The 72,089-nt window shown below is 31.7% G+C and overlaps 3 protein-coding genes and 1 long non-coding RNA gene across 7 annotated transcripts; 1 reads left to right on the forward strand and 3 right to left on the reverse strand.

Moving 5' to 3' along the window:
• Window positions 1–4,840: 4,840 nt before the first annotated feature.
• Window positions 4,841–9,160, reverse strand: LOC105783964 (7-deoxyloganetin glucosyltransferase). The gene is made up of 2 exons (XM_012609687.2): window positions 8,597–9,160; window positions 4,841–5,955 (listed from the first exon to the last, which is right to left on the reverse strand). Exons 1-2 carry the CDS (start codon window positions 9,105–9,107, stop codon window positions 5,018–5,020), a joined length of 1,449 nt encoding a protein of 482 aa, XP_012465141.1. The 5' UTR covers window positions 9,108–9,160; the 3' UTR covers window positions 4,841–5,017.
• Window positions 9,161–14,349: 5,189 nt separating this feature from the next.
• Window positions 14,350–16,715, reverse strand: LOC105783963 (7-deoxyloganetin glucosyltransferase). The gene is made up of 2 exons (XM_012609685.2): window positions 16,147–16,715; window positions 14,350–15,514 (listed from the first exon to the last, which is right to left on the reverse strand). Exons 1-2 carry the CDS (start codon window positions 16,655–16,657, stop codon window positions 14,577–14,579), a joined length of 1,449 nt encoding a protein of 482 aa, XP_012465139.1. The 5' UTR covers window positions 16,658–16,715; the 3' UTR covers window positions 14,350–14,576.
• Window positions 16,716–26,631: 9,916 nt separating this feature from the next.
• On the reverse strand, window positions 26,632–30,873 carry LOC105784008 (uncharacterized). Of its 3 annotated transcripts, none has more exons than XR_008192884.1 (4): window positions 29,908–30,762; window positions 29,035–29,276; window positions 28,401–28,625; window positions 26,632–27,858 (listed from the first exon to the last, which is right to left on the reverse strand). It is a non-coding gene; the product is annotated as an uncharacterized LOC105784008 (long non-coding RNA). The 3 variants fall into 3 exon arrangements; XR_008192883.1 differs by having other exon boundaries at window positions 28,401–28,480; window positions 29,908–30,179; XR_008192882.1 differs by having other exon boundaries at window positions 28,401–29,276; window positions 29,908–30,873.
• A 28,235-nt stretch (window positions 30,874–59,108) lies between these two features.
• Window positions 59,109–61,279, forward strand: LOC105783991 (pentatricopeptide repeat-containing protein At1g12300, mitochondrial). 2 transcript variants are annotated; one of them, XM_052625963.1, is made up of 2 exons: window positions 59,109–59,313; window positions 59,429–61,279. In XM_052625963.1, the coding sequence occupies exon 2, from the start codon at window positions 59,514–59,516 to the stop codon at window positions 61,179–61,181; it is 1,668 nt and encodes a 555-aa protein (XP_052481923.1). In that variant the 5' UTR covers window positions 59,109–59,313; window positions 59,429–59,513; the 3' UTR covers window positions 61,182–61,279. The 2 variants fall into 2 exon arrangements, with proteins under 2 accessions (XP_052481923.1, XP_052481924.1); XM_052625964.1 differs by having other exon boundaries at window positions 59,111–59,313; window positions 59,841–61,279.
• Window positions 61,280–72,089: the final 10,810 nt, after the last annotated feature.

Here is a 72,089-nt window from a genome sequence, read left to right on the forward strand (position 1 = left end):
TTTATTTGTTTTATTGCTTTATTTATTTTATCAAGGCTTATTTACTAATATTGCATTCATCTTTGTAATTATTGCATCATTTTAAATATCATTAATTTTCATCTAATTTCATAAAAATGGAAGGTTTTCAAAAATAAAAGTAATATATCGTGTTTTAGAATTGAAATTTCGTACCCTAACTTACGGGTTTCGATTTTTCTTGATAAGTCTGAATATACAAACCTTTTTAAAATAATTTTCTTTTATTTTTTAAAAAATCTCGGAATATGGAAGATCATGTTCTAACTTACGGAATATGATTTCTTTTCTAAAATCGAGATAATCAAATATCTTAAAAATAAATAAAACCTCTGGTGTTTATTCTCGCTTCGGGATTTAAGATATCATGTCCTAACTCACAGGATATAATTCTTTTTCCCGATTGGCGTGAAATACGCCATTTCCAAACTTTTTCAATTTTTCGATATTATGACATTAAATAGTTAATTTGGTACCAATTTTAGGCGTTACGAGGGTGCTAATCCTTCCTCGTACGTAACTGACTCCCGAACCCGTTTTTCTGAAACTCGTAGACCAAAATCGTTTTTAGGTGATCCAATCACACTTAAACAAAAGATTGGTGGCGACTCCAATTTTTATTTTTAAGTCGACAACTAATTTTTGTTTTAAAAAATAGTTTCGACAATAATATTTTTGATTTATTATTTAAAAATTTTCATTATTCAGAAACTGTAATGTTTTATTTAAACTGTGGCATGAGACTTAAGTTTTTAGTGATTATTCAACGTGCATGACCTTTAACTTTGATTAGATTATTAAAATTGGGAATTTAATTATTTAGCATGAAATACAACTTCTATTAAAGCTAAGATTATGTATCAATTTATCCGCTGCTAAATCATAAAATTTTAAGTATTAAATAAGCAGAAATTAATTAAGTTTTTAAAAGTAGTCACTATTATGTAGGAAAGTTAAGTTAAATTGGTTTTTGTTAAACTCGTAAACTTTTTCTGAAAATAGATTAAATATTTCTACCAAAATAAACAAATGTTTTAAAAATGACTATTTTATAAACCCCGATCGCTATTAGGCCATTATGATGATCGATATAATCTTCCGATTTCGGGCCGGGTTGGGGAGGTTACAAAAATATTTATACTTAAAAAACACTAAGATAGATGGAACTTAGTAAGCAAATGCCTCTAAAATAGTAGCAAAATTAACAATAAAATAAGAGTTATACAATATCCTAACAATAACAAAATAGTAGCGATATAATAGTGAAATGATAGCAAAACAGTGGCAAAATAACAATTGTTTTTTTTTTGCAAATTTGGGTTGAACCAGGCCTAGGCCAAAAAAAGATTATAAGTTTGGAAAATGTCTTTCTGAAAAAAATTAATAAGATATTTTATGGGAATAAAGGGTTATTTTACGCTCATTGGAAAACCTTTTACGTTGATCATCTTATTTTATATGAAACAAATATCGAAAAAACTGAAAATATTTTCCGTAAAAACTTTTACGTGAAACAAGCGGAGCCTAAGTTCATGTTGAATTTCAATTATGTCCGATTAAATGACCCAATTTTATTGTTTAATAAAATACTAAAAGCATTTTTATATTTTAATTATTGAAATTAAATAAAAATATTTTTTTACTCGAGTTGATTAAGTCTACCCAAGGAAAAAGGTTTTTGCCGAAGCCCAAAGCTGAGTTGACCTGGGCTAAAAGATTATTTGTCCAAACATAGGTAGAGTCGAACTTGACGATCGAGCAAATTGCCTGATATTTGAATGGGTTTAGTGTGTAGGGTAAATCTAAAATGTGGTCTCATCCGCACAAACCATGATTCGCTAGTGTCAACACCCACTTGGAGCAGTAGTTGAGGTTCTCCCCTGTTGGCAATTTTTTAAGGGAATAGATTGAAGTATATATGGGTCGAATCGGGTTAGGTCTAGACTTAATATTAATGTATTTTATTGTTGCTTAAGCTAAATCTGAAATATGAGTCTAAAATTTTGTTAAAGTTAATTAATATTTGTAAATGATTAACTCAAACTCATTTTAAGTTTACTCCTATTTTTTTTAAAAATAATAATATATTTATATTATTTTAATTTAATATTTAATAATTATATATATTTTTATTTATTAAAATTTTCTATATAATCATAAAATTTTTAATATTTATATTATTGTAGTATATAATACCATAATACTACTCTAGAATTTTGTATGCATTATAAATTACATTATATAAAAGACTTGAAAAAAAGACGTTGGGCCGAGCTCAAGCCTTAAGTATTTAAGGTTGAGCTCAATCTATATTTTAAATTGATTAAATTTTTTTATCTGAACTTATTTTTCGGATCTAATATTTTTGTTCAAACCTTTTGAAATTTTGGATGAGCTTTTAGGCTTGAACGAATAGTCCAACTCATAAATAGGCCTAGTTAAAATTAAAATATAATTTTTTTGAAAGGTTAACTATGAATTTATCATTTTAAAATGTAAAATTAAAATTAAAACTTTTAAGGGATTTTATCATGAACTTAAAATTTTGTAAATTTTAAAGTAGAGAAACAGAAATTATAATTTTTGAGAACCCTGGCCTATTCCTACACCACTCGATGCCACCCTATTGTTAACAGTAACACGTAACCTTTGGAGAAATAAAATTCTCTCCCTCAAATTTGTACTATTATTTAAGTTTTTGATTGAATTAGTGCGACCTTTAATTTAATCATTGATTTGACTAAGAAAGTTACAAAAATATTTTTTATAATTAAAATAATTTATATTATTCGATAATAATTTAATCTTTTATTTAAAAACAAATAAAAATATACGTATGGTGAGATTTAAGCCCAAAACAATCGCATTAGGAATACTTTTAATTTACCACTCAACTAAAGTTTTATTTTGATATTTTTATACATTTTAATTTTATTATGCAAACTTTATTACTTCCATTAATTGTGTATATATATATATTACTAATGTATTTGATTGAGTGATGTTACAAGTAAGAAGGATGCCAATTTTGTTGTGGGGTTTTTTATATTTTGATGGTGGAGTTCTATATATAAAAATTGGATTAATTATTATAATATACCCTTCAAAATTTTAAAATATGTTTATAAGGTATTTTACTTGTGGAACCTTTTACTCTTCTTATAGCAAATAATAGTAAAAAGGTATTTTTATTTTATCATCTCATTTATGAGGTTAAATTTATTAATATATATGTATATATATATATAAATTATTGATTTTTTAATAAAAAACATAGACTAGATTTTAGCCACTAATTAAACATTGGAATGTTGATTTGGGGTTGAAAGATGTTATAAATTATTGGGAGTTTGGGCTACGAAACCCAAATTTTAAGACAGCTATGGGCTCTCCCCTGCCCCAGGCTATGGTTCATTCATATTTCTCCACAAATTTCTATTATAGTGGATTTGATGATAAATGGTATGTTTTTTTTTTCTTTATTCTGAATTTAATATAAATATTTTTAATTTTTACCAGGATAAAATAAATAATTAGGTTAAATAATGTTTCAACTAAGAGTTTTTTCTTCCATTTTGAATATTTATTAGCTAAAAAGATTTAATATCTTATTATTATTATAAATATAGGGTTAGTATTTGGTACACTAACAATGTATTTTTTTATTCCACAAGCAACCTTAAAATGTTAAAACATTTGTTACACTACCAGTGGAGTTTTTGGACTTCATAAGTAGGATTAAGAGGTTGACAAATGTCTTATAGGAATATGGTGAAATATTAGTTTTTTCTAAAAAAGGCACATGAAAATTTTTTAAGGTTGCTTATAAAATAAAAAAGTATGCTACTAGTGTACGAGTAAACTTGATAATGGATTGGGCCAATGCAAAACTTGAGATTTATTTTTTAAGCTTGGGACCAATCCAAGTATAACCTAGATTAAAAATGCTAAACCTGAGTCCGATTTGCTTGAAATATTCTTTGGAGGGGTTAAAATTGAATTATAAAATTTTGAGTTCTCAAAATATAATATTACCATGTATTGATTTTTTAATCATAATTTTTAAAAGGACTAAATATTTTTCCATTTGAGGGGGCAAAATACAATTTACCACATTAACTTATAATTTTATCATTTATGAATGGATTGAATTATAATTTTTTAGTTTTATTGGGGCCCGGTCATTCAGATTCGCCTGACTCCCTAAATTAATATGGACAAAAAAAGAGAGAGACTAAATTGGAAAAAGCTACCAAAATTAAGGACTAAAAGTAACATTATCCCTTGCTATATTACAGAGGACACAAAAATTCAATAGTTTGAACTAGGATTAGCCTGCCACCGATTATATATATGCGCCCAATATATAATTGGTGAAAGAAAAAATATTATGAAATTAAAATAAAACAAAAAAAGGTTGTAAATAGTCTATAACCTTTAAACATTTATGAAAGTAATGAGTTTAAACCCCATTTATTATTAAAGATGCTTAATGTACGTGTTAATGAAACTATTAAATAAGTTCCTTTCATTTATGTTGCATTGAATGTCAATAACTTATATATAGCTCAGAGAAGACGTACTTTAAGTGGTACTTTTATTTAATTATTTTATTAAAAAACAATTAACAAAAACATTAAAGTCTAAAACCAACCCTCATTTTGTTAGTGTTGTTATTTTTATTTATTTATTTATTTATTTCGATTTTAAAAAAGAGAAATATTGTCATTGTATTTTTAGCCCGTTTTAAATTTATTGGAATTAAAAAGTAAAAAATATGGACAATTTTTGGTTATTTTGATTAATAAATTTTGAAAAGAAATTGGTATAATTAATTATCAAATTTGATTAATTAAGTTGGGGTAATAACGTTTCAACAAGCCAAAGGCCCTTCGAATCTTTTATTGGACGCAGACAAAGTAAGATCCCAGGAACATGGGAACTGCACTATGGTCTTTGGTCGTATTGCTGCTGTTTTTGTTTTTTTACATAAAGTTGATCATTCATGTCCTTTGAGCAAGACTTCATTAATCAACCTATCCAAATTCAACAAGGACGGTCCATCCAAACACGCGGCTCTTTCGGCTTTTCTCTTCCATTCCATGACGTTTTCCCTCATCTCCTCCCCTTTCCTTCCTTCCATCAACTCCCTCACCAGCTTCTCCACTTTCTCCCTCTTCACATTGTTGTCGATTTCCATGCCGATACCCCATTCATTACAAGCGAACCAACAATTCGTTTGTTGCTCCGCGAAGAACGGCCAAGAAACCATCGCCACCCCACTCGAAATGCTTTCCACAGTCGAATTCCACCCGCTGTGCGTCAAGAACCCGGCCACCGCGCTATGGTTCAGTACTTCCTCTTGCGGGCACCAGCTCGCCATGAAACACCGGTCTTTAGTTTCCTCGATGAACTCCGGCCGCAAAATGGCCGAATCCCCCCGTACCAAATCGGGCCTAATGATCCACAGAAAGGGTTTTTTACTATTAGCCAAACCCCAAGCGAATTCAACCATTTGATTCGCCGTCATCACCGTGATGCTCCCGAAATTAACGTAAACGACCGATTTGGGTTCTTTTAAATCCAGCCATTGAAGACATTGAGGCTCTTCTTTCCACAGGTTGGACCCCATGGAGATTAAAGGTGACGACGGTGGGATGTGGTTGAGGAGCAAGTGAAGGGGTCCAATGGTGTAAAATTTAGGGAAGATGGAGGAGAGAGCTTTGACGACATCATGTTCCAATTCATCGAAGGTGTTTACGATTATGGCGGAAGCTTTGGCAGCTCTGTCGCCCTCCGTCGCAAGGAAATTCAACATTATATCGTCTGGATTCGTTGTTCGAACAAAGCTTGGAAGGTCTCTTATGCGGATGTTTTTCATGCCCGGAATCCAGTCGATGACGGTATCCAAATACCCGTTTGTCATATAGGATTCATCTGCCCAATGAGGAAAAAATTGTTAGGGGTCAAATTAGGATTTCAGTCCTTTTACTATGCTAATATTCGAGATTTATTAAAGATGAATGCTTAAGGATGCATTTTTAGAAAAGTTTTACTTTCTACAATTTTAATTGTTAAAAGTGAGGCTATTTTACCATCTTACCTAAAAAAATTAATATTTATAAAAATGACCCTAATTTAAAAATATTCACCCAAATAACTTAAAATGAATAATAAAATTAGTTTATGGAAAGTAGATGGCTGGCACCACTATTTTTTCTATTAAAAAAATAATTTTTAAAATTTTAAACACTAGATGGCTAGTATCATGTATTTTTTTTTCAAAATTTTTTGGGGCGCTAGCACACTAATGACCAGCACCCCTTTAACTAATTAAAAAAATTATTTTTTTGGGGTGTGTGGTGCTTGCCAATGGCCAAAGTCACTCAACAAAAGGAATGGACATATTGCAACATTAGCCCTTCCTTGTTTTCCATCTTTTTTTATTTCCCAAGTTTAATTACATATTTTATATTTTAAAATAATATTGAACTACTTATCATGCTTTTTAATTATTATTGCATCACTCACATTATTAATAAATTAAAAATTAATTTAAATTTAATATGTACAATTAAATTAGATTTTTTGATAAAATTAGAACCTACTTTAATAATTTTCATCTTTTATAATAATTCAAACAAACATTGCTAAATTATTGTTTCTTTTATTTTAAAAATAACGAGCAATATATTTATAAATTTAATCTATAGACGTTATTTCTAAATATTATTTTATAAATATATTACTAGTTATTTTTAAAATAAAAGAAATAATAATTTAGAAATGTTTATTTGAATTATTATAGAAGACGAAAATTATAAAAGTAGGTTCAAATTTTATAAAAAATCTAATTTAATTGTGCATATTAAATTTAAATTAATTTTTAATTTATTAATAATGTGAGTGATGCAATAATAATTAAAAACATGATAAGTAGTTCAATATTATTTTAAAATATAAAATATGCAATTAAACTTGAGAAATAAAAATGATGGGAAAATCAAGAGGGGTTAATAATGCAATATGCCCATCTCTTTTGTTGAGTGACTTTGGCCATTTGTTGGCAAGCACCACGCACCCAAAAAAAATAAAATTTTTAATCAGATAAAGGGGTGCCAGCCATCAGTGTTCCAGCACCTTAAATTTTCTTTTTGAAAAAAAAATGCATGGGTACTGGCCATCTAGTGTCCAAAACCCCAAAAATTATTTTTTAATAAAAAAATAATAGTACTGACCATCTAGTTTCCATAACCTAATTTTACTAATTTTGAATTAGGGTCATTTTTATAAATATTAAATTTTGTTAAGTGAGATGGGTAAAATAGCCTAGATGAAGTGAAGTTTTGTCACTATTATTCTACCACTGCCATATGAAAATTGAGTGAATCACTCAACTAATAATAAATATGCATAAAAATAAAATGTTTAAGGCTATTTATTATAAAAGGGTAAACTACACCCATGGTCACTTTTGTTTACCTTAGGTTACATTTCAGTCACTTAGGTTTGAAATGTTACATTTTAGTCACTTACGTTATTGTGTTGTAACATTTTAGTCACTGAGCCGTTAATTGTCGTTAATGGTGTAATGGTAAGCTGACGTGTCACGTTAAATCATTATTTCAAACAAAATCTTTAGGTTAAATTATACATTTGGTCCCCATAATTTTTCGTTTTGAGCAATTTAAATTTTTTTATGTTCTTTTAACTTTCTTTCTTTCTTTTTTTTTTTTTTTTCCATTCTCTTCTACTTCTCCCTCTGTTTTTCTACCTTCTTTATTTCTTTTAACATACCAGGAAGTCTAATTGGTAGTGAAAAAAGAAGCATGGTATGGGTTTATGGGTTTTGGTTATAGGCAAATGATGGCAGTCGACTTCCTACTTCTTTTTTCATTGCCAATTCGACTTCCTAATATGTTAAAAGAAATGAGAAATGTATGAAAATAGAGGGAGAAACAAAAGAGAATGGAAAAAAAGAGGAAAGTTTAAAGAACATAAAAGAAAAAAAATTAAATTACTTAAAACGAAAAAAATATGAGGATCAATTGTATAATTTAACCTAAAATTTTGTTTGAAATGATGATTTAACGTGCCACGTCAGCTTACCGTTACACCATTAACAACAATTAATGGCTTAGTGACTAAAATGTTGCAACATGATAACGTAAATGACTAAAACGTAACATTTCAAACATAAGTGACTAAAACGTAACCTAAGGTAAACAAAAGTGACCATGGGTGTAGTTTACCCATTATAAAAATATATGAGATTTATAAAAATTTCATTAAATTAAAATAATAAGAAATATTTCAAATTTCAAGAAACTAAAACATATTTACATCTTTTAAAACAATTTACTTAAGAAAACTTAATCCAGTAAATATTTAATCGTATTACCGATATGGGCTAACTAATAACAAGATTAAAGTACTAATTAATAACAATATTAAAATAAGAGAACTAAATATGTGAAATTAAAATATAAGGGTTAAATCTCAAATTTATAGCATTACGGAGGGACAAAACTCAAATTTAACCAAAAAAGTTTGAAAGAAAAACCAGACAGTTTTGTACCTTTCAATGGTGTAAAACCCTCATCAATAAGCCGTCGGTAATGGCAATAAGCCAAGAAACCACAAGCACTGGGTGTCCAAAACAACACACCGGGAATCCCTAACTCTTTAGCCGCCTCGAGAGTGAACGACATGCACCCATCGGCGACGATACAAGTGACCGGCGGGACACCGGAAGTAGCATTTAGCTTAACAAGGAGTCGGCGAAAGGGAGCCAAACAATGCTTGCTAGTGGAGTCAGAAAGCGCGGGGATGTCTTGCGTGGCGTCGATGTCCGGCGGAGGAAGGCCGTCGGGGATTGTCCCAAACCGGAAGTCAGGCAAGCCGTCGAGGGCGTGGGGGCCCCTGGATTTGAGCAAGCGTTTGTGGTTGTACTCGGTGTTGACGAAAGTGATGTGGAAGCCTTTGAAATGGAGGAGTTTGGCCACTTTGAGCATCGGATTTACGTGACCTTGTGCGGGGTAGGGGATGCATACTGCATGGGGCTTGTTGGGTAACGAAATGGGTGCCATATTTTCTCTCTTTCTTCCTTGGTATGCCTTACAACAATGGTGGAAACCTAGCTTTAAAGGAAGCACCAAGTGTTTAAGCCATATATTTTAGTGATTGAAATTATTTATAGGGTTAATTCAACTATGTTGTCCTCAAACTATGAGTCAAATTTTAAGTTGACCCCAAAATTTAGATCATTCCAATTGAATTTCAGACTAGAGTATCATTCACTTACTTGCCAACTTGGATTTGGTTTGGTACATCTTTTAATCATGTATGAATTAATCACATATTAGATATACATTAAATATAAAATATAATTTAATTGGAATGATACTTTGGTTGGAGGATTTAATTGGATTCGATCATGTGCTTTATTTTTAATTTTAAAAATATAATTTAAAAACACAACAGATCACTATTCTTATAAAAAAAAATAGGAAAAGTCAAAGATTTGAGATCTAATTAAAATATTTCAAATACAGCTAGCTATGTAGTTACTGTGATCAAGTATCATTAAAGCACGAGAAATAGATGATTACATATTGTTATCCAGATTGTCTCACCCTTTTCTTATTAGTTTAAAGGAAGATTAGTTCCATATTTTATCCAATTTTATATTTTCCAGATCTAGATTAAGGAAATTAAGCTCTCTAGCACTAAATGGACACATGAAGACCACCAATACTATATATAATTTATTATCATAAACTACTAAAAAAATTAGTCTCTCTACTTTATTTTATCCGTCTTTATATTTTATGAAGATTGAGAAATTGGTCCAATTAGATACTATTGTTAACCTTATTATGAAATTGTTGACCTGTAAATCTATATTTCAACAAATATATCTAAGGTGTTTATCTGCAGTTGTTTATTGAATAACACAACAGTTACTGGAAGTGCTTGCTGGAATTGGTCACTACGGCTTAACACTGCAAAAAACTGTGCAAGCAAAAACACAAGGAACACCAAGGTTTCTTTACGCAGTCCCTACGTCTGTGGAGCTTAGCTTAGCGAATAATTCTATTATATTTAATCCACAATACAAGTCACTCACACTCTATTACTCTCAAAGTATAGAGATCTCACCTTTAAATCCTCCCACTGAGAATTTAATTTAAGCAATAAACACTAAAGGTTTACAATTCAGTTTGCGCTCTCACACAAAACAATTCCTCAATGAACAAATTTAGTGTTCTCAATATGCTCACATACATGACCTAGACAAGTCATCTCAGCTTACTGACATACTAATTGAATGAATGCAAATCAAGTCATTGAAAATAACTATTACAACACATTCAATAAAAGCATAATGTGATGAATATATGAGCTTCCAAAACCAACATCACAATCTCAATCAATTCTCCATGAGACAAGGGTTGTCTTGATTCACTCAAATCCAATCCAATATTTAGCTTGGTTTCTATAGATATCAACAAAATAACTTGTCTAAAGATTTTACTTCATTAAGTTGCTAACTCAAATATGATAAAAGTAACTTCTCCATCTTAGTGGTAGATTGCAACGGATATTGCTGAGTGCTATTCAGCTCATTGCAACACACTTTACCTCAATATAACAAATGTACCAAAATCAACAATTCAACCTTTTTTTTCTAATAACAATTCAATAATTTATATAAAAAATTATAGTTCAAATAACAAATTTTAATTTTCAAAATTGAAAAACTTGCATCCAATTGCAAGGCCGGTTAAAACATTATAGTAATGCTTCTTAATACACGATACCTTATTTGATTTTATTTAGTTTAAAGTGTTTTATATTTTAGGAATTCGAATTCCAAGTTATTATCTTCAAATATTTACTAAGCTCAAAACATGATTTAATTTAAAATTTAGGTACACTTAAAACTAGAAATCACTTTGCATTAAATTATAGGGTAAACTATTTAGTTGGTCATTCAATTTTTAGGGAGTTTTTATTTTGGTCACTGAAAATGAAATCTTTGTAATTTCGTCACTCAACTTTTAAGGCACTTTCATTTTAGTCACCCAACCGTTAAATCTTTAATGGCGGTTAACTGTATACGCTATACCATGTTTTCAATTTTATTTTGGTCACCTAACTTTTAGGCCACTTTCATTTTGGTCATAGAAAAAAAATCATTTTTTAAAGTATTGATTGGGGTAAAAAAAATTAAGGATTAAAGTGAAAATAGTAGAAACTAAAATAATGTATTAAAAAATTGTCAAATTGTACTTGTTTATCACATTGCTGAAAATTCTAAATTTCTTCTTTTTCAATATTGAAATTTAAATTTCAAAACGTAAAATCAATTAAATTTAATTGTTGAAAATTTGTATCCCATGATAATATTAATCGATTTGTTACTATAATATTAAAATTAATTAAATTAATCTCCTTTTAAAATTTAAAATTTTATTTTATGTTTACATATTATTCTTAATGAAATCAACTCAATAACTCATATTTAATAATTGTCTACAAAACTTAAAATTATTTTAATTATATAATTTTGAATCTTCCATACTAAGCTAAAGCAAAGAAAAGTAATCTCTCTACTTTAATTTATCCGTCTTTGTATTTTATGAAGATCGAGAAATTGATCCAATTAGATACTATTGTTAACCTTGTTATGAAATTGTTGACCTAAAAATCTATATTTCGACAAATATATGTAAGGTGTTTCTACCTATAATTGTTTACTGAATAATATAACAGTTAATGGAAGTGCTTGATGGAATTGGTCACTATGGTTTGGCACTATGAAACACCGTGCAAACGAAAACACAAAGAACACAATAACTGAATCATACTCTACTACTCCTCAAGTATAGAGATATCACTTTTGTATCTAAAAACTAGAATACTCACCTCTAAATCTCACTGAGAATTAGGTAGTAAACACTAACCCTATGTTTGCTTGGATGGAATTGTGATTCCATTTTGGGGACTATTTTGGTTCACAGAATACTAATCTTCATTTCGACAGAATTCCTTAAAAATGCTGAATGGTCATTCAACACTTAACCCATGGAATGGCTATTCAACAAATACAGGGAATAGCTTAAAATTTTTTTCTTCCTAGTGTACCCATAAAAAAAAAAAATCACAAATTTACAAGCTTATATTTGACAAAAACCTGGGGACGTTATTCTTTCACCATTTGCTTCCAAACTTTCACTTTTCATCTTTTTATCGAGTTAAGGGAAATGAAAGCTCAAAACGCTTGAAGTCGTCTCTAGATAAGCATCAATTTCCATGGGAGAAGATTCAAGCATCTTGGAAACTGAACAATATGGATCTTTGATACTTAAGTTTGATTTGAGTTTTTGAGGTTTTTTTTCTTAAACTGTTTAAGAACTTGAAAACTAAAAAATATGAGTCTTTGATGCTTTTCTCTGTTAATCCCCACTTATCTGAATCCCTTTCTATTAATCATTTAATTTTGTTTTTGTTTTTGTTTTTTTATTTTATTTTTGGGTTTGTCTTTTGTTTTCAGTAATTGACGGTGGTTTGAAAGCAATATTAGGTTAAAGGATTTTCTTCAAAAGCCAGGTGTTTTCAGAATTGAGATCTAAGGTTTTTTTTTTTTTTTTAATTTTTCTATTTTTGTAAATAAAATCAACTTAAGGGGTGTTTTTTTATACCTCAAAAGCTTGGTTTTTTATGGTTATCTTGGATTTAAAGGGGTTGTCTATTTTAAACAAAAACTTCCTTAATCCTTTTTTGGGTTTTTGAAACCTGTTCTTAAATTTTGAGAACCAGAGCAGCCGTATTCATCTACGCGCAAGTGATTGAGAACCATTCTCCATCTAGGAAGGATGGAATGGACCTTAGAAGAGAGGAGTAGTTGCAAAGTCATATTGTTCTTTTCTTCAAGAGCTTGGAATGAAGCTTAAAGTGTAAGTGCAGGGGCTAACTTGATGAGATGCTAATTGCTTTCCAATATATCACCAATTAGGTCCTTAGTTTTTGCAATTCTCAGGTTGTTTCGCATAATATTGCTTTTGAAGCATTAATTTTCGTTTTGTGTTTTATTATGTGTAACATTTTTTTAAGTGGTGATTGAAATATTTCAATTAATTATTTCAAATTGAAATATTTCACATATAATAATATTTGAAATATCATAGTCTTTGGTTGTATTGCTGCTGTTTTTTTTGGCATAGTTGTCGAAAATATCCTCAACGTTTATGGGTTCTTGGATTTTTGTTTTGGATTGACACTTTTAACGTTACGATTTTTCAAAAATCAGCCCAATTTTAACAGGAAACATGAGTTGGTGGCGTGCCATCTAAGCACGAGGTGACGTCATTAATAAACAAAATTGTTTAACACTTTTTTTTTTCCCATTTTGTTTAACACTTCTCTTTCAAGAATAAATATGCTAATTCAATCACTTCCTTCAATGTCTTCGAAACAACCTGCAATTGTTCATTACAAAGAGCATTTTTTTTGAAAAGCAAGTATGGGTCGACAATTCCGATAAGCACGAAGGGGTTTGCTCCAGTTTCAAAATTATCATCTTCCACCTATCAGAAACCCTTTCACTTCCCTTGCCTTATTAACTGCCATCGGAACAATCTTTTTGCGCATGCAACTATCTTTCATTCTATTGACAAAATCTGAAGAAAAGAAAGAAAAAACCCAGAATAAACCTAACCATTAACAATCCACATAGATCATAAATAGAGCAATGTAACAAAGGCATGAAACTGGGGATAAAAAAAAGTACTGACCTTATCCATGAAAAAAGGGCCAACCCATTTAAGAAAAACAACAACTAATAACCCTAGAAAGGTAAGTAAAATTTTCAACTTTTCCTCTCTCATTATCATTGTCATCATCATTGAAAGTGATTGAATTTTCAGAACAAGAGCTGAAATTTCTCCTATTTGGTTAGTGAGAAAATTAGAGAAGTGAATCAATAAATGGGTAGATGAATTGAAAAGCAAAGGGTATCAAATATACCAAAAGTAAGCAAACCTAAACCAAACAAAGCAACTTTTGATTTTCCTTGTTTTTTATTAATTAAAAAAATAAAACTCTAAAATGGGATACAATAATGGGTCCTCTTTTTTCTTTTTACAACGGTGAGTACTCTTTTTACAACTGTGAGGAGTGAGAGGAAAGGGAGAGGTGGTGGGGGTTGGAACAATGAGGAGTAAGAGGAAGGCGACGGCGATGGGGGTTGGACACAACGGCGACAGTAGTTAGAGGGGAAGAGAGAAAGAGGAGAAGAAAGAAAATTGAAACAAAATAAAAAAAAAATGTTAAACAATTTAGTTTATAGATGGCTTCACCTAATACTTGTATGTCACACCAAATAGGCTACTTAGTTGACCTACGACTAACTCACATTTTTCGTTACAACTGAGCTGATTTCTAAATAATCATAACGTTGAGTGTGCGAATCTAAAAAAATAATAATTAATAACTCAAACCCATAAACTTGAAGGTATTTTCCACAATTATTATTATTATTTAAATAAAGTTGATCATTCATGTCCTTCGAGCAAGACTTCATTAATCAACCTATCCAGATTCAACAAGGACGGTCCATCCAAACACGCAGCTTTTTCAGCTTTTCTCTTCCATTCCATGGCGTTTTCCCTCATCTCCTCCCCTTTCCTTCCTTCCATGAGCTCCCTCACTAGCTTCTCCACTTTCTCCCTCTTCACATCATGGTCGATTTCGATGCCGATACCCCATTCATTACAAGCAAACCAACAATTCGTTTGTTGCTCCGCGAAGAACGGCCAAGAAGCTATCGCCACCCCACTCGAAATGCTTTCCAACGTTGAATTCCACCCGCTGTGTGTCAAGAACCCGGCCACCGCGTTATGGTTCAATACTTCCTCTTGCGGGCACCAGCTCGCCATGAAACACCGGTCTTTAGTTTCCTCGATAAACTCTGGCGGCAAAATGGCCGAATCCCCCCGTACCAAATCGGGTCTAATGATCCACAAAAAAGGTTTTTTACTATTAGCCAAACCCCAAGCGAATTCAACCATTTGATTCGCCGTCATCACCGTGATGCTCCCGAAATTAACATAAACGACCGATTTGGGTTCTTTTAAATCTAGCCATTGAAAACATCGAGGCTCTTCTTTCCACAGGTTGGACCCCATGGAGCTTAAAGGTGACGACGGTGGGATGTGGTTGAGGAGCAAGTGAAGGGGTCCAATGGTGTAAAATTTAGGGAAGATAGAGGAGAGAGCTTTGACGACATCATGTTCCAATTCATCGAAGGTGTTTACGATAATGGCGGAAGCTTTGGAAGCTCTGTCGCACTCCGTCGCAAAGAAATTCAACATTATATCGTCTGGATTCGTTGTTCGAACAAAGCTTGGAAGGTCCCTTATGCGGATGTTTTTCATGCCCGGGATCCAGTCGATGACGGTATCCAAATACCCGTTTGTCATATAGGATTCATCTGCCCAATGATGAAGAAATTGTTAGGGGTCAAATTTAGAGTTCGGTCCTTTTACTATGCCAATATTCGAGATTTACACCTGTAATTTGGTATAATTTTGTTTTTATTTTATTTTTATAGTATTATTAATTAGTTGAAATTATTAACACGATCATTTCACTTAAAATACTGATGTGGAGTACTTTTAAAATGAATGCTTAAGGATGCATTTTAGAAGAAAAATAATTGATTTTTTATTTTTATTTGTCACGATTTTAGTTGTTAAAAGTGATTAAGTGAATTTTGTCACTATTATTCTGCCACAAAATTAATGCCATATGAAAATTGAGTGAATCAATAAACTGATAATAAATATGCATAAAGATAAAAGGATTAAAGGTTTTTTATTAAAATATTAGAAATAATGTAAAAAAATTCAAATTTCAGCCTAAAACATCTTTTAAAACATTTTACTCAAGAAAACTTTAATCAAGTAAAATTTAATTTTATTAATAATATGGACTAACTAATAAGAATAAATCAAATATCTGGAAATTAAACTATAAGGATTAAATCTTAAATTTATAGCATAGTAGAGGGACAAAAGTCAATTTTAACCAAAAGAGTTTGAAAGAAAAACCAGAGTTTTGTACCTTTCAATGGTGTAAAACCATCATCAATAAGCCGTCGGTAATGGCAATAAGCCAAGAAACCACAAGCACTGGGTGTCCAAAGCAACACACTGGGAATCCCTAACTCTTTAGCCGCCTCAAGAGTGAACGACATGCTCCCATCGGCGACGATACAAGTGACCGGCGGGACACCGGCATTAGCATTTAGCTCAACAAGGAGTCGGCGAAAGGGAGCCAAACAATGCTTGCTAGTTGAGTCACAAAGCGCGGGGATGTCTTGCGTGGCGTCGATGTCCGGCGGAGGAAGGCCGTCGGGGATTGTCCCAAACCGGAAGTCAGGCAAGCCGTCGAGGGCGTGGGGGCCCCTGGATTCGAGCAAGCGTTTGTGGTTGTACTCGGTGTTGACGAAAGTGATGTGGAAGCCTTTGAAATGGAGGAGTTTGGCCACTTTGAGCATCGGGTTTACGTGACCTTGTGCCGGGTAGGGGATGCATACTGCATGGGGATTGTTGGGTAATGAAATGGGTGCCATGTTTTATCTCTTTCTTCCTTGGTGTGCCTTACAACAATGGTGGAAACCCTATCTTTAAAGGAAGCACCAAGTGTTTGAGCCATATATTTTAGTACATGAAATTATTTATAGGCTTAATTCTACTATTGGTCCTCAAACTATGAGTCAAATTTTAAATTGACCCCAAAATTTATATCATTCCAATTGAATTTCAGACTAAGGTATCATTCTAATTATGTTCAACAATCATCTTAGCCTTAATTGTCAACTTGGAGTTGGCTTGGTTCATCTCTTAATAATGTATGAATTAATAAATATGTTTATACATATTAGATTCAAGCTGATATTCAGATCTAATAGGTAGATTGCCAAAAACGTTTGATTGAAATGATTGTTTGGTTTGAAGATTCAATTGGATTGTTTAAATTTTAGGAACCAATGTAAAAAATGATTTATGGTTTGGAGATGTTTAATACACGTAGGTTGTTGATACTTACTATTGTTGTTTTTAAATGAATCATTAGTTAATGGAAATGCTTGATGGAAGTGGCTCTATTGTACAAGCCCATTTTGCTCGGGCCCAATAAAAATAAATAAATAAATAAATAAATAAATAAATAAACACACAGTCCATTTACAACAATGGGCCCAAACATTAAAAAAATATGGCCCAAAAAAAATATGGCCCAAACCCGATGAAAAACTAGGGTTTCAGAACCCTAGTCCCTCCTATGTACGCCGCATCCATCTGCTGCCACCACCTGCTTCTGACACCTGCGCCACCTGCTCCGCCTAATACCGCCTGCAAAGAAAGAGCAAACACGTAACCAAGCACAAGAAAACAACAAGGAAGAGACAAGGAAAATATAAGTAGAAAACAAAAAAAAAATATTTTGTATTTCGGCTATAAAAGCCATAATCGAACGCTTGTAAGTAGGTTCCCCTTTTTTACGAACATTAAATAAAAAACAAAAATAGAGCAGATTTGAGAGGTTTTTTACTTTCTTGTTCGAATCCTTTTTATTTTTCCATTTTTTTTATTTTTTTTACATACTAAATAATAAAATAAAATGGGGAAAGAGGCTTACCGGAGATACCTCGCAATCGCGCCGTCGGTAGGTGGTTCTCCGTCGTTGGCCCGGATCTGAAAAGGGGGATTATGAGCCTCTATCTCGGCGCTTATGGGGGTTCAAAGACCCAATTTTTCAAATCGCCCGAAAGCTGGGCTTTAAAAGCCCTTCGTCGTGCTTCGTTGGCCGTCGGTTTAGTGGCGGTGCGGCGGACGGATGAACGGCGGTGAGAAGCCGGATCGTCAGAGGGCATTGGGGCTTGAGGGGGTTCTCTGTTTTTTTTTTTATTATTTTAAAGCTGATTTGAATGAAATTTAGGGTTTTTTTTAGTTTTTATAAATATTTGAAACGGCGTCGTTTGGACCATGGTTACCAGTGCCAAAACGACATCGTTTGGCTCCTTGACCCGTGCGCGCGACCCGACCCAGCTAGGGGATCCGGGCGTTTTTGAGCTAAGGGTCTATTTACCCTTTTAGCCTTCCGTATTTCTCCCATTTTATAATTTGGTCCCTTTTGTTAGATTCCTTTTATTTTTTAATTTTGCCTTAGAATTTTATTTTGATTTCATTTGAGTCCCGTGTAAAGCGTTGCGTTTTGGAGGGAGGGGATATTTTCCCATTTAGTCCCTCTTTGTTATTCGCGCACTCTATTCGGTCCTTTTCTTTTAATTTATTTGCGGATTTGTCCCTAATTTCTATTTTAAGTTCAAATTAGTCCTTTTTTATTATTTTCATTAAATTAATTAATTTTAATCATTATTATTACTCCTATTACCACTGTTTTTATTATTACTCATATTATTATTTTTATTCTTACTATTATTATTATTATTATTATTATTATCATCATCATCATCATCATCATCATCATCATTAGTTACTCATTTGTACCTTTTTTAATTTTAGATTTAATTATATATATATATCTTTGATTTACATATATATATATATATACATACTTATATATCTTTTATCTTTTATAATTTTATTCATTTTCTCAATTCATTTGTCTATTTACGTTTATTATTATTATTATTCATTTTCTTTTTAGAATGTTTTAATATTATTTGTTTGTATATTTGTTTTGTATATTATGGATTTGTCCTTTTATTTATCTTATTTTGTTGTTGTTGTTCGTATTATCTATACACCATCGTATTCATTATTGTTTTGCTATGTATATCAACAATGTCATCCGTTTTCGTATTCTTTTTATCACAACATCGTGTCTCATTTTACTTAATATGTCAAATTTTTTTCTAAATAAATGGCATTTCGTATGTTTAGATTCGAGAAGGTCGTACCCTAACTTACTAGGTTTCGATTTTCATGATGAATCTAAATACACGAGTCTTTTTCCAAACCTAAACTTTAAACGATCTCAGAAATTAAGAAAAGATCTAGTCCTAACTTACTGGGCCTGATCCCTTTTTTAATCCAAGATAGCTAAATATCTTTTAAATAAGTAAAATTTCTATATTCATTCGCGCATCGGGAATTCAAGACATTGTGTCCTAACTTACTGGATATAATTCTTTTTCTCGATTAACGTGAAATATGCCATTTTCTTGCAAATTTTCAACATTTCAATAAAGGACCGTATTTTAAATTTCTTTAAAGTTTTCAATCTTCGACACTAAGACATTAATTAATCAACTAGCTAGGTACCAATTTTGGGCGATACGAGGGTGCTAATCCTTCCTCGTACGTAATCGACTCCCGAACTCATTTTTCTGAATTTCGTGGACCAAAATCGTTGTTTTAATAAAATTAAATTGTTTATTAGAAACAACCACTTTACGAGGTGACCCGATCACACCTCATCAAAAAGGATCGGTGGCGACTCCCATTTTAATTTTCATTTTCAAAATCCAAGTCGACCCCGTTTTATCAAAAAAAAATGGTGTCAACATCTATGACTTGGCATTGCAAAAAACTGTGTAAACAAAAACAAAAAGAACACCAATATTTCTTTATGCAGTCCTTATGTATGTGGAGCATAACTCAGTGAGTAATTGCTCTATCTTTAATCTACAATAAAACAAGTGGATCACATTATAACTTCCCAAATGTAGAGATATCACTCTTGTACCTAAAAACCACTCACCTTAAAATCCTCCCACTGAGAATTGAATTTAAGCAATAAACACTAAAGGTTTACAATTCAATTTGTACATTGACACAAAACAGTTTCTCAATGAACAAATTTAGTTCTATCAATATGCTCACATACATGACCTAGACAAGCCTCTTAACATATATCAATCTCGGCTTGCTAACATAGTAATTGAATGTATACAAAACAACTCCTTGAAAATAGTTATTACAATACATTCAATAAAAGCATAATTTGATGAAGATATGACCTTCCTCAACATTACAATCTTGACCAATTCTCCACAAAACTAGGGTTGTCTTGATTCACTTGAGCCTAATCCAGTCTTTAATAGCCACATATTGGTTTCCATAGATAAACTATAATATCTTCAAAATATAAGCACAATAACTAGTCCAAAAAATTTGCTTCATTAGATTGCAGTGAACATTGTTGAGTGCCACTCTATTCATTGCAACACGCCTTTCCTCAATATAAGGAATTAGCAAAATTCAACAATTCAAAATATTTTTTCTAATAACAATTTATATAAAAAAAGAAAACAAATAAAAAAAGAGTTCAAATTTACGTGTTTACTAACAAAATTTCTAAAGTATAAAAATCAAAATTATACCTTAATATAGCATAAATTGTGATATATGTAAGTTTGTCTTCTTGTACTGTGCATATTGAAGAATTTATGTACTTTTTCATTTCTAAAAAATGGATTGATTGTTTACAGATTTTAATAATATGATAATTTGAGTATGAAATCCAAAACACTAAAAAATATGTTGTTTTAAAGAATAAGGCATATATGATAAAAACTAAAGTTGATTTTAATCCAACAATTCAAAGTATAACCTGAAATCAACGTTCACAAGTTTTACAATCATTATTAAAATTTGATTGCCGAAAAAATAAAAATAATCTATTAATATTTTAAATAACTTACAAGGCCGGTTAGAACATTGTTATTGTCCACAAAATACCTTATTTAATTTTGATACCTTTATATATTTATTTTGCTTAAAGAGATCCAATCCAAATTATGATCAAATGTTCACTAGAAATGATTCATTATGTTCATTAAATACGTAAATTATCTAGTTAGTCACCCGATTTTTAGGGTGTTTTTATTTTGGTCACCCAAAATGAAATCATTGTAGTTTTGTCACTCAACTTTTAATATGCTTTTATTTTAATCATCAAACCGTTAAATCTCTAATGGCGGTTAACTGTACACGTTTCGAAACCACAAATCTGACGAGTAAGTTCGTAAATATTAGAGTCAATTATGATATTATATTGAATTTTGGTTTGATAATTTTTGGTAATTGAATGAATATTTAAGTACAAGTTGGTTGTCCCTAAAGTCAAGTGGTTTTGAAAAATGATGTTTCGGGACTTCATTTCTGTAAATTGAGCTTGTAAATATTTTTATTAAATATTTACGGAGTGATTATATAGGTATATTAAAATTTAGTTAGAAAATTTTAACGTTTAGATAGATAATTAAGTAAAAAGACTAAATTGTAAAAATCACAAAACCAATCGTTATTAGTTTAAAAGGGTTAATTGATTACAAAAACATAATTGAATGGATTTATATGATAATTTAACCATACTTAAAATGTTGGACGGTATGTATATATGCTTTAGTTTAAAAATATGTAAATTAATGGCATTTTGGTAATTAAATAAAAAGATAAAGTAAGATAAAATAATAAAATAAATATCATCTTCATTTTTCATTGTGGATGACCGAAACTCCATTGTTGGGTTTGAAGATTCGGCTAAGTCGATTTGAATTCTGTTTTTCATAATTTTTATGTTTTTAAGATCATTGCAGCTTAATTTAACTAATTCGTACCACCGCTTTCAAAACTGTTAAATATTTCTAAACTTGTCATTGAATCTTATATGTTTTGATAGAAATGGTTGGATTTGGAAGCTATGAAATATTTAAGGACTATTTGATTAAGTAAATTTTGTTAATTTTTTATTTAGGGACTGTGTTGTTAAAATAGTAAAAATTCTTGAAATTATTGTGAGATTGTGATAAATGTGGGATAAATAGGGATTATATAAAATTCAACTAGCATTGAATTGGTTAAATGGTGATCAATTTAAAAGTTTCGGGTTTAGGGACTAAATTGAATAAAAGTATAAAGTTTAGGGGTACTTTTTAAATTTATATTAAAAGGGCTTATACGTTTAAGTGTAAATGTTTGAAATGTTTGAATGGATTAATTGAATGAAAACTATTTTTTAGATCAAGAAACAGACAAACGGACTCGAATCGTGGAAAAGTTAAATTAATGGATTATTCGTCGGCCTTCTTTTCGCAATCGTTTTTGTCTAGGTAAGTTCGTTCTTCTTTCTATAGTTACAAATTGTTGTTAACTATGGTTAATTATATATATTGTTAAAATGGAAATCAGACTAGTTGGTATTTAATTGAATTTTGCGATAATTCTGATGGATCGAGTAAAAGTCTCATACATGATATTTCTAAATGATTCCCGTTCTGGACCGAACTCCAACATTTGTTACGGACTTGGATATACATGTGACACAAATTTAGCCTGGACTGGTAATCCGTTGTCATTTTAAAGGTTTAGCCTGGACTGGTAACCTTACATGTATACATAGCCCTGGCCAGACTATTTTCTGTGTTGTTACTGGTGTAGCCCAGATGGGTAACCTGACACATATATTTCTGTATCTAATTGGCTCATATGAGCATCATCTATTTCCTGGACTTATGTATTAAGTTCTTTTACAAAGTTTCATCGGAAAAACAAATATTGTGCAATGATAAATTGTTTCATTAAAATGGATAAAAAACGAATTCTAAATATCCATATATTGTTGTTTACTGACTTGGAATTGTTGTGTTAAGGTTAACACTTTGAAATGGCTATACAAAATGATTATATGAATTGGTTATCTGAAATGGTTATGTGAAATGATTAAAAGAATTGGTTATATGAATAAGTTATACGAGAACAAATAAATGAAATACCTATATGAAGCGGTTATATAGAAATAATTATATGAAGTGTTATATGAAATGTTTATATGGATAGATATGTAAGAAGGGACATTTGAAATGAACACTTAAAATGGAAATGTGAATTGTTAAATGAATAAATATTGAATGAATGGTGTATCATATGTGTTTACTTGTATATTTTTATGACATGATAAAGTTATAAGTTTCGTATATGTGAACTCACTAACCTGGTGAGACTTGTGATATGTATAGGTTAATAATGAACTCATGGCCTTATTTATAAATTTTAATTGCAACAATGTTTAAGTTACAACCTTTACGGTAAGTTAAAGTTTAATTTTAATACGTTCTTACTAAGCAAATATTTGCTTACATCCGTTGTGTTGTTTTTCCCGTAGATCGTCAAAAGTTTCTGTCGGTTGGAAGTTCAAGTCAGAGCTCACACTATCCATTTATCGACTTGCTATAAATTGTGATTGATTTAGGTTATAAGTGGCATGTACTAGGAATTCAAATTCACATGTTATTAGACATGTTGTTCCATGCTTTTTGTTATGTGATGTTGTGGTTGTGTTTATTTGGCTCTTTTTGTATGTTTTAACTATATGTATATAGGTGGTAAGATTCATACCTTTCCAAGTTTGGTTTTGATTGTGGTTTAAAGTTATGAAATGCTTGATAGATACATGTTTTGTGTTTTGGGAAATGATGTATGTGATTTGGATTTTAAATGTTTGAATTGTGGTAGTAATGAGGGTACATTGATTAGGCACTTAGGTTCAATGTTTTTAGTATGTTTTTGACATGTTTGAATGTGTTTTGAATTTGTGGAAATGGTTGGAAATGGTTGGGTTTGATACCTAAGAAATGGTGTTTGAAATTACTTGTTTTTGAAGTCATTTTGGTTGCACACGTCTGGGACACAGTTTGCCACATGGCAGTGTACCTCACACGGCCTCCTCACATGGCCGTGTGCCTTATTGATTTTTAGGTACATGTTTTTCCACACGGTATCAGGCTATTCACGGCTCTGGAGACACGGTCGTGTGCCCCTAACTTCGAACTGTACACGGTTTTGCCACATGACCTGGGCTCTGTTACATGGCCATGTGATCCTTGTTTTCAAATTTTTCCACATTTTTCTATTTTGTTTTAGATTAATTCATGTTTGTTTCCAAACTACTTTTAAGGTCTGTGGACCCGATTTAAGTTCCGTTTTCACATATATGCTATGAATAATGATTGACTATTGATTTATGATGATTAAAATTGAGCTCTGAATTGTTTTGATTTATAATTGAACTAAAATTTTGGAAATGCTGCAAATTAATCCTAGTTAAATTCTGGATGGTATTTGAGCATACATAATCTGAGAAATGACGTATTTGTTAATCATAAATTGAATTGATTATGTTTGTATGATTTTTGTTAAATTTGAGCAATAATTTTGCATTTATGAAGTATTCTATGTTTATTTTTGGATAATCAATGTGATTTGAATGTGTTCTATTCCGGTTATCACTGTAGCATTCTAAAAACTCGAGTCTAATGACCGAATCGGGTTATGGGTGTTACATTATATCATGTTTTCGCTTTTATTTTGGTCACCCAACTTTTAGGTCGTTTTCATTTTGATCACCATAAAAAAAAAATCCATTTTAAAGTATTGATTGGGGTAAAAAATAAGGATTAAAGTGAAAAAATGGTAGAAACTAAAATAATGTATTAAAAAGTTCAAATTGTACTTGTTTATCACATTGCCAAAAATTCTAATTTTTTTTCAATATTGAAATTTAAATTTCAAAATATAAAATCAATTAAATAAATTGTTGAAATTTTTGTCAGTTGATAATATTAATCGATTGGTTCTTGTAATATTGAAATATCTCCTTCTAAATTTTAAAATTTTATTTTCTGTTTCCATATTATTCTTAATTAAATAAACTCGATAACTCATATTTAATAATTTTTTCGAAACTTAAATTTATTATATAATCTCGACTATTCCATACTAAGCTAAAAACAAAGAAAAATTATTGCAATTAATTGAATTAATTGCTTGTTTTTCGTTGAGTAAAGAAGTGATAAGAAAATTTTGAGTTTTATTTGGCATGAAATATAAAATTAATTAATTTGATTAATTGCAAGGGATAAAAATTTCAATAACTCATTTAATTGATTTTAATGTTTTGAAATTTAAAATTTTAATATTGAAAAAAATTTAGAACTTTCAGCAATGGGGTAAAAAGTACAATTTGACCATTTTAAAACATTATTTTAGTTCCTACCATTTTTTTACTTTAATCCTTAATGTTTTTTTTACCTCGATCAATATTATAAAAATGATATTTTTGGGTGACCAAAATGAAAGTGTGAACATAAAGTGGTGTGTACAAGTTAACTACCATTAGAGATTTAATAGTAGGGTGATTAAAATGAAAGCGCCCTAGAAGTTGAGTGACGAAATTGCAAAAATTTCATTTTGGGTGACCAAAATGAAAGCTCCTTAAAAAGTTGAGTGACCAACTAGATAGTTTACCTTAAATTATATTAGTACAAAAATTGTGAATATTGATATAAATTTTAATTTATATTAACCGGTAATTTGAACGAATATGCTTAGTATTTAAAATCTATAAGAATACATACAATTAAAACATATAAACTCAGTGAACTATTAAAATAATATGATCAATTTAAAAGAAAGTTGTGAATTAGAAATGAAATTACCTACTAAAGGAAAGATCAATTACAAAATTTATCAAATATACAACATATACACAATACTTAAAATTATCTATAGCCTTTCTTTTTTTTTTTGAAATTAAACAAATTGAATTTTATTAATAAATAAAACAAAGCCCAAGACCAGTTCATTGGGCAAAACAACGGTTACAGCTCAGTCCGGTCAAGAAGCTCAGTCTGGGTAAAAAAAATATCCAGTCAAAATATGAACTATCGTGCTCAAGAAGCTTCTAAGCCACCCAACCAGACCTCAATCGATTACGGGCCAGTTCTTCATTGCTTTTGAGAAGTACTTTTCAGAAGTACTTTTGAGAAGTGCTTTTGAGAAGTACTTTTGAGAAATTTGAGTGTTTGACATTGCTGTCAAAAAGTGCTTTTGAAGAATAAAATGTCCATTTTAGACATGAGATTATAAAGTAACAAATATGTATTTAAATAATGTTCAAATTAGTTAATATTATGATATTTTAGCAAAAATATAAAAAATAATTTATTATAACTTATTGTTAATATTTTAATATATAATATTAATTTTAAATATTTCTAAGTAATTAATATTAATTATTTATAAATTTTAATTAGAATATATAAACTATATTTAAATATTTAAATATAAAATTAAATATTTGTAATTAGATATTGACACGATTGTATTATTATAAAATTATTTTTATTTTTAATTAATGCTTTTAACACATTTGTATTATTTTATTTTAAAATGTATTTGAATATATAACTCATATTATATACTAACATAACATAGAAAATATAAACCTAACAATTAAAATATTACATATATTTGGATTAAAATTTTAAAAGGGATAATATTTATATACCAAATATAAATACTAAAAATTTGTCAATAGCATTTACAATTTAAAGTGAATTCATTAAACTAGATGCTATATTTGATAAGCATATGAAAATGATTTGGTTATATTCAATAAATGATTTGGTTAATACAATACTTATATTTGATAAGCATATGAAAATGAAAGTCGAGACTGTCTGATGAAGAACGCAAAAAAAAAAAATTTCATGGAAAGAAGATTGTTAGGATGAAAATGTTACTTAAAAATTATATTGGTAATTTCTTAAATTTTATGGAGTCGCAACTCTAGACATAACATACCACTTTATGATGGAAGAAATCAAACTTATAGGACTCACAGATGACAGATCTTCCATTTTACTCTAAAAAGTGTAGACCACTACATTTACCCAACTTACCAACTAGGCAGGGTTCAAATCCCTGTAGTTTCCACCTACCTAATCAGTACCAATACACCCTACAAAATCATATTAGAGACTGCACAAACTACTTGTCCAAAACACACTAATTTACAGGTTGTTTATTCAACACCCAGGTCCAAGTGCGAAAAACTGACATCATATTTATAAGAACATATGTAAGCACTAAAAGACACCAAAGCTCCAACATTTGGAAACCATATATTACTCTCTTTTTTCCTTAAGAGAAGTGAATTTCTCCACTGGCATGTACCTCTTTTATCGTTTTCTCATACTCATCTTCTTCGTCTTCTTCTTCGTCTTCCTTTGCATCTTCTTCCTTTGCATCCCCATCTTCTTCTCCACCCTAGCCAAAGCCTTTGATAGGCCGTGATACTCTAGGGGAAACTTTGGCCTCTTCAACTATTTTCATGATTTCATCAACACTTTGGAGGGAGAGCGTCGGGTTTTCTTTCAGATCTATGTCTTCAGTACCACAAGCATAAAATAGTTTGAAACAAGCACAATATTCCAACAAAGTGTTGTATTCTGTCGCTTGGTGCTCAAATGTTGTAAATCAAATATTGATTAATCAGAAAAAGTTCAAAATGAAGCATGTATCTCTCAGTCATAGTGTAGAAGAGAAACAATAACATATTCTATGAGTTTACTAATTTTAGAGGTGACTAGTAGAATTAACTTATAAGGTTAAGCATGTAATTATGGAGTTTGTTCAAGCATGATCAATCATGTAGCAGGGGATTTGATTCTCTAACAGCTTTAGGCATAAGGAAGATAACACAATTTACACAAACACTAAAATGAGTGATGAAGAAAGCCAAAGTTTTCTCAAGTTGATGTGGTAGATTCACACCTTTAAATAAGGAAGTATTCGCATGTGGAAAATGGCCAGAAAATAAGCACAATAAAAGATTATTAAAAAGAAAAAAATGAAAAACAGGTAATAGCAGGATGAATAAACTTACAATTGGTCCATTCTTCAAAGCATGTTCTTTGGCAAACGTGAAAGCTTGCTTCACAGCAAGAGCATCCATTCTATCCACCTAGAAGATATGAAACACATAACAAATAGAATTGAAGTTAAAAAATACATCAATGTCTACCGTCTGGAGAAAAGGAATTTTAAGCATGCATTCTCCTAAGACATGTTTTGTCAAAAAAAAAATTACGCTTCTTAAGCTGACCAGAGAGGTTGTTGCTTTAAAGTTTTGCTAGAAGGCATTCTTTTTGTATCAATGCCTTACACCTTAGAAGAAAACAAACTTAAATATTAAAGACCGATAGTATAAGTAGGAAAAATCCCTTGAGATTCTGCTTTTCTAAAACTTCATTCAAATGTTTAGTTTCTTAAATAAAAGGATAAGAGAACAAAACAACAATATAAAACCAGCAGAAGCATCTCACATGTCCCAAAATCACAACTATCACAGTTTTTTACCATCCACTGTCACTCTTACGACATCTACTGGTCATAGTCACTTCAACATCACATACATAATCCTCATTTACTTAATAATCATAATAACAATACTAAAGAACCAACAAATTACAACCACTATTTATCTCTTAGCCAACCAAGTCTCACCTTCAAACCAGGAGCATAATCCCCACGTTTGTAGTAAGTAGGACTCTTTGCGGCTCTCCACTCAGTCGTCCCCATACCATCTTTTACATGAAATAAATAAAGTCCACAAAAATTTAATAGACCAATAAAATTTCATTCCAATTCAAATTGCTCACAATGATTATTCTCGCAGACCAAAATTGCAGGCAGGTCCCAAAGTGTAGAGATGTTCAAAGCCTCAAACAACTGCCCTTAATTAGCAGCCCCATCGTCAGATAAAGCAAAGAATACAACACTCTAGGGGCAAGCATTGGTAATCAAAAGCATGCAAGCATTAAAAGAAATAAGAATATAACCAATAATTAAACAAGTCATCGTGCTAAAGTTGATACCTAGTGTAGCCTCTAGAACAATAAATACAATTGAACTTATAATCCACTTAAACTCAATGACAAAAACTTTAAGGAATATGTAGAAGATTTCATTAAATAATACTTATTATCAAAGTGATTACTCATTTGCAGTATCCTAGTCCATTTCATTTTGCTTATACAATTTTAAAATTGAAAGAACAATCTATTATAATAATGTCCAGCTTATAACATAAAGAGAACACTGAATTCTGAGCATCAGAGTGTGCTTGCTGCAACTCTACCTTAACAGGCTCAGCTGCTTGCAGTTCTGCTTCCATCTTAGCTATTTTATCCGTAAGGCTCGTCATTTGTTGTTCTCTTTCAGATGTTACAGCTCCTATCTGAGCATGCAAGATCTGTAACTTATGCTGTGCAGCAGCAAGTTCCTGTCTCAATGTCCCATTGGTAGCAGCTGTTCTCTGGTTTTCTGTACCAAGTCTCTGCATTTCCACATGTTGTGCAGCAAGCTTTTGTTCCATGATTTCTAGAGGTGGCAACATTTAGATAATCAACTACAAAGAGCTATCTGTCTAATGGCAATATCACTTAACTGAATTAATCATACTTTTTTCCTACTAAAATTAAAAAAAATCCAAAAAATACAACAATTTTTCGTGCATAAGAAAGAAAGTTTCATTCATTCAAAAATAACAATAATTGTTAAATATTCGGAGATTCATTGCAAAATCCAACCATCGAATGTAATTTTATGATCATTTATATAATTAATTTTCGGTATCGAAATATCAACAATAGATTGGAGAGCTTGAATTCGAGTAATTAGTAATGTTTCTTATCGTAAAGCTAAATCCTAGAAACAATTAAAAAGAACATCATCAGAACTTTTAAATACAAAAGATACAGAAAGTTTAGCAATGATATGGAATTTGGATACGAATTTTGATTTAGTCTATATTTCTTCTCTTCTTATCAACTAAAATAGCTTGGAAGAGTTACAAAGCGAGCAAAAGAGGCACAAAACAAAAGAGGCAAAGCAAAGCAGTAGTAGAGGCACAAAGCAGTAAAGAAAAAGAGGCACAAAAGCCAAAATTAAAAAGTAAATAAAAACAAAGCATAATTAATAATTAAAGAGAAGAAGAAGAAAACAAACTCACCTGCGGAAAAGGAACAAAGAATAGGAAGGAGCTTTCACAGCGAAATGTGAAAAAAATGGGTATAGAACTTTCACAGCAGAGGAAAGAACGTTTTTCCAAGGGGGAGAAGACAGGTTAATTTGGTCATTTATCAGCCAAAAGCACTTCAAGCTTTTTAGATGGTGAAATTTTTAGCTTCTCCATTTGGAGAAAATCACATTTTAGATGGTGATTTTTTTGAGAAAATGGAGGCCGTTCTTCGTTCCTTTTAAGAGAAAAGGACTTTTTAACGCAAAAGTCCATTTAAAACGTAAAGAAGAACGGAGCCTACAGTTCCTGAGGGAGTTTTGACTTTTCTTCCTTTTCTAAGCTCTCCTTTTTCTTTGGCCTCTTCATCCAACTTGAACCATTTCTCTAAAGGCAGCTCAGTTCGGCGTTCTTACCTATCTTCGGTCATTTTCTAGCAAGAACACACTATATTCGGGCACTTCACTTCTTAGGTAAATATGTTCCCCTCTCTTCAAACCTTATGTGGCTAATGCATGTGCTACCCTATTGTCCATTCTTGGAGTATGTTTAAACCAACATCTTTGAAAGCCCCTCTTCAATTGTTGAATATCCTTTATGTATGCACCTATTTCTGATCTGTCCAACCCATTACTTTGACTCTTATTGATTACTGACAGTGCATCGCCTTCAACTTCCACCACCGATAAACCTAATTCCAATCACATTTGAACCGCCTAAACACATGCGAGAGGTTTTGCTGCAAACGCCAAAGGCATGTTATTGTTTGGCACTGTTTTAGACCCTAGAGCCCCTCAATTTGAATCCCTTATCATAATGCCCAAACAGGATCTGCTTTCTTATTTGTTAAAAGTGACATCAAAATTTATTTTGAGATTAGGCCACTCTGGTATTCTCTACCGCTCAATCTCCGATCCCCTACCAGGTAACTTTTTCCCCATCCCATCTAGTTTTCGTATGTAATTCGTAATGAAATCTACTATTGCTTGTCATGGTTTTTGTTTTCCTTCATGCAAAAACTTGTTCCTTTCTGTCCAAATTACCCATAATGCATAGTAAAAAAGTTGACACCGCTTGGTAGAATTTTCTTTAAATATCCAGGTAAACCATTCCATGCACTCTGAACTTGTCACCAATTATGGCCAAACAAAATTCAATCTATGTAAAATTTCCTTTATTGTAAGATAATCACGAAATACATGCTCTCTGTTCTCTACTTCACCTACGCATTTTGGATACATTGTCGTTCAACTAGTCTCTTATAATGTAGATTACTGAGAGTAGGTATAAAGTTCATGGGAATTCTCCAAATTGTAATTTTTAGTTTTGAAGGTAGTTTCAATCTCCAAAGTTTTTTTATAAAACAACATATAGTTGTTTTAATTGTAATTAGCAATAGGGTCTATGATACCTTGTAGAAGCAGCTTATATCTGCTACGTACAGTATACTCCCCTGATGCTTCCCCTCTCGACACCATAAAATCATCGTGTGACACATTTTCTAGTGGAATACGTAAAATTTTGTTAGCATCGCTTTCATAGAAGGTATTATTCACTACTTCTATTTTCCAATCTTTGGAATTATCATCTATCAAATCTGCAACCACACTAATGCCTGAATTAATAACAATATTTTGTATATTGTAGTCTACTACCCTCGGTACCCTTGCAGCATCCATCACTGGAATTTTCATTCTAGTATCTTGCCTTTAGCCGCCCATACAATCTTCTAGGTATAAGAAGGAATATTTCCCAATCTGACACTTAAAAAATCATTATCTGGGTAATATTTAGCTTTTAGAGTACAGGCTAACAACAAATTCAAATAATTAATTAGTCTCTAACCCTGTTTTACAAGTAAAGCTAAATTAAATTTTGTTAAACATCTAAAACCCAAACCCCTATTCTCTTTTCATTCTCATAGCGATTTCCGCTCACACCAATGGATGCCCCATTTTCCATGTCCTTTTTGCCACCAAAATTTCTCCATTATACGCTCCAATTCCCCATAAAGTGACTTTGGTAGCAAAAAGCAAGCCATTGAATACGTCAGAATTCCTTATAGAAAAACTTTTATAAAAAATCTCTTTTCTGCCTTGTGAAAACTATCTAGTACTCCAATTATCGATCTTTTTCTTGATATGATCCTTTAGTAATTGAAAAGACAGTCTCTTCATCCGTCCTACCATTTTTAGCAAACCCAAATACTTCTTCGAATTCGTTAAGCTTCTAACATTCTGGATTTGCGAAACTATCCCACTTGCCCTATTAGAAGTATTTGAACTATAGAACACAATTGACTTTTCGTAGTTAATACTCTGCCTAGAACATACTTCATACTCCCTAAGTATATCTTTTGGAATATGAGCCCTCATATCAGTAGCCTCTCCAAACAAAATACAATCATCAACAAACATGAAATGAGAGATTTGAGGTCCCCTTCTACATACTTTAGCCTATTTTAACAAACCTTCCTTCACAACTAATATCATAAGAGACGAGAGACCTTCATTACATATCAGAAATAGAAAAGGGCTTAACGGATCTCCCAATCGTAGGTCTAAAAACCTCTCCAACTTTTCCATTAACTACAATTTAATACGAGACAGTAGTTATGCATTGCATAATAAGCTCTACTCATGAATTAGCAAATCTCATTTGTAGCATCATACTCCTAAAAAATAATCACTCTATTCGATCATATGTTTTACTCATGTCCAATTTCAGCGTCATAAAACCTTTACTCCCTGTTCATTTTTGCCTACAAGTGTGAAAAATTTCATAAGCTAGGAGAAAATTATCCGTTATCAAATGGCTCGACACAAATGCATTTTGAGCTTCATCAATACATCATTCTAATGCTTTCTAAAAATGACTGGCAACTATCTTTGAAATCATTTTATAGAGAACTGTATAGAGACTTATCGGCATAAAATTCGTTAAATTCATCGGATGGGCTTCTTTCGGTATGAATACACTATTGGTTATACTGAGAGGTCCCAAAACCTTACCTTCATTCAAAACTCCTAAATAGAAGGAACTGACTTCTCCTTCAATGATGTGCCAAAATTTTTGAAAGAAAATGGTCGAATAACCATATGCCTTTAACGCTTTTGTTGGACCCATCCCTTTTAGAGCCAAATAAACCTCCTCATTCGTATATCTATTTGTCAACATATGATTCATGCTATCTAAAATGAACTTGTCCACATCGGCTAGAATATGTTTTGTATCACCAATCCTTTTTGTAGAGAAAAGGTTCTTAAAATAATTTCGTACAATCTCTTCCATATCAAGTTCAACCATAGCTATATTCCCATCTTTATATTGCAAGATGCCAATACGATTCATACGTTTAGGTTGATAAGAAAAATTACAAAAGAAAATTATGTTTCTATCTCCCATCTTTAACCAATTCACTTGTGTCCTCTATGTTAGGAAATGTGCCCATACTGTAATGAACATGTAACTGTTTTCTATTTATTTGAACAATGAATAAATAAAGTTAATTTCGAATTTCACTATTATGTTTTTTGTATTTCTGTCTTTTATATTTTGCATGCATAGTGAAATTGTGACAAATAAATATTAGCTAATTGATTGTCTAAGTTCAAACTGAAGATAAGTGACATTGTAAGAACATTTACATTGCGAGAAAGACAACTTACTTCAGTATATAATCTAAATAAGTCTATAATCTCGTAAAATAATTGAAGTGAGCATTTGATTCAAATACTAAGAAGGATTATTATTGTAACACCCCAAATCTGACCTAGACGTTAAGGCTGGATCTGGAGATGTTACTGAAAATCATTTGATAATTAGAGTTCGTTTGTTTTTGAAAATATGTTGTAAGCTCTTATTACACAAAAATTAGGATTAGTTGAAAACATATTTCACTTAAATGATTTAACAAAAATGTTGTTTGTTTACATTTTTCTAAATACGTATAACTTTGCAGCAGAAATTCTTAGGAAGTTGAAATTTGGAAAGCACAGTTTGTACTTTTGAAATTCCTTATTTTGTAGAAAGATGAACATTGTCGATAAAACGTTTAAACAACATCATGAGAAAAATAGAAATAAAGTTCAAAACCAAAACAGTCCAAAATTTACTAAACTCTCAAACCTAAATTAAATTTACGGAAAGATTATTATAACTGAGCTCCCGTAGTAATGACCCACCTAAGTCTGAGGATTACCTAAAAGTGACAGACAACAGAAAGTGAGTTTTGTAACTCAGTGTGTAACAAATCATACAGAAGTCAGTTAGTTATAAATTTATATATATATGTCAAAAACATTGTTTTTCAAAACATAACAGATGTAGAAATATAATCCTACCTCCATCTGCTACACACCATCCCCGACCATGCGAACACACCATATGGGGTATTATATACTCATCCAACCATACACACCACATAATGTCGGTATGACACTTCTCAGAATATTTGCAGTTGAGCTGCCAGTTTATTAGGTGATTTATTGTTGTTCACAGAAATATATGTGGTTGAGCCACCAAATATGGTAGGTTATTAAACTACCCACACTTCCTCCATATAACAAATCCCATCCTAGATGCAAATGCAGAACTAATAGATATCAGATATGCTAACGATGTACAAGATTATAATGACATATTCAAAACATATATAACAGTTTTCAGACTATACATAACATAGTACAAGTTTTACCTGTCTTATATCATTTCAAACATATGTATTTATATCAAATTTACGCTAATAGATGGTCAGCAGTCATGTTTTATAGCTTAATTAATAACAAACCGAGCCTACGGAAGGCCTACGATCAATCCAAATGATGTTTACGGTCATAAAGAAAAATTTAAAATTTTGGGCCGTCATCCCCATATGGCCCACACGACCTAAATGGCCAGTCTGTGTGGCCAATAGTCCAGACCGTGTGCCTCATATAGTCCAGCACATGGCCATGTGTCACACACGGCCTACCACACGATCGTGTGGCGTCGACTGTGTAATTTTTCGGCTTTTGTCATTCGCTATTTTTCGTGTTTCTTGATACACACTTGACTCGATTTCGATGCGAATCCAAAAATTTAGTATTCGAGCACCTAGAACATCAAATATTCAGCAAATCAACCCTCTACTGCGCAACGATTAAGTGATTAACAGCTTCAATTTTCCTAAAATACTAACCCAACCACAACTGATTAACCCCTAAACAGCCAAAACAATCCTAAATTGATAGAAATGTTTACTTTCGAACGAATAGAACTTCCCCAAATCTTAAATTGTCGGTGAATTCTTTGCTTCATGAGTTTCTCCTAAATAAAACAATCAACTAACACGATTAAACACACAATCACTTATTAATAAAACTAAACTTCTAAAAAACGAAACTCTCCGAAAAGAAAAAGAGGGAAGACATTACTTACGCACAAATTCGAGTTCCACTTTTCAATTAACTTTCACTACCGAACCACAAAACCCACACGATGAAGAAAAATAGAAGAAAAGCAAAACAAAGAAGAGGATGAAACTGATGTAGAAAAAGGAAGAAAAGGAAACATGGGAATTTACGGAGAAAATAAATCGTGAAAATTGGGAAAAATATTTTTTGGAAAAAGAAGAAAAATATCTTGATTATTTCAAATAAAATAAAATAAAATTATATATTAACAATCCCAACAAACTTAATTCTGTCAAACCACCACCCTACTACTTTTCCCACATCCAAAAACTACCAAAGTTCAAATTTGACTAAAACTTCACAAAAATAGGCGACACAAGCAGACAAGCAAAAATAATCCAACTTACTCACACTGGGATTCAAACTCAAGACCATAAATACACTCACAAGCATTTTACCACTGAATCAGCAAGCTCATTCTTGTCATAGATTGAACAAAAATATTACCTAAGCTGAGCAATAGAGATAAGCACAGGACAAAAAAAAATTTGAATTTTACCAAAAAAAAGATTTAAACCCAATACCTCCAAGACACAATCAATGCACTTAACCACCAAAAAAAAAAACTTAATTATGGTACAATTAACAAACAAAAATTCATATTTTTGGGGCGTTACAATTATGTCGTTTACAATTCCAATCGGGGAGATGATTAGTCTTGATTATCGGAGCAGTTGACTACATGTATAGAGATATAGATGTATTCATTGGTAGAATGATACATTGGATTGGACCCAAAATGAGTTAATTCTGAATTCGTTTGTAAATTAATTCACTTGTGACGTTCATGATGTGGTTTACCTAAATCCTGTTTTAGTCACTAACCATGTTTATGCAACACATGTAACGCTCCAAAACCCGGCCTAGAAGTTTAGATCGAATCTCGAAGGTTACATTGATCACCGAAATGATCGTAGGAAAAAAAATTAGTTTAACCAGTTAGGAAACAAACGGTATTTAAGTTATGTAAAGCTCTATGTTGTAAACTCCCAATGTCACAAAAATTTTAGTCCCAAAAGACACTTACGTACGTATAACACAACGTTTCGTACCACAATATTCAAAATAAAACTTACAATTCAAACCGTTTATTTATAACTACGGAATTTATGAAAATAATTTTAAAGTCTATTCTAAAACGTGGTTGTCCAAGACCACCGTATACTGAGTTCAGCATCAGAATTCAGAAATGTACTTGAAACAGGAAACATTGAGGGGGTGAGCTACACGAGCTTGTGTAAGTTCGACACGTGACTAATAACAGAATTACAGAACTCAAATCAATGATGAGACATACTTACAGATATACACAGAATAAAAAAGTAAACTTGGAACTAATGTCCCAATAGAACGTAACAATTCAAGCACACCATGTCACATTTACACTTAGAACACTCAAATAGATGTGTATAAATGCAATCAAGTAATAAAAACCCAACCATCCAGCCAAAACACCTCTCCGTCCCCCGATCACACCCCAAAAGAGTTGTTTAAGCTTATCCAACGAAACACACCACATAGGACCTCGAAAGGCCCATCCAACCCTACACACCATGTATGTGGACTAAGCCACTCAGATAACAATACACAGCAAGGCTGACATATATGCAGTATAGTGCAATACGGTTACCCGCTATACAAACATGTTATAGTTAAACTACCAAATCAAATAATAGTACGTAGCAAAGCTGACGTACATGCGGTACAGTGTGGTAAACCTCTGTACCGATAAGTTACAATTAAACTTCTAGATTAGATCATAATCAATATTCTTCCTCTTCACAACCAACACAAAAAATACTTTATGTAAGTGCATGTATGCTTACAACCTCACAAAAATAATGAACACATTGACAAACATTCAGACAGAAACAGACATGCACACCCCAGCTAACCGGGTTCAGAATCAGATATCCCGCACAGCAGTCACAAATAATACATAAGTCGAAGCCCTGATCAGAGTCTTAACTACCTTTACACGATCGTGTGGCTCAGGCATACACCTGTGTGAGCAAGGGACATATCTGTGTGAACAGGCCATGTAACTATTTATCTATTTGTGCTAAAATAGAGTACAGGGCAGACACAACTGTGTGAGGGTTTCACACGCCTATGTGCCGACCAAACACGGCCGTGTGTCCAAAACACAAGCCCGTGTGGGATCCCTAAATTCCTAAATTGGCCATATAGTCTTGTGGCCAGATCGTGTGGTATTAAATAACATAACCCTAATTTCCAAACATACATGTCTGTATGCCCAAGGGACACAGTTGAGTGAAAATTGACTAATTTCTCCAAATCAGTCACACGGGAGTGTGGCCAAGCCGTGTGGCACCTAGATTAGCCCAAAAACCCTAATTTCCAACTGTACACGGGTGGTTCAGCCCCGTGTGGCCATCCGAGTGGTCACGAAACCACACTGAAATCGACTGACAGCGTCATTTTCTGATCACTAAAACGACCCCTAATCAAAGTATTTTAGAAACACACCACAATAAATCGAATTCATGCTATTTAAAGCCAATACAAACCTCAATTGCTCAACTACCAAATCACACAAAAAGGGTTGTCGAATTTCAAAGCAGTTCAGTACCGAGTTATATAGTTGAGAACTCACTCATTATGTTGTATTACCTAAAATCAATTTAGTATTTCAATAATGAAAAAGAAGAGTTCAGGACCCACACCTCATTTGCGTTCAAAACACCTAGAACTCAACCGACACACGTCGACGACCTCACTATGAACTTGAAGCTCAAGTTGACAAAAAATATAAAAAAACCAATGTCGGAAGAAAATCCAAGAGGTTAAACAAATAAATTAATTGTGGGAAAAATAAACGAAATAATTGAGAGAGAATGAAGAGAAAAGATATGAAGAGAATGAACGTAAAAAACTTTCTGCCTATTTTCTTCCCCCCCTTTTTTTTAAACCAAAAATAAAAATAAATAAATTAATACAATTAAAAGTAAATATCTAACCCTTTTAAAACAAAACAGTGCTAAATCAAAATAATTCCTTCAAAGCACACCTGAGGACTTGAACCTAAGACCCCAGGCTAAACTAACACACAACCAATCACTAGACTAGCAAGCCAATTCTAACACTAAAATGCAGAAACAAACTCAAATGTTTGATTTAGCCACTCTACATACAAATATCAAAACTTCTAAGCTAAAAAATAAGGGTGTTACAACTCATGTGCTTTGATATAAGTGGAGGCTTGTGCTTTAAAGATCATCGAGCCCATAGCCGGTATGTTGGGTACATGACTTGTGTATGGCGTGACTTTACTAACAATAGTGGAATTCATAGCTCAATTAAAGAGTTAATGATATCCTCTCTTAGCATTGTGTGGATTGATAAATATGAAACGTGGCCATGGATTGCTTGTTCTCGAACAAACAATTTATCACAATCATTTGTTGATAGTGATCATATTAATCATTAAGAAGAAACAATGGTGAGAATAATATAAATTAGGATTGTATTAAGTGAACGGATTTAACTCAACGGAATCAAGGATATCATATGAGGATTTGATGCCATAACCTTTGCAACAAACATGTCAACCTGTCAGAAGATAACGTTCATGGTCTGAACCAGCCATCTGTTATTGTACCCGAAATTAAGAATCAAAATTATTCGTTACAATAAGAGCGCAGGGAGGACCCCAACTAATGTCTAAACTAGCGAAATCGATAGAGCAACATACACCCAAAGCCTGAAGCTTCTGCATATAGCTAAGAATACATATAACAATTACATTACTCATTTGTCTTACTCTTTCATGATAAAATTTATTCTGAGCATGCCATAAAGCCCATGTTGTTAAGAGGACGAGTATACACACCTTGGAACCATTAATCTCCAACAAAGAGGATAACCAGACACCCAACTCACACTGGTTTTGATCTATAGGCTACTGTATGTCGAGACAAGACCAAACAATCCTGGTCACCCCACAATCCCGAAAGGCATGAGCTCCAGATTCAATATCAAGTTGGCATACTGGACAAACAGCAGTAGAAGCAATCTGCCTATTGTAAAGATTTTGCATTGTAGGAATGTGATTATTTAAAAATCACCGATTTGTTAGCTTAATCTTTTCAGGTGCATCATGCTGTCAAATTTGTGTAATTAGTACCTTAATTCCAAATGTGTTTATTAAGAATTGAGTTATTATGTTCAGAGGCCAATCATACACCAACTTAATTGAGATATTATTAAAATATCTATATACAAAGTATATCATATATACATTAAAACAAAGCTAGGGTTCCAAAAAAGAAAATTTAATTTGTTGGATGAGTTATTTATTTGCCATGAATACTTATGATAAGCCTTGAACAAATTCAATTATGATGAAAATTTGGAAAAAAAGATGTACATAACATAATACTTTTAGGAATGAAAGGTATAAAAGGAGCTCATATTACATTCCAAATTAAATAAATATTTATCTACAAAAGAAAAGGATAACAAATGTTAATAATGAAAATTAGTCAAACATATCTTGTAACATTATGAAGATATAAAAAGAAAAATTTAAAAAAATTATTTCCATAATTGAATCTGAACCATTAATTGCAAATGTGGTCATCACTTATATCGTATGCAAAATAAGGAGGGATAGATGTGATTCAAACGAATGAGTTTTGGAACTTCTAAGAACTCCAACAAAGACATGCGAGACTTAGTTTGTTTGTGTTTAAAGGTTGATTTGGGTCTAAGTTGAATTTAAGTATGATATTAATACATTTTATATTTTCTTTCAAGTTTGATCTGGCTCAAAATAAGAACTTAAAACGAGTGGTATGGAGGGAAATGAGATGATGAACAGTGGTAATAAGGATAAAAAATGGTAAAAAATGATTATGTGGCACAAACAATAATTTTTCGTTAGGGATTTATTTTTCAGGTGAGTAAAATAAAAAATTTCTCTAACAACGGTGATTAAATTGCAATTATTTTTATTTGGATGACCAAAATGAAAGCATTCTAAAAATTGGGTGACCAACTAAGTAGTTTACCCAATATAAAAGGATACTAAGTATAATAAATATCAATTTGTTTTTATTAATATAAACCCAAATAAAATAAATAAAAAAATCCAGTACTCCATTATTATCCCCACAGAAGCTGAGTGTAACGACTCGGTTTCCAATTAGGGGTGAAGTCAGAAAATTCTTTTAGAGGGGGCTGAAATTAAATTTTAATTTTTAATAACCTATATCTTTATAATTTTTAAAGGATTAAATCAAATTTTTATCATTTTAGGGGGTCAACGTGTAATTTTACCTTTACTAATTTAAAATTTTAAAATTTCTAAATGGCCTAAATGGACAATTTTCCAGTTTAGGAGGTGCCGGGGACCCTGTCAACCCCCTAGATCCTCCACTATTTCCTGTGGTTTTGAAAATTACAGTTTCGAAAAGTATTTCCATAAACAATGTTCATAGATATTAATACTTAATATTTATAAGACTGGTATAGAAATATATTAAAGTTTGGTATAACAATTTTGCTTAAATAGTAAAGTCAATGAAGTTGGAAATTACGATTCCAGGACCCCGTTTCCATAAACCGAGTTCGTAAATATTATTATTAATATTTATGAAGTTAGTAGAAAGATTAATTAAAGTTTAGTCCATTAATTTTATCATTTTGATAGCTAATTAAGGTACAAGAACTAAATCATAAAAATGATAAAAATTAATCCCTACAAATTTTTAATTGTTAAATGACTTGTAACACCCCAAAACCCGACCTAAGAGTTTAGACCAAATTTCGGAGGTTACATTGACCACTGAAGTGGTCCTAAAACATTTTACAAAAGAATTTCTTAAAACTTAATCTGAATACGGTTTGCTCAAATTGAACTAAATCGTTTAACAATTTTTATGCCGATTTGGAATTCAAACAGATTTGGAAATTTAAAAGACTAGCGTTACAAGAAAATAATTCATAGCGGAAAACATAATGCTTACCGTTTAGATGCAAAGCACAAACTAGTGTTTAATGTTTAAAACTTACTACGTATTAAAGTTTAAACCAACGATTTCAGAATAATCAAAACCGCTTACGAAACAGACAGACCAAAGTAATTTATACCATAATTCATAAAACAAAATTACTAACAGTGGAATAGAAAATGATTTAACAAAATTATTGAAACTTAAATAAGTCCAATCCGAATTGAGAAAAACCCAAGTAAAAGTTTTGAGATTACCGATGCACTGAGTCCCACACTAAACACGAGAATTACTTGAAAGAAAGGAACTAAGAAAGGGCAAGCTACGCGAGCTCAGTGTGAATTCGAAATAAAAAAGAAAACGCAAATGATAAAGTATTGAAATGAATATTTTCAATATACACACACAAATAGTGAAGGAACAACTTATATCAATAACCAGTCTTACAAGTAATCCATTAACAAACATAACATAAAGTTATTATTCCAAACACACCAGATACAAAGACATGTCGGACTATTCAAATTATTACACCATTAACCCCACAACCATACAGACAGACTTATACCTAAATGTGAAATGTATGAAATAGAGTAAAAATCCCACCCATCCAGCCAAACACCACTCCGCCCACCCTACACACCACATATGGGCTATAGTATGCCCATCCACCTTGCATACCACATAGGACCATAATAGGCCCATCCACCCTATACACCAAAATTGTGGAACAAAGCCACTCGAGTAAATGTTTACAGCTGAGCTGGTATACGTATAGTATAGTGCGATAAACCGATGTACAGAAGTATTACAGTTAAAACTGTAAAATTAGTCTTCCTTCTCTTCAAAACCAAAATCCCAAATTTCAATGTAAATGCCAGAGTGCACTCAATATGCTAACAGACTCGCAGAACAGAAATACATTTTCAGTGGACTAATTACAGAGTCAATATCACTTGTATACAATTAATAAGTAACGATAACATAAATATCTCATATCCATTTATCACATCACCTTAATGCATGAAAAAACAATTACTTAATCCTATAATTGTAAATTCACTCACGAATCTGAGCTAAGAACAGAGTCCCAACATACTTAAAAAGGCCTAACCGAGAGGCGAAACATATAGAAATATAAAACGAGCCAAATTACAACAAAGAACAAAAATCTACGAAATAGGGTCGCACGGCCGTGTGCCCCAACCGTGTTGTAGGTCTAGGCCGTGTAAAGATCAACATGGCCGTATGGAAGGGGTACACACTTGTGTGCAAGAAGCACATGCCCATATGGAGGAGAAACACGCCCGTGTGTTCGAGTTACAAGGCCGTGTGAGTAGCCCGTTTAACTCACGGTCTAAAAGTGCCAAATTAATGAGTAAAAGAGACATGACTGTGTGGAGAACTCATATGCCCATGTAGCGAAGGGACACGGTTGTGTGAAAAGCAGCAAGATCTCTAAAAAATAGCCATATGATCATGTGAACCACCCAAAAACCCTAATTTTCAATATTACACGACCGTGTGAACCGCCCATGTGGCCACCCGTGTGGTTACGAAACCACACCAAAACAGGCTAAAACTGAGAATTTACAACAACAAAGTAGACCCTAATCACTAATGGTTCAGAAACACACCTTAAATCGGGATCTTAAGCACCAGAAACTGACCGATTTGCCTCAACAACACAATTTCTACTTCCGGTTCAATTTCTTGAATTACCCGAACACCAATCAATGAAATCAAATGAGACCCAATGATGTTAAAAAAAATTCAAAGGAAAATAGAGCAGAAGTGGCGATAAAAAGAACTCAATGGCAAAGAAATGTTAAATTTTAGAAATCTAGGAAAAAAAAACTAACATGAGAAAGAGGAGAGAAAAGAGGAACATGAAAAGAAAATTTTTGGGACAACTCCCTATTCCAAATTAAAAATTAAAAATAAATATGTATTTAAACTTAAAAACAAATATAAAACATAATTAACTCCTCTAAACACACATGAGGACTCGCGAACCTAAGACCTAAAGATAAACTAACACACTCACTACCACCGAACTAGTAGACTCATTCTGACACTAAAACGTGATAATAAACTCAACTGCTCGCTATACTCACAAACACTAACTAAAAACCTCAAAACTTTTAACCCTAAATTTTAAGGTGTTACATGACTAAGATAGTGGTTAAACCAAAGTGAAAAATGACAATTATAACATTTTAACCTATATTAGACGGTTTGACATGATGATTAATTAAAAAATAATGTTAAATTTGAAATTAAATTAATGTAAGAAAATGACGTAAGTTTGAAGCTTTATCTTTCCACCAAAATTCACCATTCGAGAAAAGCTTCCGAAAGTTTGAAGCTTTTGGCCTTGCATCGTAGGTAAGTTTAAGTTTGTTTTTCATAAATTTTATGTTTTTTGTGATCATTGTAGTTAGATTTAGCTAACTCGTATGTCATTTTTCAAACTTATAAATTTTTAAATGTTTCCATTGATTAATGCTTGATGAAATTGGTGCTATTTAGTTAGATTTGATGCTTATATATGAAAAAGAGCTAGTTTGTAAAGTAAAATTTGTTAGTTTTGAACATAGGAACTAAATTGTAAATATTTCAAAATTTGTATGAATTTATGTGAAGATAGATATTAGAGAGATGTAAAGGATATAGTTGAGATCAATTTCAAATCGAATCTCAAATGTGAAAGTTATGACAATTTTAATTTTAGGGATTAAAATGTGAAATTTTAGGAACTTTTGCAAATGAAAAGTAAAATGTCCTATGCATACAATTAGATGTCATAAGATATTTGAGATTAATAAATTGAGTTGAATTATTCTATAGATCGAGAATTACATCAACCTCGTAAAAGGAAAAAATTACGTAGTAGTCCCTAACATCTTGACTATTTTCGTTTTTGACAAGTAAGTTCATATGGAACTTACTAAGTATATTTTATTATATGTTTGATTATATTTACTGTCTATTAGTTTAGATTAATTATAGTTTGATTATATTGACTTATAATGGATTAAATCGTAAAATATGAATTGTATGACAAATATGAATAAGTATATGTAAGTTGGTAGAATTTGATTCTGCGTTTTAATGTTGGTCGATGATATGTTAGCATTATATAGGTTTGGAATGGAATTTTAGCATAAATTATTAGTGTCTTGTTATTATAGATATGTTTTGACCATGTTTGGAATAATTATATAGGTGAATTAGTAAATGTGATAAGTGAATTGGTATGGGACCATTAGTTATTGGTTAAAGTATTACATGTATTTTTAACAAGGAATTTTGGGATTGAATGTTAAAGTTGTTAGGTAGAATGTATATGGTTATAAGTATATGGTAGATATGTACATATGATATACACATTTATTTAGGTAGAATTGTTAATGTTAATATTATCTACTTAAATTATAGAAATACCACTAAATGCTTTACTCAGCATACAGATTATTTTCTTCGTGCACAGATTAGATCTAATTCAAGATTTTCGTGCGTCAACCATAGCATTCGATCCACAATTCTGGCCTCCGTCATATTTGTTACTTTTTAACATTACCTATATTTGGCATGTACCTAATAGGCTAGATTTTGTGGTAGCTGAATGATGTTAAAATCAAATGTTATATCTTATACTCTAGTAGTAATATATATACAACGGATTTTTTTGTATACTATTAGGTGCATATATAAATGAAATGTAGATTTGTTGAAAAAAAATAGATTTTTAGAAGCTTTGAGGCATATTCTCGATTGGTTAAGGTGGAGATTTGAATCATAAAATTATGGTTTTATGTTGTACCCTATGAGACCTTTACAATGGTATATCATATGCTAAAAATGGTTGAGTGGTGAATGAGAAATTGGTACTCAAAGTAAGCCACTTGTGAATTAGGTTGAGGAAAATGGAATGCTTAGTTCCACATTTGTTAGATATCAAATGTGGAATATGTTTATAAATATGAACCAACTTGGTGGTTATTGAATGACTAAGCTAATGCTCTCCCTCGCGCCCAGGGCTTACAAATCCAAACTCGCGAGGGTTGGGGGCGCACCAGCACGACGTGGGTGACGCGAAATGTCTGGACCGGTCAAGCCCTTCTAGGCCTGCGGATTGTAACAACCGATAGTCACGGGAGTCAAAAAATGCATTTTCGAGACTCTTTTTTCATAAATTAGACTCGTAAATGAATATTTACGAAGTTAGTTGTGTGATTAATTCGGTTTTGGTTAGGTGCATTTGCATGAATTAAGAGAAATTAGGTAAAAGGAATAAATTGTATAAAGGGTGAAAGTTTAATTATAGATTAAAGAAAAACTAAAAGGACTAAAGAAGCAATTATGCCATTCCTCATAAATGAGGCAGCATAAGATAGATATTTATAAAATTTAAAGATAAAATACATATATTATAATATTATAATATATTTACTTAATGTTTTAAGTATATATTATATTATATTATAATAAAAATAAATAAATAAAGAAAAGATAAAGAACAAAGAACAAACGAAACAGAAGAGAAAAAGAAAGGAAAAAAAAAGGAGAAAGACCAAAGCTAAGGGTTTCAAAGTTTCAAGCTCAATTGGTTAGTCAATTTAGTCACTTTTTCTTGTAATTTTTATGTTTTTGGAATCCTGGAGTTAAGTACTACCCGATCCATGTCAAAATTTTAGAAATTTTTGAGTTTTTAAGTATTGTCTATGTTGAATAATTTTAGCATTAAAGATTAAATTGATAGATTTTTAAGTTGGAAATGAAAAAGGATTGAATTGTAGAATAAATTATAAATTTTGAGTAATAGGGACTAAATTGTGAAAATTAGAAATTTAGGGATTTAAGTGAAATTAGGGTGTTAAATTTAGTTTAAATTAGATTTTTAATGAAAATATAGAATTAAATGTAAAGAAAAAATTTTAGTCTCGATTTAGGGACTAAATTGAAATTTAGACAAATATGAAATAAAAATTGAAATATTAATTATGAGATTGAATTGTGTTGTATTGATGATTTTTTTAATTATTTTAATTCCGTAACTAACGTTGTACCGGAACCCTCGACTAAAAAGGGGAAAGATAAAGTCGACGAGGAATAGCTCGAAATTTCTGGTTTGTATTTCTATAATCTGAATTTAGTTGTTAATTGTTATAATTCAATTTAATGTATATGGTAAGTGTTGAGGTGAGAATTATTGTTTTTTGCAATTGAAATGGATTGATTTAGTATGTGATGAATTTATTGAATTTATATTGATTGAATTTGTATATATATTGAATATATTGATTATTTTAATTGAAATGAATATTAGTTGTATTTGAAAAGTGAATTGGAACCCTATTAACTGTATCGGGCTGAGTCGGATATAGATGGCATGCCATAGGATTGGAAGAGTTTAGAGATGTCTTCGACTTCGAGTCGATGAGACACTGGGTGTCAAATTATTACTTCGAATTATCCGATGAGGCACTGGGTGCCAAACTGGTGTGTTTTGGTTGAATCCGTGTATCCGTTTGAGTCCGAGTCGTGTTAATAGGGGTAAATGAATAATAAAGTTTTATGATTGATAGTGAAATAGTATGGTATGAGAAATGGAAGTGAAATAATGAATTGAAAATAGAATGTGAAATATGTTGTAAATATATGGAATATATGAGTTATATACTCATGAAATGAATATGGAAAGGAGAATGCAATTGTATAAAGAAATGTGAAATAAATTGTGAAAAGCTATTTATATAGCAAGTATGAGAATTGAGATGTTGTGAAACAAATGAAATGTGATATGGTTATTGTAATATTTAGGTCGTATATTTGTGATTTCATATCTTTTGATATTTGGATTATAGAAATACTACTGAGTTTTTACTTAGCGTACGGTTTTGTTCTCCGTCCACAGGTTAGATACTTAATTTTGATCACCGATTCAGCATCCAACAATGATCCCAAACTCAAACGTGGTGATGTTTATCCTTTTGTGCCGGCATGTACCTAGGGTGTCTAACTTTAATCATTTTGTGAAATGATTGTAAATAAGATTATAAGCTAATATTGGTTGGTTATATACATATAAATATTTGTTATGTTAAGGTCATATTATGGCATGTTTAAGTTAATGTTTAAATGAACATGAAATAGGCAGAATAGACCGAATTTGGCATGTTTACAAATTAGACTTGAATGATACTTTGATGATATGATTTGATGATATAATTTCTGGTACCGATGAGGGTACATTGGTTAGGCACCTAGGATGTATGAGTTTGATTGGTTTTGACTTGAATATTATATAATATGAAATGTTTGAAATTATGTCTGTTTGATCGATAATGCTTTAAAACCCTATTTCAACGACGTATGTGGGTTAGGGGTGTTACACATATATTTTAACTCAATACGTAATTTTATTTTTCCTCAGCAGAGCTTATCTCAACAAATTCTGTTTGGAATCAAAAGGACAAATATTAAATTGAGTTTACTGGCTCCTTTAATTCAGACGTTAATTTGAGTTTTTAATGGCTCCTTAACTCACGGACATTAATGGCTCTAGTAGTCAAAATTTCCAAAATTTCTTTCATTTTGAATATTTTATTTAAACCGAAATAATCTGTAGGAGAAAATACACATTGAATTTTTCTCCTGTAAAAATTTTGAGATATTTTCCCTTCATATTTTGAACCTGTTTTCAGTGATAAAAGAAAGCTAAGTTGCAGTTCGTTGATCATTGCAGCTGTGCTATTGTCATGCTCTCGTTGTTGTATTCTAGGAGACAGTCGACCAATATTTCTCCAGCACCAAAGGAGCGATCGAACCTGTCTTAAGGAAACTATGAAAACAGGCTTCAACTACTAGTTGGATTTCTGTCTACCTACGAGTATAATATTTCAATCCAATTTTATTTCCAATTTCTTTTTTTTTAGATTATATATATCTATATTATTCTGGCTCAATCTTGTGATTTAAATCAATATTTTACATTACTTTTTATTTCACTAACGTATTTGCAGCAATCTTAAGACAAATCTTTACCATTTTCTAATTCGAGACAAACACGACACCGAGGTGAAATTGTATTCTATTTGTAAATAGAAATCAATTGAACAATTCTGTTTTAGAGTTCTATTCCTGTCGTTCAACGGAATTTGTTCAATTTTCTACTTCCAAACAGAAATCAATTGAACAATTCTGTTTCAGGATTCTATTCCTGTCGTTCAACAAAATTTATTCGATATCTGTTGTTAACAGTAATGGTTTGAGAGTAACAATTCTGTTACCAGAAATTGGTTATTAATTTTATTTTAGAATTTTTAGTTCCTAACTAAATTCTGTCGTTTAATAAAATCGAAGGGTAGTATAAAATAGAAATTAAATTTTCTGTTTGTTATTATTACTAATTCTTGTTTTTTTTCTAAAATCTTAAAAAAAAATGGAAACTTCCACTAATTCACCCAATTCGCGACCTGGTACATTGGTTCCAACTCAGGCTTCGAATCAAAATTTAATGTTGCCGGTGGCTGTAAGCCACAACGAGAAGCCTGCGAAATTCTCTGGACAAAATTTCAAGACATGGCAACAGAATATGTTTTTCTTTTGACCATATTGAAATTGATCAAAATTTTGAAGGATGACCCTCCTACTATTAAAGAGGGTGAGGTAAATGATGTTACTGCCTTCATTGATATTGAATCTTAGGAGCATTCTGATTTCCTATGGTGAAATTATATCTTGAATGGGATGTCGGATGCACTGTATGAAGTATACAGTGTCAAGAAGATGGCTAAGGAATTATGGACGTCATTGGACCATAAATAAAAAACCGAAGATGCTGGAGCTAAAAAGTTTTTAGTTTCCAAACCCTTGAATTTTTTATAGTTGATTCTAAACTAGTTATGAATCAAGTGTAGGAACTTCAACTAATCATTTAAGAAATTCTTGTTGAATGGATGGTTATAAGTGAATCCTTCCAAGTGGGAGCCATTATTGAGAAGCTACCCCCTACTTGGAATGACTTTAAGAATAACCTAAAGCACAAAAGAAAGGAAATGTTAGTGGAAGACCTAATTGTCAGGCTTTGGATTGAAGAAGAGAATAGAGGTACTAACAAAAAGCTCGACAAAGCAACAAATGTCAATGGTGCTAAGGAAAATATAGTAGGAGTCAAGAAGGACTTCAAAAAGGGAAAATAACCTCAGAATGGGTTTAAACTGGGAGTAAAAGGTGACGTTTCCAAGAAGCAAAAATTTCAAGGGAAATGCTTCAATTGCAACAAGATGCGGCACAAGTGATCTGACTGTAAGCTTCCAAAGAAAGTTAGAGCTAACGAGGCCAATGCTATGGAAGAAATTTCTAAGGAAGTGTCTGATATAGACTTTTGTGTTGTGATTTCTGAAGTCAACATGGTTGATTCAAATCCAAGAGAATGTTGGCTTGATACTGGTGTCACATGTCATATCTGCTGCGACAAAGACTCATTTTATGAGTTGGTGCCTTGTGACAAAGGGGAGAAGCTCTATATACGCAATGTCGCGACTTCCAAGATCAAGGGGAATGGTACGGTGGTCTTGAAGATGACTTCTGGCAAATAGCTCAAGCTTCAAAATGTGTTGTATGTGCCTGACATACTCAAAAACCTTTTTTCTGGGACACTCCTAAGTATACATGGCTTTAGGATGGTGTTTGAATCCGAGAAGCTAATTTTTTCTAAAGAGGGAATGCTTGTGGAAAGAGGATATGTATTAAATGACATGTGGAAACTTAATGCAATCTTTGTAAAAGCAAAGACAATGAATAAGAATGTTGTTTATTCTTCTATTTATATGCTTGAGTCATTTAATTTATGGCATGGTAGGCTCAGACATGTTAATTATGATACTTTACGTTGATTAATTAATTTAGAGCACATTCCTTTATTTCACATTAATTATAATTGCAAATGTGAAACTTGTGTTAAGGCAAAATTAAGAAGGTATTCATTTCAAATTGTTGAAAAAAGTACAAAACCACTTGATCTAATACATAGCGATGTTTGTGACTTAAAAGTTTTTTCAAACTAGAGGAGGGAATAAATATTTTATTACCTTCATTGATGATAGCACAAAATATTGCTTCGTATATTTTCTTAATAGCAAAAACAAACCTATAGAGTAATTTATTCTCTATAAACAGGAAGTTGAAACCCAACTTAATAAAAAATAAAGATGGTGAGAAGTGATCGTGGTGGTGAATATGTTGAACCATTTGGTGAATATTGTGTACAACATGATATTATTCATATAGTGTCACCACCATACTCTCTTCAATCAATGGAGTAGCTAAGTGAAAAAATGAGGCTCTAAAGGAAATGATGAATGAATCGCTAGAAAGCTCTAAGTTATCACAAAACATGTGGGGGGAGCTAGTCTATCAACTAATTACCTTTTAAATAATGTTCCCCGCAAGAATAGGGACAAGACACCATATGAATTATGGAAAGGTATAAAACCTTCCTACAACTATTTGAAAGTGTGGGGGTGTTTTGCGAAGGTAATGGCTCCGTTACTAAAGCAAATGAAAATAGGTCTTAAAATGGTGGATTGTATTTTCATTAGCTATGTAAATCATAACAATGCATATCGGTTTCTTGTGTATGAATCAAAGAATCTTGACATTCACAAGAATACTATATTGGAATCAAAGAATGTCTTATTCTTTGAAAATATCTTCCCTTGTAAAACTAGGGAAGTTGACTCAAGTTCAACGAAACAAACTTTAAAGATTGTAGATGAAAATAGTCAAGACGTTCAACAAGAGGTTGAAACTGAGATAGAGCAAAGAAGGAGTAAACGAGCAAGGGTGGAAAAATATTTTGGACCAAATTTTGTAACCTTTATACTAGAGGCTGAACCTCAAACGTATAATGATGTTATACGGTTATCTAAAAGCACTTTATGGAAAATGCTATTAAAATGAAATTAACTCCATTTTGTAAAATCATATGTGGGAATTAGTGGATCTTCCTTTGGGAATTAAACCATTAAATTCTGAGTGGATTTTCAAGTGGAAAATGAAAACAGATGGAAAAATTGATAAGTACAAAGCCAGATTGATTATAAAAGGTTATGCACAAAATGAGGGCCTTGAATACTTTGATACTTTTTCTCTAGTATCCAGGATAACTTCTATAAGAATGATACTTCAAATTTCTGCCTTGCGAAATCAAGAAGTACATCAAATACATGTTAAAGTAGCTTTCCTAAATGGAGATCTTGATGAAGAGATTTACATGGAACAACCTGAGGGTCATGTAGTTCCAAGATAATGAAGGAAATTAGTGAAGTCTTTGCATGGAGTTAAGCAAACACCAAAGTAATGGCATGAAAAGTTTGATAATGTCATGATGACAAATGGCTTTAAGATTAATGAGTGTGAAAAATGTGTATGTCAAAACTACTGACATTGGATATATAATCCTATGCTTATATGTTGATGACATACTCATTGTTGGAAGTAACAATGAAATGGTAAAACATATCAAAGACATGTTAAATTCAAGATTTGATATGAAAGATATTAGACTAGCTAATGTGATTTTAGGCATCCAAATCAAGAGGTCATCTGAAGATCTCATATTGACTTAGTCTCACTATGTGGACAAGATTCTTGGGAAATTTACCAAGGATGATTCTGGTATAGTTAGAACTCCAATAGATACGAGCCAACATCTGTCCAAAAACAAATGCGAAAGTGTTAACCAAGTGGAATATGTAAAGATCATAGGCAGTCTAATGTACCTTATGAGCTGTACTAAACCAGATATTGCTTTCACTATGAGCAGTTTAAGCAGATTCACAAGCAGTCAAGGGGAAAACTACTGGAAAGTAATTGTGAAAGAATTAAGATATCTCAGATATACACAGGACTACAGACTGCATTATTCCAGAGATCTTATTATTTTAGAAAGATTCTATGATGGTAGTTATATATCTAATATTTAATATACCAAAGACACAAGTGGATATATTTTTACATTGGGAGTAGGAGCTGTGTCATAGAAATCCTCAAGACAAACGATTATAACTAGATCCATAATGGAATATGAGTTTGTAGCTTTAGACAAATCTGAAGAAGAGGCTGAATGGATTCGAAACTTCTTGGAGAGTAATCCTGATTGGCCGAAGCCTGTGCCCACAATATGCATATATTGTGATAACCAAACAACAATTAGTAGAGCACAGAACGCAATGTATAATGGTAAGTCGAGACATATGCGTCGTCAACACAATACCGTTAGACAACTGATCTCAAATGTAGTTATCTCTAGTGATTTTGTAAAATCAAAAGATAACATTACAGATCCGCTAACTAAAGGCTTAAATCGAGATCAAGTTGATAAAACATCGAAAGGAATGTGACTAAAGCCCATGAAAAATTAAAGGCACTATGTGAAGGAAAACCCAACCTAGTTGACTGGAGATCCTAAGATCTAGGTTCAAATGAACAACCTACTTGCATAGACCTTGTGAGGTCACTGTGAGGTTTTTATCCCAAGTTTGTTCCTATGATATAAATAGTGATTAAAAGTGGGATAGATTAAATAATTCTTTTAATAACCATTGTGTGTTTCAGTGAGCTGAGCAACATAAGTCACTGATAAGTCATAAAAGTAACATGTTTTTAATCTCATTCTTGATGCATTTTTGGATGATTTATCATGTAAATTAGTGAATTTGATGCTCCTAATCCTTTAAATCTATGTTTCTATACTTAGGTGAGCATAGGGAAGTGAAAGGAGTTAAAAACGAGCCAAAATCGGACAAAAAGAGTTGTTTTCAGGATCCACATGGCCTGGGCATTTCCACACGGGCTGGGCACACGCCCATGTGCCAGCCCGTGTCGATTTCGCACCCTGCTTCTCTTTTACATGGAAAAAGTTAATTTTTAGGGTTTCTGAGTATTCTAAAGTTTATAAATACATATTAGAAGAGGACCTAAGGGAGCATGCAGAGAAGAACAAAGAAAATACTCGAAGAACGCCACCGAATTCAACTCAGAAGTGAATCTCCTTCAAGATTAAAAATCTCCATTCAATTTCCTTAGAATTTTTATTGGGTTTCTTTATGTCTTGTTGTTATCCTAACTTTGAGATGCTGATTTCATTCCAGATTATGAACTAAATTCCCTAGATACCTAGGGAAGATGAAACCTAGGATGAATCTTATTATTTGATTTCTAAGTTACATGATAAGTACTTGATTCTTGTTCTCAATCATGTATGCTTATTTCATGTTTTAGTATTTTCAGGATATTAATTAATATTTAATGCGCTTCATTAGTGGAGCAAAACTTCCTATTTAAGAGTAGATCTATCATAATTCAGTGGAGTTGTATGCAATCTTAGAAATAGGACGACATAAATCTACCGGATTAGAGTTAAATCTAATAGGGGAATCCATATATCGAGTTAATGCGACAATAAATGTTTTAATTAGAAAGAGATTTCAATTAATCAACCTAGACTTAGTTGTTCTTACTTTCGAAAGGGATATTAACATAATTTAGGGATTTCTACGGATCAAGGCACAAGTGAATAAATCGTTTAATTCAGATTCATAATAATAAGTAGAGTCTAGGTGGATTCTTTCCTAGGTATTGTCTCTCTCATTGGTACCTTCGATTATTTTCCTATTTTATTATCTGTTTCGTTCTTAATTAAATTAGTTTAGTAATTTTAGAATAAAAACAATCACTTCAATTTATAGGCTAAATAATAGAAAAACGGTAATTACTAGTACTTTTAGTCCTCGTGGATACGATATTCCCTACTCACCATAACTATACTATTGTTCGAGAGGTGCGCTTGCCATAGTCGTATTTATAGTTAGTTTAGTGACCATCAAATTTTTAATATCCCCACACTTAAGTGTTTGCTTGTCCTCAAGCAAAATCCTCAACTCATAATTAAAAATTAATTTTTCTTAACTTATAATTCTCATCAATAATGTTTTGTCATAATTCACAAATAATCACACATTGATAATTCAACTAAAAGAGCACTAAAGGTTCAAACAATCCAAGTCGAACATTTTTAAAGCATGAAAACATAGGTATTTCCCCCTTATCCAAGTAATTATCTTTAATTCAAAATCGACAAGAATCGACATCCTTACTAAAGATTCACTCAAAGTGTTTAAGGTTCAAAAATAAGCACTCAATAGTCAAACATGAAAAGTCATTACCATAGGCTTGCATGAAAATCAAATCTCCACCACTATAAAATGAGATGATACACAAATCAAAAGGTCTTTAAGCAGTTGTAATGGGGTTTAGGTTAAAAGTGTGGAGAAAGACTGAAAAAAGATGGTTAAAATCGAGATTGAATTTATAAATTACCAAACTAGAAAAATAAACAAATGTTGAATTAAAAACAATTACATCAATAGAAAACTATTCAAGAACAACATGAGCTTCTTCTCAAAATATAAATTTAATTGTTCAAGCTCAATTAACAAAGAATTAAATAATAATCAATAAATATGTATATCTATATTTTATTTTTTTATTCAAATAATAAGAAATAATTCAGCAACTTAAACAAAAGGCTTAATCAGGCAATTAACCAAATCAAATCTTGATAAAAATAGAGTCAATGAAACGAGAAAAATTATCAATGAACAAAAAATGAGTTATGGGTTAACATTAATGAGTAAATCAAGAAACGGTGTGTTAGGCTCAAAAAGGGTTCACTAAAGGTTAATTATGTAGGTAGGCTTTTTATGGGATAAGTGGGTTAAAACCTAAGTGCCTTTATCATCTCAGTATATCAAATCAAAGGTGTGGTCTCGACATGTATAATCAAAGCAAGTTCTAGAATAACAAATCAATAATAACACACACATAACCAAAAATAAAAATGATCAAGAAAAATGTATGCCCTAAAGGATCAAAATCTCATACAAAAATTATGGTTTTTGATGTCAATCTTGCAAATTTGAAACTTCAAGGTAATACCTCAATTCGGGGAAACAATCTAAAAAATTTTAATTCTGAAAATAGACTTATCATGCTTGATTCTCTCATGTCTTAAAGTTTAAAACAACCAATGCACAAATATCTATGAATTTAATCTAAAACATATCAATAAAAATCACAAATCGATAAAAATTCATTCTAATAGTAGTATGAGAAAATTACTTAAACACAAGACATAATTCAGAATTTTCTAATAATTATATAAATAACCTCCCCACATTTAAGATGTACATTGTCCTCAATGTACAAACATAGATAATCACAGTATAAACAAAATATTATAAGAGAGGGAGAAAACTGAAACTGCCTTTAATATTGGATGAAATCCCCAGAAGAGTGAAAAGCGGAATTGTAGGCAAATCTAAATGTAGAGCATGATTCCGAGCAAACTAATGAGAAAATAAACACAAATAGTGAAGAAGATTAAGGGATTAAAACTCGATTAGAAACAACCATAAAAATAAAAAAATATAGTTTAAAATATAAAAACAAAATAAGTCTAAGAAAATAAAAATAAAAATAAAAATAAAAATAAAAATAAAAATAAAAATAAAAATAAAAATAAAAATAAAAATAAAAACAAAATAGACTCAATACGGCGGCGGTTAAGGTTGAGGGGGGTTAAAGAAGAAGATAAAAAAATGAAAAGGGATTTAAGGATTTAAAGGGGGCACGATCGTGTAAGGCCCGTGTGGGTCCATTTTAGCCCGTGTGCGCTTTAAAAACTGATACCGAGTGTTCACACGGCCTTGAACATGCCCATGTGTCCAGGTCGTGTCTCCCATACGGCCGTGTCGCACAGTCGTGTGCTAGCTCCTTCGCTTCTCCCACGCCCGTGCAGCCTCCCACATGCCCATGTGGTTCGGTCGTGTCTCACACACGGCCGTGTGCCTCACCCGTGTAGCTCTCTGACTTGATTTTAAATTGAAAAATTAGCTCCAGCTTTCACATGGCCTTGGATATGCTCTTGTGGCCAGGCCGTGTGTTCCACACAATCGTGTCACATGGTTGTGTGGACTATCGTAGACCATGTCTTTGTCGAGTTTTGGAAAACTTAAGTCCCAGGATCCATACGACCAAGGATACGCCCGTGTGTCCAGGCTGTGTGGGTTACACGGCCATGTCGCCAGGACGTGTAACTCACAGTTGATTTTCTTAAAATTTTAAAACTAAGTCTTAGGATCCACATGGCCAAGGACGCGTCCATGTGGGTTACACGGCCATGTCGCTAGGCCGTGTAACTTACTGTCGACCCCCTTTTAGTGTACACTGTCTGGGACATGCCCATGTGTCCAGGCCGTGTGGGAAAAAAATCCTTATTTAACATAAAATAAAAACAAAATAATTAGCAGTGTTAGCACTCAGGTTGCCTCCTGAGAAGCGCTTATTTAAAGTTTAAGCTCGACTTACCTCGTATTCGCACGGTGACGGTGCATCGAGGAGTCGAAACTCCTTTTTCCTACTATCAATTCTATCATCGAAATAAGTATGTGAGAGTGAAGTGGGGCCGCTTCGAGGAGACTACTGGGCACAGTTCTCTCAAACTCTTGCAGAACCAAGAGATGTTCACTGCCATATGAACATACCCATGGGGACTAAAACCTAGCCAGAGAGGTAGTTGTGTGAGGTATATCATCGTTTACACAAACGGTAGAATAGTTCAAGGACATCGTGTCTACTGGTCAGCTAGTAAAGTAAATATACTTTTAGAAGGGAAGGTTCAAGGGTTGATACTTACGTATCCTATGCAACTATCAATTGTAGATTCTATCACCACATCGAGTCAATATTTTTCGTTAAAATTATCAATTTCATTCATGTGGGGGATTGTTGAAAAAAATAGATTTTTGGAAGCTTTGAGGTATATTCTCGATTGGTAAAGGTAGAGATTTGAATCATAAAATTATAGTTTTATATTCTACCCCATGAGACCTTTACAACTATATATCATATGCTCAAAATGGTTGAGTGATGAATGAGAATTGATGCTCAAAGTAAGCCACTTGTAAATTATATTGAGGAAAATGGAAAGTTTAGTTCCATATTGGTTAAATATAAAGTGTGGAATATGTTTATATATATGAACAAACTTGGTGGTTATTGAATGAATAAGCTAATGCTCTCCCTCGCGTAGGGGGTGCAAATCCAAACCCGCCGGGTTTGGGGGCACACCTGCACGACATGGGTGACGCGAAATGTTCGGACCGGTTGGGCCCTTCTAGGCTTGTGAATATTTTAGCCCAATACGTAATTTTATTTTTCCTCAACAGAGCTTATTTCTTCAAATTCTGTTTGGAATTAAAAGGACAAATGTTAAATTGAGTTTAATGACTCATTTAATTCAGACGTTAATTTGAGTTTTTAATGGCTCTTTAATTCACGGACGTTAATGGCTCCAGTAGTCAAAATTCCCAAAAGTTCTTTCATTTTGAATATTTTATTTAAACCGAAATAATTTGCAGGAGAAAATACACACTAAATTTTTCTCCTGCAAAAATTTTGAGATCTTTTCCTTGCATATTTCGAACCTATTTTCGGTGATAAAAAAAAGCTAGGCTACAGTTCGTTGATCATTGCAGCCGTGCTACTGCAGTGCTAATCTCGTTGTTGTATTCTGGGAGACAGTTGACCAATATTTCTCCAGCACCAAAGGAGACCGAATCTGTCTTAAGAAAACTGTGAAAATAGGCCTCAACTACCAGTCGGATTTTTGTTTACCTATGAGTACAAAATTTCGATCTAATTTTATTTCCAATTTATATTTTTTCAGATTATATATATTGTTCTGGTTTGATCTTGTGATTTAAATCAATATTTTACATTACTGTTTGTTTATTTCACTAATGTATTTACAACCAGATTTACTTTAATATGAATAAAGAATATATAATTGTTTGATAACTATCATGTTACCTTGATAATAAATGTGACACTGTAAGTCGGACTGACGATAGGGTAGGATGTTACATTGAACGCGGTCATCGTAAATATCAAGTTTTTAAAACGGAGTATAGATAGAACCATAAGTTCTTCTGGTAGTGTTTGTCGCCATTTGTGGTTTCATTTGGAGTTCAGCTTTTGTCTTTTCATTTTATTGACTCAAAAGCTAGACAGATGTCATTTGCACAACCTTCCGAGGACTTTTTTAATAATACAAAAAAATGGTTGAAAAAAATTACGATTGCTTTATTCATCTCAAAATTATATATAAATTTTGATTTAATATGTAATTATGTATATAAATTTTATTAATTTGGTATAATTATACACTTAAAACTTTAATTGCTTAAAATTTTAATTTTGATTTAATCATATACATTTAAAGAAATAAATATATTAATTTATTTTTATATTAGATAAATATAAATATTTATATATGCAATATATAAACATAAAATAATGTTATATCAATAATTGTGTAAATAATTTATAAAATTGGATCAAATCAAAATTTCATGTATAAAATTACACAAAATCAAAGTTTATGTATACACTTGCACATTAAACCATAATTCATGTGTATGGGTTTGGGATTTATCCTTATTTTAAAATTTTAGATATAATTTGTTTTAATATGATTATGAGTGTTAATCTTTTTAATAACACTATAAAATAAAAATATATTAAATCATTATATATTAAGAAAATCAGTTGTAATATATAAATGAAGTGCTAATCTTTTGTCGATTTTATAACAAGAGCTTCGCTCTGCCTGCAATAATAAGTTCTGGGCCGAAGCGCTGAACATGGTGAACTCAATTTGAATTCGTCAGCCCAACTCAGAGGAAACTAACATTTTCTCATATTAAGAGAACCTTTCTTATAGCTTCTCATTTCAAAAGCTACATCACTTCTCCAACACTGAGGACATAAGCTTGCCATTTGTGGTTTCGTCTGAAGCTCACAACACTCCCTTTTCCATTTTGCTTCAATTCAAGATATGGGTAAGCTTTATTCTTTTTTAATTTTCCGTTCAATTTTTAATGGTGGAAGGAATCCTTCTAACTTCAACTCTTCTTGTTCTTTTAACACTGTTGCTACCCATATCAATGCTTTAAGTAAGAATTCGGTGCCTGCAAGGGGAAAGCCAAAAAAGTATGATAGTTTGGATAATGTTGATGATGCTTTGTTTTTGTTTAATAAGATGATTCACAAGTACCCAATGCCTTCTGTTGTGGAATTCAACCAATTATTAGGAGCCATTGTTCGAATGAAACGATATGCCATTGCTGTTTCTATGTGTAAGCAGATGGAATTCTTCCGAGTTTCCCCTGATGTTTATACTTTGAACATCTTAACTAATTGCTTTTGTCACTTAGGTCAAATTGATTGTGGGTTTTCTGTTTTGGGGAAAATGCTCAAGTTAGGTGTTGAACCTACTGTTGTAACTTTTTCCACTTTGATTAATGGACTTTGTAATCAAAGTCAGATTTCTCACGCTGTGAGTTTGTTTGATGAAATGATTGGACAGGGGTATCGACCTAATTTAATTGTTTACAGCACCATACTTAATGGTTTGTGTAAGACTGGGAATACCTATCGAGCTGTTAGGTTTCTAAGGATGATGGAAGAAAGAGGCTTTGAACCCAATATTGTAGCATATAGCACAGTCATTGACTGTCTTTGTAAAAACGGGTTACTAAATGAGGCTCTCGATCTCTTCTCCGAAGTGAAGGTTAAGGGCATTAGACCAAATACCGTTAGTTATAATTGCTTAATTCATGCTATGTGTAATTTGGGCCAACAAAAGGAGACAACACGGCTTTTGAATGAAATGGTGGATAACAATATTTCATGTGATATTGTCACGTATAACGTATTGATCGATGCACATTGCAAGGAGGGGATGATTTCGGAAGCGATAGAAATCCTTGACACAATGAGAAAGCATGGCATTGAGCCTAATGTTATCACGTACAATATATGTATTGATGCATGTTGCAAGGAAGGGATGCTTGCTGAAGCTAAAGATATTGTTGACACGATGATAAAGCAAGGCATTGAGCCTGATGTTGTTACCTATAGCGTGTTAGTAGACGGTCATTGCTTGCAAAACCAAATGGATAAAGCTAAAAGTGTATTTCAGCTGATGATTGAGAAGGGTTGTGCACCTGATATACATAGTTGCAACATTATGATCAACGGATATTGCAAAGCTAAGAGGTTGGACGAAGCAATGGAACTCTTTGATGAACTAGCTCAAAACGGACAAATCCCTGATGCAGTGACATACAACACTCTTATGCAAGGTATGTGTCGGTTAGGGAGAGTTTCTACTGCATGTAAACTTTTGAGGACGATGCTTGCTTCTGGGCCAGTTCCAAATCTAGTGACATGTTCGATTTTGTTGGATGGTTTATGCAAAAGTGGTAAACTTGAAGAGGCATTGAAACTTTTTCAAGCAATACAGAAGAGTAGATTGGAGGTTGATATCGTCTTTTACAATATCTTAATTGATGGCTTGTGCAAAGCTGGGAATATTGAAACTGGAAAGGAATTATTTCATGAGCTCTTTGTCAATGGTTTAAAACCTGATGTTTACACATATTCTATAATGATTAACCGGTTCTGTACAGAGGGATTGCCAGATGAAGCATGCCAGTTGTTTAGGAGCATGGAAGAGAATGATTGTTTGCCTGATAGCTTCTGTTATAATATAATGATCCGGGGATTTCTTCGAAACAGCTATACCTCGAAGGCAACACAACTTCTTAAAGAAATGGTGAGTAAGGGCTTTTCTGCAGATATATCAACTGCAACCTTATTTCTGGATCTTATCTTACGATCTAATAATAAATCAATCTTGATCTGAAATGTTTCACAGATAGTGTAAAGATTGACACTTGTAAATGTGAATCAATTTGTTCATATTGTACTGCCGTGATAAGTTAAAAAGTTTTCATTCTTCCCTTTTGTGCTTGACTTTTATGGTTGATGGGCTTTAGATATTAGAAGTTGAACCATTTGTGAGTTCATTGCACCTGGTTTATATGTCTAGAATCATAACCTCAAAGGATGCCTTTTAAACTGCTTTATGAGCATAATGTCTAAATGTAAATGCTCTGGATTTTCGGGTTATATCGATCTGTGTCTGCTTATATGTTGATTTGTTGCTCTTACTGTTTGGTTTTGGAATATTAAAGAAAGAAAAATGCAGGGTAGGATAGGTGAACTAAATTAAATGTATATGCCATGAAACCACTAAATATGAAGCAAAAGTTTTAGTTGTATTGAACCAGAGCTTTCCTATGACTGTTGTTATTGCTTGATTTCATTATGGAAGCTGCTTGAAGACGAAGTTCTATGCATCTGTAGATATCAGTGAAACCTTTATAAGCAAAGTGCTCATACAAGTACAATTTTCATGCTTTATTTTTTAAGGTAGTTGGACTTTGATTTTAGGACTTGGAACATTTATGAGTTGATTGAATGGATCATCACATCCAATCCATTAGGTGTATGTAATATTATTATTGTTTTGGACAAATCATACCGTAAACAGATGAAGTGTGTCTTCTGATTAAGTTTGTTTTTAGTGAGCTCCCACAATGGTTATCAGTTATGTTAGTCCTCATTGTGCCATTATATTGACAACAATATAAATGCTAACCAAGTTAAGATTCAATCGGTAAATATAATTGTATTTTAAAAAAATAATTTAATCATAAATTGAATTGAATACACACCTAGATATAGTGTGGAATTTGCAATCAAATTACATAATATTAATAAAATTAATTTTGTCAAGAAAATGGATAATATTAATCATATTTATAATCTATATGACCTACTAATTAAAGAAAATATTTCAAATCTTTGAAATTTATAATAATGCATAATTATCACAAAGTACAAACATGAAGTTATTAGTATGCATTAGAAAATTAAATCTAATAAATTACAGTAATAATTATCTTGAGAACAATAAAGCATGTGATGCAAAAATGTATAAGTAAAAATGCACCATTGTAAAATATAAAAAATAAAATAAAAGAAGCTAATTTAAAAATTAAAATTGAACATACCTGAAGATTTAAATAAGGATAATGATTATAAATATGGGTGTGACTCCACTCTGTTACTTTAATACCACTGCTTCATTTAAGATTACCGTTAACCCTTTCAAAATCATCCCTTCCTCTACTTTTTATTCCCTTAGCTTCCTATCTTATTTAAAATAGATTTTTGAGCTGTCCCTGTGATAATTCTGTTTGATTATTTAATTTGGTTCTTGATTTTTTTCATATTTTTATTTTTATTTTTTAATAAAATGAGTTTTTTTATGACATTTGAATATTATATGTTAAAATTTTAAAGTATTTTCATTAAATATTTTTAAAAACAATTTTTAAATAAATAAAAAGTCAACAACTTTTATATGTATTCTTTTGAAAGAATACATTTTTTATAAAATTTTAAAGTTATTTTCACTATTTTAAATATAAAATATTTATATTTTATTATAAAAATGTTTCCAATAACATTTTTTAACTTGAATTTTATAAACCATCTAAATACCTCGATTAGAGTCGATTTTCAATTTTATTTTTTTATTTTTTTTTATTTTTAAGAAGAAGATAGTTTCGATGGCGAAGGTTTATCCCAATGATGTCGTAGGCCATTGAGGTTGTAAATCTATATCTACACCTTTATTGTATCCCTAACAGTCTTTTTCGGTTACTTTTTTTTTTAAAATACTCATTGCTTCACAAGCTATCATTTGACATAATTCTAAACCAAGTGACCAAGGTTTTCTTCCTCCTCTTCACTTTAGCCAAAACTTACTATATCTAGCTATTTTTATTTCGTTTTTACACTTCTAACAAGTTAGAAACCATCTTCTAATCATTTTCCATAAAAAAAATACACATTTTACTTAATTTTATAAGCTTCTATCAATATCCTTTAATGACAACTTTTAATACACTTGATAAAATAAAACTATTGGTACATATATGTAAAACAAGCTTTAAAGATTCAAAATCTATGAAAAATTTGAAGAAAAACATACCTTCTACTTAAATTTTGGAGGAAAACGATGAAGAGAAATTTCTTTTCTTCTTTTCTTGCTAGGCACCAATATGAAGAAGAAAGATGATAAAAGTCTGGTCATCTTTGCTTTTCTTTATATATATTATTATATTACTTATAAAATATTATTATTTTAAGTAAAATATTAAATACATATTAAATTATTATTTAACAAAAATATCATTAAAAAGTGATCATGAGTAATTGATCATCTTCAAGAAATTTTCCTTTGTTTTTATCAAGAATAATTTTTTAATATTATTTTTAATACTATAAAAATATTGGAGTGGCCTACTTATATTTTTAGGAGGGCTATAATATATATACAAAGAGGGAAATTGCAAAAATCTTAAACCTTAGGGGGGCCTAATTATATTTTTGGGAGGGCCATAATATATTTACAAATGACTAAATTGAAAAAAAAAAACTTTGGGGGCCACTGGGCTTCTACTTGGCTCCGCCATTGCTGATGGTCTCCGTTGGGGGTTGTGAAACTATAAAAATTGTCGCATCATGTGAAATATTTTGATTTTCGTTCTCTCTTTTACGATTTTTTAAAAGCTTTCAAGGGTTATAATCAATATGAAAAAAACCGATATTGAAAAATAAAATAGTTTCCTTACTTTAATTTATCACAATTTGATCTTTATATTTTACAAAAAAATAAGAAGTTGATTCAATTGATCATAATTTGATCCTTGTCTTTCACAATTAGCTTACATTATTAAACCTTGTCATTAAATTGTTCACCTAAAATCTATATTTCAACAATTATATGCAAGGAATTAGCAAAAATCAACTATTCAACAAATTTTTTTCGCCAATAATAATTCAATAATTTATATACAATCAAATAGCAAAAATGTAGTTCAAATTTATGTGTTTATCAATATAGATTTCTCAACTTTCGAGATCAAATTTTGATAAATTAAAATAGAGATTAATTTAGGTTTTTAAAATAGAGGATGAAATTCAAAATTATAATATAATATAATATAATATAATATAATATAATATAATATAATATAATATAATATAAATTGTGATCTATATATGTTATTAAAGGATTTGGTGATAGAAGTTGATGGGTATAACTACCTCTTAAGTCCCAATAATTTTAAAATTGAGCAAATTGGTTCCTTCCGAAAAAATAAGTTATTTAGTTCCTACCGAAATCGATACCTTGTTAAATATATGTTGTCAAATTTTTGAAAATTATAAGATCAAATTATGATATTTGAGTATGATCTAAAGAAAATATTAAAAACAAATTTATTATATGAGTAAATTGATTTTGTAAAAAGAAAATTACTTTTCATGCCTTCTGATAGAATTGTTGAACTAAAACACAAGAAATATTTTTGGGTAAACTACACCCATATGTTGGGAAATGTGCCCACATTATAGTAAACATATAATTTTTATATATATTTAAACCATGAATAAATGAATAAAATTAATTTCACATTTCACTATTATATCTTTTGTGTTTTTGTCTTCCATGTTTTGCATATATAACAAAATTGTGACAAACAAATATTAGTTCATTGATTGTCTAAGTTCAAACTGATGATAAGTGACATTTTAAGAATGTTTACATTGCGAGAAAGATAATTTACTTCAGTAGATAATCTAAACAAATTTGTAATCTCGTAAAAGGATTATTGTATCGTTTACAATTCCAATTAGGGAGATTGCTAGTTTTGGCTATCGGAGCAGTTGACTCCACGGGTAGAGACATAAATGTACTCATTAGAAGAATGATACATTGGACTTGACCCAAGTTGAATTAATTCTGAATCCATTTGTGATTAACTCACTTGTGATATTCATGGTGTGACTTACCGAAATCCCGAGTTAGTTACTGACCATGCATATGTAACTAATGTGTTTTGATATAAGTGGAAGCTTATACTCTAAAGATGATCGAGCCAATATCCGGTATGTTAGGTACATGACTTGTTTATGACATGACTTTACTAGCAAAAATGGAATTCATAGCTCGATTAAAGAGTTAATGATATCCTCTCATTGGTATTGTGTAGATTGATAAATATGGAACGTGGCCACGGGTTGCTTATTCTCAAACGAGCAATTGATTATAATCATTAGTTGACAGTGATCATATTAATCATTAAGAAGACACAATGATAACAATGAGATACAACATGATTGTATTGAATGAACGGATTTAACTCAAAGGAATTAAAGATATCATATGATGGTAACACACATATGATGAGATCATTGGAAAAGCAGTTGGATGAGTTGCTTTCGTAAAGAGTATACCATATGGAGTTTTCAATCATGGTACTTCTTATGGACTCACTCCATGATTAAGTAAATTGTGAATTATCTTAACGATACTTTTGGACATAATTGCAATTAACTCGAGCCTAATTGTATATGTTCAATTGGTCTCTCTACTAGCTCAACAAAAGCTTGATCGGGCTGCATTTGAATCAAAAGAAAATTCTATGACTTTAGAAATAATTTAGTTGAGTTGATTTATTTGATGTGGAATAAAATTAGGTGGTCGCGAGATTTCTATGACTTTAGAAATAATTTAATTGAGTTGATTTATTTGATGTGAAATAAAATTAGGTGGTCACGAGATTTGTTCGACTAGAGAATTTGATTAATGAATTTTCTTAAAAAATTAATTTGGAAAATCCTAGTGACTTTTAGGAATATTAATTTTGATAAAGTAAAATTAAATTAATCAAATGAATTAAAATAAATATGATATTTTTGGAAATAAATTTTCAAGTCAGACAATTAGTCCGATAGGTAATTGAACTTGAAAATTAAATTCGAGACCGAAATCCAAAAATTGGTTGAACTTGGCCTTGTGCATGTAGCGAAAGGGTCGGATCAATAAGTCTCTTGAACTATGAGAATTTCACCCTATTTTTATACAATTCTTTCTTCTCCTTAGATGGCACAACGCCCAGCAACTTATAACACTTTGATTTCACATTGATGTTATAGTCTTTGATTCCCTCTTGCTTGTTGATTAGAAGGTCGATTATTAAAGCGATAGCTTTTAACATCATAGTCGCTTTCTCGTATAGAATATGAAATGTAAGCGTTTTTAGCTATTATCTTTCTAATAATGCGACAAGCAACTCCGATATTATATCAAACATTTTTATCATAGATGCCACAAATAAATCAACAATCTTAAATACATCCATCTAATTTTGGGAATTGCAAATTATGTCGAGCATGAATAACATATTTTCTTTGATGTTCAAAAATCACAAAAAAATTAATTTTTATTGCAAAAGTATTTAAAAATATTTTCATAATAGCAAAATTAAAAATAAGTAATTTTACCATATCAAGGATATGATAAGCTACATGAAACCTTAAGTAAAATTTTTTTTAACGGAAAAGAGGTAGAAAATTGAGAATTTTTTTAGAGAGTGAAAGAGTTTGATTGGTTTTTTCTTTGGAGAAAATTTTTGGTGAAAATAAAAGAGAATGAGGTGAGATATTTATATTAGAGGAACTCGATATCCATAGGTTTCGAAGAATTAAGATATAATATTAGGGAAGAAATTAGAACGTTACGGATATAGCATCGCTCTAATGATTGTCGAAGAAGAAAATGTATCAACAATGAAAAGCATGTTGGCGAGGAAAATGAATTCCAGGCTGGAATGAAAATCCAATGGTGACAATGATGGAGAAGATTTAAGAGATAGGCATTAAAGGATAAAGTTAGAATCCAGTGCCAGCAACTTTTCCAAATGAGATGCACAACCAATGGTACTAGTTGATAATGGCAATGTTGGAAAGATATAGATACTAGCGGAAAAACCACTTCCTAAAGATGTACGATATTAATTGAAGAGTTCCTAAATATTGTATTTGAGAAGTTGCTTACAAGATTGCTGCTCATACTTAGGGCAAGCTTGTTCAACATATCACATTATCAAGTGAGTCTAAAGGAGAAAGAGATTAATGTGAGGAAATTGTGGATATTTAGATAATAAGATTTTTTGTAAGAGGGAGAATTAAGGAAATATTTTAATAATTTATTAGTTGTTATCTAATAGATTAAGATTATTGGTTTTTTACATAAATTACTTGGATAAAATTTGTTATTTATCCCTAAATAAATATGCAAATTTATTTAATATTTTTAGATATTTTGAGACATGAGTTCATGAATTTTGTAAATTTAATTCATTCAGTTTCATCTCTTGACAACAAAAACTTTCTCTATCTTATAATTGTTTTAGATTTATTCATGAAATAGCTTTTGTGTTGCTTCTTTGACTTGTGATGCATCTCATTATCCGGATTTACTGTACTTTTTATTTTAATACTAAATGTGGATATTTAAGGATTCGTATTCAACAAATAATTCAATTAATTTGGATAATAATGCTTGGATTTAATACATATAAGGGTAAACTATATTCAAGGTCACTAAGGTATTAGTAAGTTTACTTTTTGCTCACTCAACTTCAAAAAGTTACAAAATGATCATTAAATAATTTGAAAGTTTCCATTTAAGTCACGGAATTAGTCGAAATTTTTTATTTAAGTCACTAGGTTATTAAAATTTTTTTTAGAGTCCGGCTGACAAGCTCCAAGTGACGATTCAACGATTGGTACAGTGGACTAGTACCCATTGACGAGTAGAAAAACATATCTTAGATCCAAGTTGATACGATGTTCAGTGTTGGAGATCAGAGAATAAAGTTGTTCGGATTTCGATTCACAAATTTGTAACGCCCAAAGTTGTTTCATAAAAAAAAAAAACTAAACTGTAGAAGAGAAGAGGAAGGAGAGCTCTCGATTGGTGAAAGCGACGCGAACAAAGAATGTCATATAATATCGATTTTAACAACCCAATGACTTAAATAAAACCTTTCAAATAGTTTAGTGACCATTTTGTAACTTTTTGAAGTTAAGTGATCAAAATATAAACTTATTAATAGTTTAGTGGTCTTAAGTGTAATTTACCTAACATATAATAAATTTGAATTTTAAAAAAAAATTGCACATTCATATTTTAAAGAAAAGATAGGTGATAGATAGCTCTTCTTTGCCCACTCTAGCCCTTTCAATTTTTCCTTCCCTTTTAGACTTATTCAGTAGCTTAAAAAAGCCTTTTGCACATATGATAAATAAATATGGGCTTAGAGGGTTCCTTGCCTTGTTCCTCTTGTTAGGTTGAATTTTGTCACTGAATGGGATATTGTTCTTACACACGTCATTACAAGATTAATCCAATTCCTGCAAAAGCCTAACGTTTTCATCATATCTTCAAGATAATTCCATTCCACTCTGTCATAAGCTTTACTCATGTCCAACTTTAGGGCAAAAGAGCTTGTGCCTCCTCTCTTATTCTTTTTTGAAAGAATGTAAAATTTCATAAGATATCAGAATGTTATCAGTTATTTGTCTTCTTGGGACAAACGCACCTTGCGTTTCTTCAATACATAAGTGTAGAACCCTTCGAAATCTATTAACAACTACTTTTGAGATTATTTTGTAGATGACATTACAAAGAATTATGGGTCTGAATTGTCCCAAATTCGTAAGGGCTTGTACTTTGGGAATAAGCACAATATTGTTTTTGTTAATTTCCTCAAAATTCTTTCCATTATTCAACACTTGGAGGCAATAGTTAACAACGACCTTTCCAATAATATGCCAAAATTTTTTATAGAAGAACACGAGGGATCCATATTTTCCAGAAACTTTGAGAGGCACCATGCTCTTTAAAGCTTCCACCACTTCTCTATTAAATTCTTTGCCAAGTTCCTCATTTAAAGGCTCTATGATGTATGGATGGACTTCGCTTCTAATCCTTTCACAACTTTGCAACGAGTTGGAAGAGAATAGATTTTTAAAGATATTAATTGCAAGTTCAATAATAGCATTATCACCTTCCACCCATCCACCCCTTCCATCCTCTAGAATTTTTATTGTATTTCTCATTTTGTGTTGTGTTGCAAAATTATGGAAGAAAGTTGTGTTCCAATCCCCCATTCGTAACCAATTTCCTCTTGTCCATTATTCCCAAAATAATTCTTCATTGTCAGCTTCCATGTTTAGTGCAAGCTTAACTTCCGTTATTTCAGCCAAATTGTCTTCATCTGGATCTTCTTTATTCAAATTGTTAAGACGCAACTTTAATTCCTCTTTAGTTTTCAATAGGGATCTACAACCAGATTTCTCACAAGTTTTCAACTTCAATTTAAATTCTTCTATCTTCTTTAGAAGATCCTTTTCTCCCAAATCCTACCCTTGACATATCTGTTCTTCAAAATCCTTTTCCAAAATCCAATCAGCATTGAATCATAATGGGATTTCATCACACACAAATCTTCTCCTTCCATGTGTCATTGTATTTAGGACCACAGGACAATGATAAAAAAATACTATGACTCTTATGCTGAACTGAAAAATTTGGGAACCTATCCCACCATAATAGGTTTGCCACCCATCTATCAAGTCTCTCACGAATATTGTTGCTTGGGAGTTTACCTCTTTCCCAAGTTAATCATTGGCCTGAAAAACCTAAATCATTCAACTCACAATCCTCCAAAGCTATCCTGAATGCCAACATTTGTCTTTCCTCTTTTAATCTGCCCTTTTTTTTTCAAACGAGACTAGCACTTCATTAAAGTCCCCCATAACAAGTCATGGCAACTGGCTGCTTCTTTTTATATCTCTAAGAAGGTTTCACGATTCCTTCCTGTTATGTTCAATTGATGAACCATAAAAACCTGTGAAATGCTAGTATTCTTCATTATTATCCATAACTTCAATGTCAATATGAGAATTAGAATAACTTCTCAACTTGACCGTTACTCCTTCCTTCCAACCAAGAGAAAGTCTCCCTTTCGATCCATCCACACTAACATCAATCCTTTTTGAAAAGCCACACATTTTCCTTACTACTTACATTCTTCTTGAATTAAATTTTGTCTCAATTAGAAACAAAAGCTTCGGCTATATCTATCTCAAGCTATTTTTGAGACGTCTAACTATTCGCGGTTGCTCTAGGCCGCTAATATTCCAACTTAACATTTTCATTGCGACCAGACGACCTGTTTACTAGCGGCCATCGATATTTCATTATTAATTGTAGAATTTGAACAAATAGTATGGTAACTCCCCTCTATTTGTTGAATCTGTTGTCTTTTCTTTCTATCAACATGTTCTATTAGTCTTTTTTCAAGTACCTCATTAGACTCTATTATCATATTATGTATTGCCTTGTTTTCACACCTTTGGTTGAAAAACTCATTAACCTGATTAATCCTATGAAATCTTCTATTTAATTCCCTTACATGCATTTTCCTCTCACACTATTAATCTCCTCCTTCCCTTGGGGCCTCATCCGATTCCTTTTACGAGCTTCTTCCAAATCCAAGTCGCTTTTGATCAAATATCTTGGTTCCTCTTGATGCCATCTACTTACAACCATTGACTCCCTCATTGGTACGCTCTTAAAGAAAGATCCCAACCAAATTTAACTTTCTGAAATCTCAACAAAAGACGAAAAGGGCAGAAGCTTTCACTTTGCCCTAATCGTCCACACAGAAAACAAAGCAGAGAAAGTCTTTCATATTGAAATATAACATAAGTTGACTTATCTTTGCCATACATTACTCGCTTCTTTCTTTTAAAAAGGCTTCGGACATCCAAACGTACTTTGATACGCATAATTTTTCGAAAACCCATTGTTAGAATTTTTGTATCATAATCCAAAACTTCCCCAATAAAGTTTCCCATTTGTCGTGCCATGCCTTCCAACATCGATCCAAAAGATAGTTCATGTATTTGCACCAAAAAAATTGTATAATGCAGGGGAACTAGCAACAGATCCTCCTCTCTCATTAATTTATGAAATATGATTAGGTGTCGATTAAAGAACCAAGGAATACCATCAATCATCCTTTTTAAATCGAGTTCATTGTAAAATCGAAATAGAATTCGCTTCTCCTTGATCTCTGATATGGTAACCCCTTCAATAGGATGCCATAACTTAGAAAGAACGTTCCTTAACGAGGGGAAGTGGACTGAACTATCTGTTAACACCCTACCTACTAGGCAGAGCCTAAAGTCATCTTCTCCTTCGTCATTCTCCTATTGTCCAACAATGGGGTTGTCCTCTAGATCGTCTAGGTTTAGGTTTGCGAGATTTGTCTCCATGCCTTTAGTGGACAGCCTTCTCTTGTGATTTTTAGTCATGATTGAAACCTTAAAAACTTGATACTAATTGGGAAAATCCAAACTTGCGAGTCGACAGACAGAATAACAGAAAAACCCTAATCGTAGGTACTTTGTTCGTAGAATCTAATTATTTTTAAATGTACTCAATAGAGCCAAGTTGAACCACACGAATTGCGATCCATAAACATACGACGAGAGTTTGGTTGTATTGTTGGATTGATTTCATTTAGGTAGCGATTGGAGTATTCCCATGATAAGATTTTAATGGAATGTGATTTTTTGGAATATGATCGATGAGAATGTAATTGCTAAGATAGTTACTTTACAACATTAGATATATATTATAAGGTATGGATTAAAATCCCGAAAAAGTTATATTATCACGTTTGATTCACTAAGTACTTTCCTAATAATGCAATAACAATTTATGAAGTTACCCTTATTAAATAAAATAAAATATTCATGTATTTAATATTCATAGTAA

The sequence above is a fragment of the Gossypium raimondii genome, chromosome 13 (assembly GCF_025698545.1).
Source record: "Gossypium raimondii isolate GPD5lz chromosome 13, ASM2569854v1, whole genome shotgun sequence".
NCBI lineage: Eukaryota > Viridiplantae > Streptophyta > Magnoliopsida > Malvales > Malvaceae > Gossypium > Gossypium raimondii.

Bases quoted from the DNA above. Each gene is read 5' to 3' on its own strand.
- LOC105783964 (XM_012609687.2), bottom strand. From the start codon at position 9,107: ATGGCACCCATTTCGTTACCCAACAAGCCCCATGCAGTATGCATCCCC. The intron at 5,956-8,596 runs GTACAAAACTGT...CTCATTGGGCAG, and splicing joins GGGTTTTACACCATTGAAAG to ATGAATCCTATATGACAAAC.
- LOC105783963 (XM_012609685.2), bottom strand. From the start codon at position 16,657: ATGGCACCCATTTCATTACCCAACAATCCCCATGCAGTATGCATCCCC. The intron at 15,515-16,146 runs GTACAAAACTCT...ATCATTGGGCAG, and splicing joins TGGTTTTACACCATTGAAAG to ATGAATCCTATATGACAAAC.
- LOC105783991 (XM_052625963.1), top strand. From the start codon at position 59,514: ATGATTCACAAGTACCCAATGCCTTCTGTTGTGGAATTCAACCAATTA.